Here is a 72,089-nt window from a genome sequence, read left to right as displayed (position 1 = left end):
GTCAGTGTACTTGAGATGTAAAATAGTCCCTCATACATTCCAATGCAAGCACTCCATAGAAGACAGGCAATAGCACGAGGTTAGACACTCCTATGGTTGGTATGTATATTTTCAAACATAGGTCATGCAGACAACTATACTGACAACACAAACAAATCCGCAGGTCTGTCATGCCTTTTCAAGGAATGAAAAAAGATATGCACAAGTATAGACCTCAACCATATTCCGGGGAAATCCTTTTAAAAGGAGGAGCTCAGGGATGTTTTTTTGAATGATGTTAGTGTAATGAATCACTAGAATCCTTCAGAAGTGAAGACATGAGAGTGATGGGCGCAGTGCATATATGTTAAAGTGAAGTGATAATAAAATGGGCTATCAGGAGAAAGGTTTTTTTTTATTCTTTATCCCGATGACCAGATTAAAAACAGTGCAAATGCAGTTTGTTAAAGAATCACTGCATATGCCCAGAAACAAGGTCTACATATTTCAGCCATATTGATTCCAAATGGAATCGCGGCTTTCTTCAGGACCTAGATGGTATGATGCTCCTGCGCAATAGTGAGTATAGAAAAAACAAAACAGACAATGACATGTAAAGTTTTAAGAGAAATACAACCTTAGGTCTTGTTTCTCCCGAAATGAAGTTTAACACTCGTAATCACGAGAAAGCTGGCCTCACCTCATTTGGCTACAGCTCAGTGCAAGGGGGCCCGCTCTATCCGTCTGTACCCCAAGCTGGGACTGAGCTGCAACAAGGGTATCCTTCCTGTGAAAAAATACGATGCCCAGACACGATGCAAAGCTTTTCCAACTTTGTATGCATGCTGCACAGTGCAGCATGCATTCAAAGTCAGAAAAAGGATGGAGAAATGAAAGTATTTCTCATTCCTTGCACCTTCTTGAAAAGGGTGCAGTTTTCTCATGCTAAACCCAATCAACTTTATTTAGTCAATTGGGTTTAGCGTGAGAAACCTTGGGTGGTTGCATAGGAATGCCCATGCTCCATCCTTGGTACGTCCCCATTCAGCGCTGCTTCACATTACTTTTCCGTTATTTCCAGAGCTAAACAAGTTTAGCGCCAGGAAGTAAATTGGGAAAAAAAGATTTTGAGCCAATTTGTGGCACTTTTGTGACGCCAACACTGCGCAAAATCTTAACAAATGCCTCCCCATGTTTCCAGAAATCATTTATGTTTACTAACTGTTGTTGCAGAATATCCGTCCTGTTAGAATTTAACGTTAAGCCCTACAACCATGAATAGCCAGCATAATCGAAACATATTTGTTTTATTTCACCTAATGAAGCAAATTAATCAAATTGATGCATTAAATAGTTGGTTGAAAACATTGAGGGGGATATTCTCAAGGAAGTGGTGGTGAGAGGAGTTAGCCTCCTTGGCTTAATGCCTCTCACTGCCACTTCGGAAACGCGAGGCTGCACCCTATTCTCAAGAATGAGGTGCAGCCTGGCGTTTCCCCCTGCGATGGCACCAAGTTTCATGACTTAGTGCCAGCGCAGACATCTTTGCACCAGAGTGCAAGGGTGTCTGTGTGCTGGGGAGGATTGGTTATGTATAGGAAGGTGCCCCTTCCTGCACATAAACAATCCTAAAATACCATTTTGTAACTTCCATGTGTGCTGCTTTGTGCAGCACACATCCCAAAGTTACAAAATGGCATTTTTGAAAAGGTTTGTTCATGTACAGGAAGGGACACTTTCCTGTACCTGAACAAACCATGGCATTTTGCTTTTTCCATCATCTGTGCTGCACAAGGCAACACACATGGAAAGAGCAAAAACGAGGAGAAATAAAGCATTTCTTCTCATTTTGCCAACTTAAGACCAGGATTTTTCTGGTCTTAAGTTCGGCGCTGCCACTTATTATTGCCGCCCTTGATAATAGGTGGCAGCGTCGATCACAATGGGTGTTGCGAGCAGCCCCTTTCACGCTAAATTTAGCGTGAAAGGGGCCTTATTCTCAAGGCAGCCTTAAGCCAATTAACGTGGCAGAAACTATGGGACCTGGAATTGGGACGACAGCTGACACATATAGAATGAGGTATACTATAGAGCATGTCTCACAGTGCATAACACAGCCAGCATCCTGATTGCCACTAAAATAGTTACATATTTGTATCTTACACCGGTGCGCCTGCACAGGGGCAACCAGTGTGCCAGGAGACTGCTGAAGAGGATGTGAGTCCCCCGGGACGTTACTCCACCTGCTTTAGGATTGCCCAGGTATTAGGACATGATCCTAACAGACGTAGACACCCACTTGAACACACAATTGCCTTGATTCCATGCATACTATCCAAGGGCTCTCACCTTTCCACTCAAATATTGCAGAGGGCGACATCCTAGCACGCTGGGGCACCGACAAACCCACAAAACATCTGGGATAGCTCCACCGCCTATGGGACATCTGGGAATGGAGAAACTTACTTTCACACTCACCGCCCAGAATGATTCTTATAGGGAACTCTGGCACCCATAAATAGCTCTTCTATCTGCATAATTTAGAGAATTAACCGGTCCTAGAGTTCTCCGCTTGCTGCACTTGACAGATGTTGCAAAATCTGACCAGGGTGAACCCGCAAGTGGTACGAAGTGCCTTACTGCATAGAGGACATCGTATGTAAGTACTCCGGGGAGGGGAAGAGTGGAGAGGGGAATTCTGTTGGGATTTATGTTGTAATGTGATATACATGGCTTCATCCTAGAGTGAAGTATCGCTCACTGTTCACTGTTTTGCCTATTCTGAAATGCAATAAAGAGAGTTGAACCATGAACTTGGACAGATGTACGGGGGCTGGGAATGACAATTCGAGTGAAAGCACCCTTAGGTTACTAAAAATTAGTTCTGAATGAAGGTGCCCATGCATGAAGAGTGTTAGATTGGAAAGAGCTGAGTATGCATGTGTTAGAACTGAGGGTGACTGATGGAGTAGGTGGGATTTATGTTTGATGGCAAGAACTGATGTGGAGTTGAATTATATCGTGAATTACAGCGGTTCGGATGTAATGCGGGACCAGGAGAACAATAGATGTAGAAGGGACTGCAGGAGGATGAAGATGAGGAATGAGGGGGTTACTGACGGGCAGTTTCAAGAGTCCTCGAAGTTAGGCAATAGATGGAGGGGAGAATACGCCTTGGAAGTTTCAAGAGTTCTGAAAATTAGGAAATAGATGGAGAGGAAGAATAAGCCTTGGAAGTTTCAAGAGTCCTGAAAATTAGGAAATAGATGGAGGAGAAAAATAAGCCTTGGAAGTTTCAAAAACCCTGAAAATTAGGAAATAGATGGAGGGGAAAAATAAGCCTTGGAAGTTTCAAGAGTTCTGAAAATTAGGAAATAGATGGAGAGGAAGAATAAGCCTTGGAAGTTTCAAGAGTCCTGAAAATTAGGAAATAGATGGAGGAGAAAAATAAGCCTTGGAAGTTTCAAAAACCCTGAAAATTAGGAAATAGATGGAGGGGAAAAATAAGCCTTGGAAGTTTCAAGAGTTCTGAAAATTAGGAAATAGATGGAGAAGAAGAATAAGCCTTGGAAGTTTCAAGAGTCCTGAAAATTAGGAAATAGACGGAGGGGAAAAATAAGCCTTGGAAGTTTCAAAAATCCTGAAAATTAGGAAATAGATGGAGAGGAAGAATAAGCCTTGGAAGTTGCATAAGTCCTGAAAATTAGGAAATAGATGGAGGGGAAGAATAAGCCTTGGCCTTAGTAGAGGTTGTTCACTAGCAGTAGAATGAGGAAAGAGGAAAAAGGGCTGTTTAGTAGGAGGCAGGCTATCATGTTGGAGGAGATTGATATATATCTCGAGGAGATGCAGGGATTGAAGCAAGAGTCCAAGGAAGGGACAACATGTAGGGGAGACCTGGAGGACAAATCTTAACAGATTAGTCTGAGGAGTCAAAGTCCACAGTGTGTGTATGAGGAAAACTTGGAGGATAATATTGTAAAGTGACAACGGGCAAGATGTAGCTACACAAAAAGGGCAGAAGTAAGAAATGGAAGGGATGAAGTGATACACGTAGACAGCTTGAGGTGGCAAGTAAAAAGCCATCGTCTGGGTACCAAAACACAGTAGTAGGGACAGAAACATCCTAAGCATGTCCGTGGTAATGGGTGAGAAAGGTTCTGATTGTAAAAAGGTGACTTGAGGAACAGTAATTTGGGGGAAATAGGAGAGAGAACTAAAGTAAGGGGAAACAATTAAATCCCACAGAGTCTTGGTAGTGAAAAAGTGGAAATTACATTGAGGAGACTAAAATATAAAAGGATATACTAACCGTTTGGAACCCATTTGATGGGATTAACAAGAGGAACATTTTGGAAAGGTGAGTTTGTGGAGGTATTTAAGCAGGGAGGTGCTGACCAACGAAGGGTGAGAATTACCTAGCAAAACAGCCAAAAGTGGCAGTCAAAAGTGAGAAGTGGATGACCTCAATTTTAATGTATACCAATATATACAGAGAACGCTTCTTACAGTGGAGTGCTGCTTTATGTATGTGACACTGGGAGAGCTCAGGTGAATTTTAGTGGCTTCACATGGTGCAGGTTCCGGATAGTTTTTTAAAGGGATGAGATTGCACAGTTTGGACATTTTAGTACCAATCTTCATAGTGCTTTGGGCAACTTGGGAACAGTGCCACTGTGTGCAAAGGTGTGCAACGAGGGACTGCAGGAAAAGTACGAGTTACCTTCGGGAACAATGTATCTGGTAGAGACGTTGTCTAGCCGCAGATTCCTTAACTTAGAATATCCCCAGTCTGACGCCTTGGGATATTCTAAGTTAAGGAATCTGCGGCTAGATGTCTCTATCAGATTAATATTTCACCTCTTGGGTGGGAGGAGTTAAAATGTGGCAGTAATGGTACCTGGTCAGGAAGATGGCCACCTTTCTAGCATATGGAATCAGGTTCAGTTGTTCGGTTCTGTGAATCCTAGAATATGGACAGTGGGAAATCGGATCAGCAAATGGCTGATGTGGTGTGAACCAAAATAGAAAAAGAGGTAGCAGAAGCAAAGTAGTAGGACATTTTGACTACAGACCTTGAGTATCTGATTATTTCACTTGGAAGTAGTACCGAAGAATGCACATATGTCGGTGTGTGACATGTTATGACCAGAAGAAGAGTCATTGACCTATTATATCTCACAGGAGGACAGGTCAGTGGCAAACATCTGTGTGCAATGTGGGTTGGTGTCTCACGAGCAGAGATGCGATATTGTGACATCAGGTCTACCTTTCAGCTCCTGTCAGTTCATCTGGATGATTTCAGGTTATTTGGGTTTGAAATTTGAAGGAAGCATTTTTGTAGATGAGACACTTGCAATGGGAATTTAGATCCTGAACCAAAAGGTGGGGACACTGTTGTAGTGAATTGGAGAACCATTGAGGACAAGCTATAACATAAAAACAATTGTCTGCTTCTGGTCCTTTTAAAAAGGTAAATATATATATATATATATATATATATATATATATATATATATATTTAACTATTTTTTAAATTTTGAAATCGACCCTCCCCAACTAAGAACAGCTGAAATTGTGTTCTCCTCTGAACTGCAAACTGGCCATAAGTTTAGAACGTCAAATCCCTCGGATTTTTCCTTGACGACCGTCCCAACCTTCAGAAACAAATTTCGTCCATGGCTTGGGACGCCGGTCACTAGCTGATATTACTGTGGAGCAATAGACAATCCCAGAGCAGCATCTGAAGCCCGTGGTCCATACACTGGTCCTCTCTAGTCTGGGCTATGAGAGCTCTTTAAAGGCTTCTGAAAGCCCATTTGTTTCCTCTGAGAGAAGTGTTTCGCCCAAGCGTCCGCTTTGTCACAGGTCACAAGAAAATCAGCCACTTCACCACTATCCTTTGCACCGTGCAATGGCTTCCTATCGAAGAGTTCAAATTAAGACAATGTGTATCGATCATAAATCCCTTCACAACTCTACACCCTCCTATCCAGCTGAAAAGTTCAGACTCTGGTGCTCAACCAGGTTCCAGCAATGCAGAGTCTATTCTTCTGAACCTCTGACATTCAAACATGAACTCTGTATGAAACAGGGCATCTCTGGCAGTGCCACAAGGATGTGGAACTCTCTCCCACCAGGCGTACGAGCGACAATTACACCATCTTCTTAAAGGAAATCCAGCTCCACTTATTTAAGGGGCATTTTGAGTAAAACAACTAGGTCTTCTTTGATTCGGCCTATCTATTTTTGATTGACACTGTCTTTGTTCTTTTTTATTGTTTACATGTTTGATTATCTGCTTCACTATAATGCGCTCTAATGCACTTACGCCATTTGTGCAATATAAAGCTGCAGAAATAAAATGTTCAAATACACATAGATTTAAAATGAACAATGAACATGGTCGGAGCAGGGAGACATTATGAAGGGGAGTAGGCTGTCAATGTCTGATGCTGTTCTGCCACATTACAGGGTGCTTTCAAAAGAAAGATTCTGTTGGCATTAGAGGGTGAGATTGTGAGGTGTGTTTAAATATATTTGTTTTAGAAGAGGGAAGGAGGCTTTGGTTTGTATAGGCAGGGCAGGTGAACGTAGGACTCTGGTCCACAAGGTGGACGTAAAAGGGTCAAAGCTTTAGGGCAGATTTACAAGCCCCTTGCGCGTCTTTTACGCCTCCGTTGTGTCACTTTTGTGATGCAGCGGTGGCGCAAAAGATGCGCCATGGTGTGGGGTATTTACAACGTGACACATCTGGGAGATGCGTCACGTTGTAAAGCCCTGTGCCAGAAGGAGGCGTTCCTGCGCAGGGAAGGGCGTTCCGGCGCAGGAACACCTTCTAAAAGTGGCTGAGTGAAATCTACAAGATTTCACCTAGTCACTTTGGGCACCTGCTGCGTCAAAACCCTGCGCCTGCTTGAAGCAGGCGTAAGGATTGACGCAGCATTAACAAGATAGGGACCCCCAGAGCATTGCTGGAGCTGCGTCGCGCTTGCAACGAAACTCCAGCAATGCGTCACTTTTACGGCACAGATGCGTGACGCATCTGTGCCGTTTTTGCCCCATGGTGCGCCGCATTGTAAATGCGGTACAAAAGGGGGTGGTGATGGACGGAGCATCTGAACCAATCAAAAACACTCACACCCAGTCAAAAGATCTGGGTTTGATCCATCACCGTTCTTTAGCCCACTCTGCCACCCCTGTTTAGACATGGCTATATGCAAATCAGTCTGACCCTGTGCCTCATGGGAACAGTCCGCTTTAGAAGACAAGGGTCCTGTCCTTCTTGAGTAAGGTACAGGACTGTGCCTTAACCATTCACACAATTGTTTCTTATTTTGTTTGAATTAAATACCCTTTCCGGCTGGACAGAGGAGGAATATAGCTTCCTATTATGGCCTATATTTTATTGACTTTACAAATTCTGATAAGCTCAGGACCCTTGTCTTCTAAAGCTTAATTCCCCACGGTCCTCAGCCAACTGTTTGGGTTCACTTGTTATACTAAGAATCATGGGAACAGTCCAGCCCGAACTGCCAAGCCATGCCTTCCCTGGACCGGAAACAAGCTTCCGAGGACTGGTTTCTGGCATTACAGCCATCCCGGTCCTCGGTCCCGGTCCTCGAAAGCTTGTTTCCGGTCCAGGGAAGGCATGGCTTGGCAGTTCGGGCTGGACTGTTCCCATGAGGCACAGGGTCAGACTGATTTGCATATAGCCATGTCTGAACTGGGGTGGCAGAGTGGGCTAAAGAACGGTGATGGATCAAACCCAAATCTTTTGACTGGGTGTGAGTGTTTGATTGGTTCAGATGCTCCGTCCATCACCACCCCCTTTTGTACATGGTGGCGGAGGCATGGCGCACAATAAGTGACGCATCCCTGCTGATATGCAGGGATGCGCCACTTATTGTAAATATGCGCCTTTGTTTCTTTTGGATTTGTTTCCCTTCGGTAGTCCCTCTTGTTCGGTGAAATGAGTGTGTTGGCCAGAAGGAACGTGACCTTGAAAGTGGACCCCCAAAGCAAGAGCGGCTTTGATCAACACTTAACTAAGGATCCGAAGCAGTTGAGATTGCTCTGGGCTTTTTAGGGGTGTATGGCCCATAATACAACTTGTGCATAATAACATTGCAGACCTTCTGCCTGAATGTGGTAAAGGGTTAGTGGGTTGGCACCAGACGTCTGTGGGTGCAGGACCTACCTCCCCTCGGAACGCTTGGATTTAGAGGTTGAGGGTGCACCAGGTGATCACGCTGCATCTAGCAAGTTTTTACATAGGCAGGCCTGGCTGGAGTCCATGGGCCCTCTAAGCCAATCAATCAGTAGATTTTCCAAAAACCTACTATATCCTCTGCCACATGCATCTTGCTTCTGTGGGTGGGAATGTCCACAAAGACGCGCCATGTTAGATTGGATGTTCCATTTCACATGTATAGAGAGGGGTGAATTTACAGAGGTGGATCAGATCATACCACTAAATTGAAAGGTGTGATTTGCCTGTTCTTTGTGCTGCAGCAGTTCTTGCCATGTAGTGTAAATATTAATTTACTGGGGCGGTTGAGGGGGCACGCCTTCTCTCTGCGTCCAAGTTTTAATTCTACAAGGATTCCTAGTACTAAGTATGGGCATAGAACAGTAAAAAAAGGGGGGATGACTTGCCTCCTTCCTCCTGTGGTGAAAATGAAGAGTCCTTTGTGCAGAAACATGTTATCTATAGCCTAGGGGGAGCCTGTAATAGCAGGGGGCTGTGTGGTGCAAATGAACAATGCTTTGCACAGGAACATTTTATTTATAAGCCGGGGAGAGACTTTAGTAGCAGGGGAACCTGTGGTGCAAATGAACAATGAGCTGTAGAGGAACATTTATTATATAGGCTGGGGAGAGACTTTAGTAGCAGATACCCTGTGGAGCAAATGAACAATGCTTTCTACCAGAACATTATAGTTATGGGCTGGGGACTGAAATTAGTAGCTGCGGAGAAAAGTTAATTTGAACTTGAATTTTACTGCTTTACAGAGACTGCCTATGTTTATTTTTTGCAGATGCCCCAGGATTTTTATAGCCTGTGCTGGAGAATTTTTTTTAATGATTTTGTACAGTTGTTCCTCTGCAGTGTTGAAAAAGGTTGCTCGTGCTATTTACACGTTGCCAACATGTTATAATAAACCTAGATATTAGTTTTGTAAAAAAAGGTGCATGGGTCCAATGTTTTTTTGGGGGCTTTGGCAGGTGAAAAAGAATGCCAGGATTGCTGAAGAGGGAGGCTACCTAGTTATTATTTCACGCCACGCCCCGCTCTTCCATCACCCTACACTTCCTCTCTCGTTGTCTCACTCTTGCAGGTTCTTTTTCATCCCTGCTTTCTCCCTGTGTCACCTTTTCCCTCTCTTCCTCCTGTTTTCTCCTACTCTGTCTTTCTCTATCTTGACCTGGGTCAAAGCCTGATGATGAAATAAATCCAGGTCTCCAAAAACGAGAGTTAGTGCCCAGTACCTGCAACCACTGGTACAAATTAAGAGGTGAGTGATTTCATTCTAAATCTGAGTGTCACATTCCTGGTACAGGGTGCTGTGGTATGTGCGGCTGTTTAAACTGTTGTGTGCTTAAGAATTGTACTTCTTAGACATTACCCCCAGGTCCCTCCGTCCTCGACACCTTCATACTTACTAGTGGAGATGACCATCTCCCGACAGAAAATAAAAACAAGAGGAATGCTGGGACACTAATACTGCCCCTCCCCCCGGGAGTACATAAGCAGTACTTACCCAGCAGACCTCCTGTTCTTTTTTTCTGTCTGTCGACAGAGTTGATGGTGTGCTGGTGCTGCTCCTGCTGGGCTTGAGTGGCGGTGCTTCTTTTCTCCCCCCGCCCTGCTGCTTGGCTGTGTGGGCGTGGGGTTCCCTGGACTGCCTCCTGGCCTGCCGGGCTTGCTTGGAGTCAGTCTTTCCCTGGAGCCGGTGTTTGGTTTCCTGTGTTCCTGGCTTTGCTGTGTGACCCTGCACCTGACGGCCCTTTGTGGCTGGTGCTGCCTTTCCGGGTTGCTTCCGGGTCGCGGGCTCGGCTTCCCGAGCCTGGCCGGGGAGCCGTGCCTTGCTGGATGGGCTCCTGATGGACTTCTGCTCGGCGGTGCTGTGGGGGCCTTGTTCCTGGGGTTGGCCCCCACTCCTGGTGAGTCCCGATTTCGGGTTCCCTTTTTTTCTTCTGCCTGGTGCTCGTGTTTCAGGGGCCCTGGAGTGACGTCTGGTACTGCTTGTTCATGTGCGTGTTTTCCTCCTGTTTTCCAGCTGCACAATCTCAGTGGCTCCTGCGCTGAATTCTGTCTGTCTCCTTGTTGTTTGCTCACGGAGTTTGACACACTTTTTTCTTTGAGCTTTTTTCGACTCAGAACGGGAAGGTGCTTTGCTTTGACAGCTGCAGGCGCCTGGCCTCACTTCTTGGGCTCGCTAGCTCGCAGCGCTTCTCTTCCTGCCCAGAGGCTTCGCTGTGCTGTGTCTTCTGCTGCCATACATCAGTAGCAAAGACCACAGGCTCCAAACTCGGAACAGAGTTTTTGGGGGTATTCTTCAGCGTTGTGTGCATATGGCTGGCTGGCAAGGTTGCTCCCAGTTTCTGCTGTAGGTGGTGTGCGCTTTCGTGAATATCTTCCTGCACGCTTGATGGAATTCCTTTTTGATATTGTTCTTTGATAAACTGTGCTCCGAATGTGTTATTTTTTCACTGTTTATTTACGTCCTGGGAGTAGAATTGCCTCCTTTTGTACCGGAATGGGTTTGGCTTGCTCTTTGCGCTCCCTTCTTCGGTGCCTCCTTGGTCTTCTGTTGCAGGAGTCCTTTGTGCTGTATTCAGCTGCTAATCTATCCAGCTGTCGAAATGCTGGTGGCATCGAGAGGTGTTTCGTATATATTCTCTGCAGCCTGTCCATTTTCTGCGCAGCGTATGTCTTTGCTGTTTGATGTTACATGTGTTTTGGTGACATGATGTTTCTTCTTTTTTCTGGCGTGCTGCTGTGGTCTCGTGCGCTGGGTGCCCTGTTTCTTTCCTGCAGTGTCTCATGGGGTCTGTGGTGTATGCATTGTTTTTTCCCTCCAGGTTGCGGTGGGGGCCTTGTTGAGCTGTTGGCCCCCGCTCTGGTTGTTTTCACCCCCTTATTTCTTCTAGGTGGACCCTGTTGGCCTGCTGGTATCTGAGAAATCCTGGAGTGGTGACGGGCGGCCCTTCTGTTCCGTGCCTTGTTCCTGCTTCTGGTGCCTCCTGGGGGTGCCGAGGTTTGTGCTGGGGCCTCTTGCTTGGGGTGCATGTGTTCACGCTGTGCTTCATCCCTTCTTCCGTGGGGGTGTTCTGCTGCCTATGGGTGCCCCGCGCTGCTTGCTTCCTGTGTGGGCTGGCTAGCAGGTGCTTCTGTGTGCCTGTGGTCGCTCGGTCGTCCTGGTGCTCTCTGGGGCTCCCAGTCTGCGCCCTCCCCACCTGTGTTGCTGGGGTGTCTGGTTGGTGCTGGGCGGTCGGGCACTGTGGTTCCTGTGCTCCTCTTCTTGGTCTGTGTGGTTCGTGTTTCTGTTCCGGGCCTGCTGCCTTGCCGCTTGCCCCGGCTCTCGTCTGTTTTCTGGGTTGGGGCTTGCCGGGGTCTTCTACGTTTGGTGCGCTTCTTGGGTGGTGCCCCTGCTCTTGGCCACTCGTGCCTGTGGGTTCCTTTCGGGCTCTGTTGAGGGGTTTCCTCTCCAGTATGTTGTTTGCTGGTTCTCTGTGCTGTTGGCTTTCGTTCTTCTGTTTGTGGCCTGCATGGGGTTGGCGTGGGTTCCTGTCGCCTCTTATGTGGCTGGTTCCTTTTCGCTGGCTCTGCCTTTGCTTGCTCCTGGGGTTCCCTGTGTTGTTGGGGTTTTTCCTGCGTGCTTGCTTGCGCCTTGCTCTCTTCTGCGGGGCGTTCCTCTCTTCTTCGGCTACGGCCTGTGTGGGGTGCGTTCTGTTCCCCCTCTTCTTCGGGCTGCCTGCCCCGCCTGGTGGTGAGCCGGTGTTCCGGCTCCTCGAGCCGATGCGGGGGTGTTGTTCCTCTGCTCTGCTTAGGTGTCCTGGTTCTTGGCTTCCTGGCCTCTGTGTGGTTGGTCGCCTTTGGGGCTCCTGGTTCCTGGTCCTGTTCCTTCCATCACTTGGGCTGTGCCTGGTTCCGCTCCTGGTGCTTGCCTGTGTCTTGCCGGGGGCACTTTGGGGTGGTCTGTCCCCTCTGCCCTCGCTTGGGTGGCTTGTGCTGCCTTGGGTGCGGCTGTTCTGTTTCAGCCCTGCCTGCTCCTGTCCTCGTCTGTTCCCTGCTTGGTGCCTGTTTGTGGTGCCTGCCTGGGTCTTCCTGTTGGTGTGGGCTTCCCTTGCTCCCGCTTGGGGCTTCTGGTGTTGTCCGGGGGCTTTTCTGTGTGCTTGGCCTGGCTGCTTCTGCGCTGGCTCCCCCTGGGCTGGCCTTTGGCCGTCTGCCCCTCCTGTTTCTGCCGGGGTGCCTGCCTGGTTTGTTCCTATTTGGGGCCTCCGGGCCGCTGCCGGTTTCTGTCATGCCTCCTGTTCTCCGGGTTGGTGTGCTGTCCCCGTGCTCCGCTGTTGGCTCTGTGTTGGCTTGGTCGGGCGGGGTTGGTCCCTGCCTGGCCTTCTGGGGCTGCTGGGGGTGTGTGGCTTCCGGGTCCGTCTCCTGTTGGGGGTGTTTGCTCCCTGAATTGTTCTGGTCTCGTCTGGTTCCCTTGGTGGGTGCCTGGCTGTGGTTTTGGCTGGGGCGTGCCGCTCCTGCTTGTTGGGCTCCTTTTTGGGCTCTGCTTCCCTGCTGGTGTCCCTTTGGGTCCTGGCGGGGTGTTCTGCGTTGGGGCCGCTTCCTGGTGGTTCCTTCTGGGCCTTCTCCTGCTGTTGGTTCTCTTCCCGGGCTTGTTTTCCCGGTGTTGTGGGCCTGTGTGGGGTTCTGTGGCTTCGGTTCTGCCGGCTTCTTGCTGGTTGTGTGTGGCTGCGGGCTGTGCCTTCTGGGTTTTCGGGCTGTGCTGTCCCTTTTTGGCCTGTTCTGGGGGTTTGTTGCCGGCCTTTTCCGGGTTCTTTCCTGGTTATGTGGTCCTGGCTCGCTCCTTCCTCCCTTGCTTTCCCGGGCTTTGTTCTCGGTGTGGGTCTGTTTGGTTGCCCCTCCTTCTTGGTTGGGGTGCTGTTCTGTGGTGCTCGTGCCTCTGCGGGTCCCTCCCTCCTGGCTGCGGGTTGTCTGTGGTTTCCTGCTGCTTGGTCCTCTGCTCTTCTTCTGGGGTTTGCTTGGGCCTGCTGTTCCTCCTGCGTGATCGGGTTGCTTGGCTCTGGTCCTGGCTTCCCGGTTCTGTTGGGGTTTGTTGGCCTCTTTTTTTGGGGTTTGCTTGGCTCCTCTCCGGCGTTGCTGGGTTGGGGCCTTGTGGTTGTGGTCTGGGTGCTGTGCTCCCTGGACTTTCTTTGTTTTTCCGCTGCTCCTGCCCTTGCTGCTTGCCTGGCCTGGGTGTGGGGTTCCTGGGCGGTCCTGTGTCTTTTGGGCGCCTTCTTTGTGCTGCCCTCTGTGCCTCGTTGGGCGGCTGTTGGGGTTTCCCTGGTGCTCTGTGCTCCCCTCCTGCCTGGTGTTCCTTCCCTTTGGGGTTGGGGTTTTCTGGGCTCGTGGTCGCTTTCGCTGTTACCGCCCTGGTTGTGTTTTCTTTGTGGCTGGTTTCCGGTCTTGTTGGCCTCTCCTTGTTTGGTGGGCTTTCGGCTGGGTTCTGGGGTTGTTCCCCGTCCCTGTCTTTTGGGTCGGGTTCTCGGTCCTGTTCGGCTCCTGGGTGCTTGTTGCTTCCTGGGCCTCCTCGGCGGTGTTGCCTCCTCGGGTCTCTTGTGCTCGGGTCCTTTCTTTTTGGGAGTTTGGCCTTGTTTCTGGCCTGTGCTTCTCCTTCCTTTTTGGGCTGGGTGCTTGTGCCTGCGCTCTGTTGGCCTTTTCTTCTTTGGCTTTCTTCCGGGTTGTCTCGTCTTCCTGGTGGGTCTGCCTGGCCCTGTGTGCCTTCCTGCTGGTTTTGGCCTGGGGGTCTTCTCCGGTGGGTTGTTTTGGATGGTCTTGCTGTTCTGGTCCGGGTCCAGGTTGCCGGTTGCTCGGGTTGGCGGCCTCCTTTGTTTGGAGCCCTGGGTTTTTTCTTTCCCTCCGGCCCTTGTCCCTGCTGTCCTGTTCTGGGTTGCGGGTCGGATGTTTTTTGCGGTCTTCCTTTCCTCCTTCTCGGTGCTCCCTTGGGTGGCTGCTTTTGTTGTGGTTTCCTGGGTGTGCTTGTGCGTGCGGAAGGCCGGGTTTCTGCTTTGGTATTCTCCACTAGTAAGTATGAAGGTGTCGAGGACGGAGGGACCTGGGGGTAATGTCCTATTACTTACCGGTAATCTTCATTACTCCGGGTCCCGTAGTCCTCGACACCTTCATGCGCCCCTCCCTCCCTCCCGGGCGGCCGGCCTTCCTGTCTGGGCTTGTTAGTACAGGAGGTCTGCTGGGTAAGTACTGCTTATGTACTCCCGGGGGGAGGGGCAGTATTAGTGTCCCAGCATTCCTCTTGTTTTTATTTTCTGTCGGGAGATGGTCATCTCCACTAGTAAGTATGAAGGTGTCGAGGACTACGGGACCCGGAGTAATGAAGATTACCGGTAAGTAATAGGACATCTATTCCAATATTTGAGGAAATCCATATTCGGATTGTAAAAGGGGTTACCGATCAAATCAGGGTTCACAATCCTACAGTAAACGAGATCTCAGGATTACCTGTACCTATGAAATCAGTAGCTCCATGTATGGCAACACCACTTGGAATTCCCGCGCCACTTGGTAAGGAGGTCATACTGTTTTACAATTCATTATGCATGTTATACTATAGGGGTGAATGTTACTGAATAGTCTCACCTATGTTTCAATTTATGGCGAGTTGGGTGTGCATCACTTGCATGACCTATATTTGAATGAATGGTAAATGGTGGGTGTATTAGCTATGAACTTGGAACTTTGGATTTGTGGGGTGTGCATCACCTATGTTTAGATTTATGGCAAATGGTGTCTATTTATCACTTTTGTTTTCTTTTTTTTACCATTTCAAAGTATTTTATTGAATTTTACAGTACAGTTGCTAAACATCTACAGGATACAAGTAAGTCTTGGGTACAGAGTTTTGGTTACATTTCAGCTCATACACTTGTTCTCCTGTGCCATACATTGTCTTGCTTTGAGGAAAATCTGAGCGAGGTGTAAAGGAGATAGAGAGGAAAGAGGAGGAGCACAGGGGGTTTATTTGTTTCGTGGCGGTGGCTGGTCCTTTCTGGAGTTGTGGTGGTATGAGCTGTGGCTGGTAGTGTCCCTGTTGAGGGGGTCTCCTGGGGGCTCATAGGGGTCCAGATACTCGTCTAGCAGTTTCCACATCCCCCTGGTAGGTGTACGCCATGGTGAGTTCTGTAGTGCGATGCTGTCCGCCCCTCTAAGATGCATCACCCAATTGAGCCATCCTTTAACCCCTTGGCTGCGGGGGGAAGGGGGGCCACGCGCAGCGCCGCTGTGCTGTTAACGAGCTTGGCTCGTCATGAGGCACAGCGGAGCTGCCCTCGTGACGATCTGACCTGGGAACTGTCACCTCCTGGGGCTTCATAATTTATGCGTGGGGGCATGCGGCCCCACTGCAGCCCAAGGACTGCCACATCCCCGGTCTTTAATTAAATGAGGGCCGGGCCTCGTGGGCCCCCCAGCCCTGTGACTGCCACCTCCCCGGGGCTTTGTTAAAATTGGGTGGGGGAGCCTCACGGGCCATCCCAAGCCCAGGGGACTGCCACCTCCCCAGGCTATAAGTAATAACTAGTGTGGGGGGCTCAAGCCCCCCCACACTGCCCAGGGGACCAACATCTCCCCAGGGCACTAAATATTCAAATGCGGGGGTCCGTTACTGTCTCCTGGTCCCGGAGACCACCACCTCCCTGGGGCTTTACAAAGGGAGGGGGACACGCGGCCCCCCTCCAGGAGCACTTGAGGGCCAAAACGGAATTAGTTGCATAATTTTACATGTAAATAACAAGCGTACAAACTTTTAAATAATTATACATATTTATACAATTTCTACAAAATTCATCCAGAGACGAAGCCGCACTCCACATCAGGTAAGTGACACACTTCATTTATTGAAAGCCTCCAGTTTCTTATCCCATTTGCATTCTCTGGCCCTACGCGTTTCAAAGCCTCTTTCGCTTCTTCATCAGGGGCCGTGTCAGAGGTCCATTTTCATTGCTGCTGCATCTTCCCTCGTGTGCATTTTGAACTCTAGGCTTCCGGTGCGCCCTTTAAAATCTATTACATATTGGGACATGTAGTCCATTCGCATACTTTTTACCCTCCAGTGGGTGGGGACTTTGGCACATATTTAGAGACAAATTCACCCTCCATTGGGTTCCTGAATGTGACTCTGCACGCTTAATTATTTCACCTGCTGCGCCCAAGTACAAGTGATTGTTCACTCTCGTGGACCCTTTGATTGATGCGTGGGCGGTGCGTCGCTTCCGCGGCCTGAAGTTGCCGCGATTGTATTCCTACTAAATTCATCCAGAGAGTCCCCACCCACTGGAGGGTAAAAAGTATGCGAATGGACTGCATGTCTCAATGTGCAATGGTATTTAAAGGGCGCACCGGAAGCCTAGAGTTCAAAATGCACACGAGGGAAGATGCAGCAGCAATGAAAACGGACCTCTGACATGGCCCCATACAAGGCTGTTACTTAGGGCCTGATTACGATGGCGGTGAACCAGCCACCGGCAGGCTGCTGATGGCAGGTTCACCGCCATCGCAAAGCCAATTTATACCCGCCACATTGTGATGGCAGGCGGTGTGCGTTGCGAACGGAAAGCCCATTCGCCACGGGTACGACAGCAGCCATTGTTAGGATTGCCTGTAGGACCGTCTGCATCCTCAGAATGGTGGCGGTGCCCAGCAGGTACCATCCCCCTGATTAGGATGCTGCATCCCCAACAGCCTTTCCATGGTGGTTCAACCTTCATGGAAAGGCTGGAGGGGATGTACTTTGGTGGCCTGTTGCGGCCCCCCCTTGTACAGGGGCTGGTTGTTTGTGCACTTGGGTGGCATACATATCCCTGCACCATGTGGCAGGCACTGCATGCTGCCTGCCACCTAGTGCAGGGAAATGCAAACTGTGCAGTTTTAACATTGTGGCGGGTGCTGCAGTCGGCAGCACCCACCGCAATGTTAAACGTCCCATTTGCGTCCGCCGTGGTGGCGGTCGCATTGTAATAACATTTGTGGGACCCCTGCCTTATACGTGGCCGGTCCCAATCCTCAGAACGATGGCGGACAGACTGAAGTCCGTCCGCCATCATAATGAGCCCAATAATTTCAAGCAAAAAATATGGAGACACTGCCAAAAAATCTGCATTAAGGTTTTCGATCATGACTTTGGCGGTGCGGCGCCGGGTCCGCCATGCAGTTTCACCACCAAATCCGTAGCCAGATCGCCCGTCCGGTTAGGAGTTTCCTCCTGTCTGGTGGTCTAGTTTTTGCTGTTCCCACAGCAGTGCCTCAGAAAATAGGCACCTCAATGGGAACCCCAAAAACAATTCCTGCAAGACATGGACTGAAAAGTCTATGCCATGCAGGGACTAGGGCGCATGCAAATGTGCCCCCCCCCCATTGGCATTTCCATGCAGAGGTGGCACAGGGGCCCCCTCGGTTTCCTCTTCGCCACGGTGTACATGGGGGAGGTACCTCCATGACACCGCCGACAGAGAGGAAACTAGTAATACGGTCCCGCCAAGCATATTGCAGCCTCCAGATCACCCCAACACCACCAGGGAACGGCGGTTACCTGGTGGCTGCGGTGTGGCTATGGCAGTCCGACCATCGTAGTTGGGCGTTCGGGAGACCGCTACTGCCGCGCCCCCAAGAGCCTGGCAGTTCGTGGCCACCAAACTTGTTATCGGTTCCTAAGTGTAGAATATTCTAAAAACTAGCAATTTTTCTTAGAAAGAAAAATTATAGAACTAGCCTATGTCCCTGTCACAGAAGAGGCTCGTCACTACAATGTACTAATAGAAAGCCCTTTCTACCAATAAAAAAAAGTCAAACTAAACCCCCCAATGGATTATTTTGAAGACACTTGCGTTAGCCGACTGCATCGCTCCAGACACAGATGCCAACCCATATTCCAAGTAGCATGATTGAATGTCTATGATAACACCTTGGCATAGAAGGCCAAAGTAAACAACGCAGTGAAAGGATGGTAGAGAGCCTTCCAATCCGCACTAGGCAGAATACAACCTACACTCGTCATGTAACTCGCGTTTTTAAAAAACGCCGCAACAGCGAAAAAAGCCGCCGCACGCATGCGGTTAAATAACAAAGGAATAGGTTCCTTAGAAATAGTAGCCAAAAGCATATGATATAATGAATAGTACTCTAACAAACGCCCCAAAAATCTAAACTAACATGACAAATCATTTTTATTATAAATAATAAATATAATATTTAACTATATCAGTCTAAAAATTATATAAAAGTCCAATGTTAGTGAAGACTGAGATAATATATATATACTCTGTACTGCCATCCCCGCATGACCAATTGATGACATACTCCCCCTGCAACACCTACCTGTACTCAAAATCAGGCATTCTGGGTGTTGTGGTCCACACACACTTTGTGAACTGACAACAGGTGAGCTGAAAATGCTAGGGGGCGGAGCGGGCCCTCTGCCAGTAAGAGGGCGGCAAGACTTACATTTGTGATGTTGAACGCCTCCTGGATACTTGGGCGCTGATGAAGGCTGGCAAATTGCCGAAATCCATTTGCCAAATAAGAAATAAAATATGCTTCCAAGGTCTTCCCCTGTGTGGTCTCTGCTCTCTCGAAAGAAGGAGTACTGTTGAATATATATATCTATATATTTATATATTTAAAAGTCACAATTCGCCGATCCCCCAGCCTCTTAGTGGCGGCGGGCTTCGAGTGAGGAGGCGATCCTCTTACAATACGTCAAACCAACTTTCAGGGTAGAAAAGAAGGAAACTCGAGCCACAATCTCCATGAGCGTGAATGTTTATTTCTGCAAAATGGTTCAAACGCCCGACGCGTTTCGGTGCAGCCGCACCTTGGTCACGGGTGAATTCAGTCATGACATTCTAAGTTTTATAAAGTGAAAAAAAGGCAAATTACGTGCACAACATAAAAGTAGGACTACTTCCTCATAACTTCAGGTTTGTTGAACAATGAAGGCGGCCATAGTTGAATATTATCACCAGGCTTCAAGTTTAAACTAATATATACTCACTTTGGTGATACCCCACATTTGGGATGTTATAATATACATTTAAAGATTATAAAGTGTCAATGTTGATATTTAAACAAATAATACAATTTGTATTTCATGATTGAAAACATGGATATCCATGCTGTTAATACACAATCAAAAAGGTGTAAAAAATGTATGTTTTGCCCAAGTGGGCATAAATTCATAAGGCACAGAACACACTAAATTGTCCAAACTGATTGCAGAAATCAGTAAAGTTCCGCCCAAGTGGGCATGTGCTACTAATGCCAGCTAACATCCAGTTGAGATTACATAGTTGTACGGGCAACATTGCACTACATTTTGTCCATTTTGTTACATCACAAAAAAGGTTTATCATCTGCTTTGTAGTTGAAACTTGATAGACTCCAATTCCTAAGGCAACCCCCAAGCTTGTTCTCATCTGTTTATAGAGCAGTCTCCTACAAATAGAAAGAAAAAACCATAATCACTGAAAGTGAATAAAAAACTGATTAAAAAAGCTTCAATTAATTACAATATCTTTTCTCAACAGTGTTTCGGCAAATATATTGGAGCCCTAATTATTTAAATTTAGTTTTCATGTTGGTTTATTTAGTTTGAGGGCAATATTGATTGGGATGTGCAGACATACATCCAGGATTTAGCCTAGATGGACAGAGAGTTCTTCATCCTTATTAAGACCCCAAGGTTGGACCGTTTGATATTTTATGATCATACGTGATTCAAGTTGGCGCAACTGTTTCAATCTGTTGCCGTCCCTTTCTGATTTGGGAATCCTGTCTAATGCACAAAACTGCAGCAATCTGACATTTTTGTTGTGAAAATCTTTGAAGTGCTTGGCAATTGGATAGTTCTTATCCTCATTAGTGATGGCCCTAGTATGCTCCAACACTCTTTTCTTCACTTCCTTTATTGTGCTCCCAATATATACTAGGGGGCACGGGCAACGTAGTGCATAAACACAGTAGTCAGATTTGCACGACAGATGCTTTTGTATTTTAAAAGCTTGATAGTGTTCTGAAAGAACAATTTCTTTCCTATTAACACTATTCTTGCAAGCTTTGCATGTATTGCAGGTGAAAAAGCCTCTGACACCAGTTTTTTCTTTCTTGTCTCTTACAGTACTACTGCATAAAACATCTTTCAATGCAGTACATTTTCTGAAAGTGATCTGTGGTTGACTTCCGACCGCTTTCTTAAGTACTGGGTCGAGATTAAGGACGTGCCAGTATTTTTTGAGACTACGTCTCACCTGCCAGGATTGATCAGAGTATGAAGTAATATATCTGATTGGGCCATTCTCTTGCTCAGGGTCTTTGAAAGGTATAGGGTTCAAGAGGTCACTTCTGGCTACAGTCTTAATTTTAGCACACGCCTGCTCTATAGTTTTGGTTGAATAACCTCTCTCAAATTACAACTGTTTGCATTCAGATCATCAACAAACTGTAGTGCCGCCTCTTTCGTACCTTTCCAGAGGCAAAACACGTCGTCTATGTACCTGGCCTGCCTAACGAACAATTATTTTTTGTTCAATCATGTGGTCTATTGCCAGGCCCGGGGGACCGCGATGGGAACCTGCTTCGCCCCCAGCTACGCAGGATTGTTCCTGGGCTGGTGGGAGGAGCAGGTGGCCAAGAACAACTCGGCATTTTCCCACAATGTGGTTCTGTGGGCCAGGTACATAGACGACGTGTTTTGCCTCTGGAAAGGTACGAAAGAGGCGGCACTACAGTTTGTTGATGATCTGAATGCAAACAGTTGTAATTTGAAATTTACCTGCTTGATCGACCAACAGTCGGTAGAGTTTTTGGATGTAGTGGTATTTGTTGACAAGGACAAACTCAGAAGCAGGCTGTATCGTAAACCAACTGCAGGGAACAGCTTGCTCCATGCTTCCAGCTGCCACCCCAAAAACTTGATCAGCAGTATACCCTTTGGCGAACTATTGAGGGCAAAACGAAACTGTGGTACCCCTATAGATTTCGCCAGAGAGATGACATGCATGAAACAACGATTCATTGAGAGAGGTTATTCAACCAAAACTATAGAGCAGGCGTGTGCTAAAATTAAGACTGTAGCCAGAAGTGACCTCTTGAACCCTATACCTTTCAAAGACCCTGAGCAAGAGAATGGCCCAATCAGATATATTACTTCATACTCTGATCAATCCTGGCAGGTGAGACGTAGTCTCAAAAAATACTGGCACGTCCTTAATCTCGACCCAGTACTTAAGAAAGCGGTCGGAAGTCAACCACAGATCACTTTCAGAAAATGTACTGCATTGAAAGATGTTTTATGCAGTAGTACTGTAAGAGACAAGAAAGAAAAAACTGGTGTCAGAGGCTTTTTCACCTGCAATACATGCAAAGCTTGCAAGAATAGTGTTAATAGGAAAGAAATTGTTCTTTCAGAACACTATCAAGCTTTTAAAATACAAAAGCATCTGTCGTGCAAATCTGACTACTGTGTTTATGCACTACGTTGCCCGTGCCCCCTAGTATATATTGGGAGCACAATAAAGGAAGTGAAGAAAAGAGTGTTGGAGCATACTAGGGCCATCACTAATGAGGATAAGAACTATCCAATTGCCAAGCACTTCAAAGATTTTCACAACAAAAATGTCAGATTGCTGCAGTTTTGTGCATTAGACAGGATTCCCAAATCAGAAAGGGACGGCAACAGATTGAAACAGTTGCGCCAACTTGAATCACGTATGATCATAAAATATCAAACGGTCCAACCTTGGGGTCTTAATAAGGATGAAGAACTCTCTGTCCATCTAGGCTAAATCCTGGATGTATGTCTGCACATCCCAATCAATATTGCCCTCAAACTAAATAAACCAACATGAAAACTAAATTTAAATAATTAGGGCTCCAATATATTTGCCGAAACACTGTTGAGAAAAGATATTGTAATTAATTGAAGCTTTTTTAATCAGTTTTTTATTCACTTTCAGTGATTATGGTTTTTTCTTTCTATTTGTAGGAGACTGCTCTATAAACAGATGAGAACAAGCTTGGGGGTTGCCTTAGGAATTGGAGTCTATCAAGTTTCAACTACAAAGCAGATGATAAACCTTTTTTGTGATGTAACAAAATGGACAAAATGTAGTGCAATGTTGCCCGTACAACTATGTAATCTCAACTGGATGTTAGCTGGCATTAGTAGCACATGCCCACTTGGGCGGAACTTTACTGATTTCTGCAATCAGTTTGGACAATTTAGTGTGTTCTGTGCCTTATGAATTTATGCCCACTTGGGCAAAACATACATTTTTTACACCTTTTTGATTGTGTATTAACAGCATGGATATCCATGTTTTCAATCATGAAATACAAATTGTATTATTTGTTTAAATATCAACATTGACACTTTATAATCTTTAAATGTATATTATAACATCCCAAATGTGGGGTATCACCAAAGTGAGTATATATTAGTTTAAACTTGAAGCCTGGTGATAATATTCAACTATGGCCGCCTTCATTGTTCAACAAACCTGAAGTTATGAGGAAGTAGTCCTACTTTTATGTTGTGCACGTAATTTGCCTTTTTTTCACTTTATAAAACTTAGAATGTCATGACTGAATTCACCCGTGACCAAGGTGCGGCTGCACCGAAACGCGTCGGGCGTTTGAACCATTTTGCAGAAATAAACATTCACGCTCATGGAGATTGTGGCTCGAGTTTCCTTCTTTTCTACCCTGAAAGTTGGTTTGACGTATATTTATATATTTATATACATATATATATATATATAATTCATCACAATCAATACATTAAGCATTCAGGCTGATATTACATCGAACAAACATTTTGTCTGATAGATTTAATATTGCTTTGGGGTCACATACTGGCATTAGATTTTAATGATTTAACATTATTTTCTGCTTATATACAAGATGCCATATATGTATATATTAGTAACTTATTACTATGACTTCAAAATTGCGATATTTGCACAGCATTTCAAATTACAAAGTTTTTTAGAGTTTTTTATAGAAATGTATATATATTTTTATAGATCACTATATATATCTGTTTTACAAATTTTAAAAATGAATTGTATTTTGATTGTGGCTTCAATAACGCATTTATGCTGTTATTCTCTCTATGTATATACGTATCATGGCACTAATTTAGAGAAACGACTGCCTCAGCCTAAGCTAGGTAGTGTGTCTTTTATGTTTATTTATCACGTGGTTGCAAAGAAAAAAATGCCCGGGAAAAACTGATAGTACTTAAGCCATTGTGAACTTACTGACTAACGATCTGTGAACAAGGGCGGACGCCCGAAACGCGTAAGATCTGGTGGCCTTGAGCGCTAAATAAATCGTTTTTTTAGCCCATAACGGACGTTGGAGTGGCGTGGCTTTCTTTCCTTTACTGCTGTGGCGGCTGCTGCGTGCTGGTTGGGTGAGAGAGCTGCATTCGTGCATATATATATATATATATATATATATATTATATACATACATACATACATATATATATATATATATATATATATGTGTGTTATTTACCCAAAATATGTATCCATCACCAACTAAAAACTAAAAAAACAAACTCAATTCATCACCCAAAATAATTACACCATATCAATCACAGAGTACCAAATAACACTCACACAATATTTACCTAAACAATAAAATATAACCTATCCCACCCAAAAGAAACAAAATAAATAAGACTGATAAGGGGCTGATGAGTTTGGCGTTCGACCGGAATGCCAAACTTGCGGTGGCGTGGCAGGAACCACCAAACCGGCGGTCCGACCGTAGCATTATGAATGCAGCAGTCCCACCGTCACAACTGCCAGGGATTTGTGATCCCTTGACGGTGGCGCGGCGGTCTGGCCCAGCAATATGCTGGCGGTGTAGCATAGGTCCGCCAAGAATATTCTGAGTTTCCTAATAGTTTTCATGTCAGTGAGCCCACTCAAAAATTTGAAAATAAAACGAATCCAGTAAAGATCCCTAGAAACAATCCACAGTATCTAGGAACCATGAAAACCTGAAAAAGTATTTTTTTAAAAACAGAAATGCTCTAGAAAACCCCAAAAAAGAAATCAAAGTAAAAAGCATTAGTTTATTATAAGCCAAAATAGATTTCCTTTAAAAAAACTGAAATTCTCAATGCTTATAGGACACGTTCATAGACAAAAACTTGTAAAGAAAATAAGAAAACCTACCTGCAAAACACACTATATTCCCAAAAATACATATGCTTCACAAATAATCATCAAAATATGAGTAACATAACACAATTTAACATAACATAATGATACATTACAAAAACAGTGTAAGGAAATTTAAAACTACAAACTAGTGAAAAACACTACTATTAATACATTTAAATATATAAAAGACCTCCTCCCAAACCTTCATACCTTCAAAACCCTTTAGTAATGCTTAAAAAAGAACTTCCCAGTTCTGATGAACAGTAGCACCATACCGTCACCTGATTACGGGAAAACAGACTAGAAATAACATAAATAGATTACAAAATAGAAGGTAACTGTAAAAAATGGCCGCTAAATGAAACTAACAAAAAGGCTATCTCCCCATAGAAATGAATGGGAAATAATGTACAAATGTTGAATAAATGTATGAGAAAATGTAAAAACTTATTAAACATGTAAAAAGTTTTACAAAATTGTAAAGAAATTGTAAATTATAGATTAAATAATAGCAGAAAATATATACAATAATTTAATATATACTGAAAAAACGTATGTTAACATTATGTTAACTATATGTATATAAAGCAATTTAAGAAATGTTTTTAAAAAGTGTTAAACAATGCTATAAGTGAAAATGTACAACATACAATAGTATTGAAATATAATTTACATTTTGTATTTATTAATTAAAAGTTATAAAAAATGTTTTATTGATTTAGCTATACTGAAATGTTTATTTTTAAGTTGAGATATATGGTTAAAAATGTAAAAGTATACATTAAATACAGTTCGAAAACTATATAAATAAAATGAGAAAAATGTGTTACGTTGTTATTCAGTTAAAAAATGTATTTAATTATATTACTGCTTACAAACATACAACTATCGGGCCTATTCCGATCTCGGTCTGAAGGACCCCGAATCGGATTTGGCATTAGCGGATCCGATTTGGAGGCTGGATTTCCGTCCGAGTCGTACACGGGTCCAGACGTCGAAGTACGTTGCGAACAAGTGTGAAATCTCCATCCGAATCGTTTCCGGGTCCGAACCGCTCCATACGACTCGGTCACAAGCAAACCGTGGCGCTTAATGGAGACATTTCACGACCGAGCTAGTACGATGCTCGATTCGGACAGCCGGATCGAGTCGGAGCATCCGGCTCGCAATAGCTCCCGGAGTTGGACTTTGGGGGTCCACGTCGGACTCCCTGTTACCCGCAGCCTTACGACTCGGACACAGGGGGAGACCCATGGGTCTACCCTACACAGGCATGTATGGTGCGGATGGCACCAATGCGTACCCACTGTAGAGGGCACACTTGTCCACGATGTACCCATTCAGTCGTACGACCATCTCCCATTGACTTCTATGGGAATCTGACCGAACCGAGTCCGACAGCGTACTGCCGCATCGTACTCACTCGGTCGGGCTGCAGGAGTCCGGATCGGTCAGAAAACACCCCGGATCCGGCTCGGTCAGAGTGCTTCCCGACCCAGATCGGAATCGGCCCCCTTATGTTTTTTTGATTTCTAAATACCAACATTACTAATGAAATAACACAACCGATTTTTACTACATACAAATAAAATTATAACAAATGATTTCAGACTAAAATTATAATGTTAAACAATCACACTCCAACATAAGCCATTTTTACGAATGTGTGGGACACTAAAGGGGAGATATCTACTTTTCCCACTCCAATATATACCAATTTGCAGACAGTGCTAGATACAAAAGCGATAACATTTACTATTCCTACTCCAGCCTAAACCAATTTGGGGAAGATATTGGACACTAAAAGGGTATTATTTACTATTACTACTCCAATGTATACCAATTTGTGGATGGTGTTGCATACTAAAGAGGTGAAAACTACTATTCCAACTCCATCCAAAACCAATTTGTGGATGGTGTTGGACACTAAAGTAGTGACATTTACTATTCCCACTCCAATGTTACCATGTTGGTGGACCGGGTTGGACACTAAAAAGGTGAAATTTACTATTCCCACTACAATGTAACCACATTGGGAGAAGATTTTAGACTACTAAAGGAGTGGAATGTACTATTCCCTCTCCAAACTAACAATATTGGGGGAAGGTGTTGGACACTAAAGGGGTGACAATCACTATTTCCACTTTAATCTAAACCTATTTGAAAAAGATGTTGGATGCTAAAGAGGCGACATATACTATTTACATGGCAATCTAAAACACTTTTTACAAAGTAATACAAATTAAACATGTTATATACACAATCAATACTCCATAATCATAACCAATTTTTGGACTATTAAATAAACTAAAATGTAATACAAAAACACACATACCAAAACTACAAATGTATATATTCATATTTAAACATTAACATAGAAAATCAATATTTTAAATACGGATAATATTTAATATATTATTTTATTATTTACTACTGTTCCTAAATTGTAAATCATAAAATAAAAAATAAAATCATAATCCAAAATAACACTCATAAAATAAATAAAATTACAAAATTACAAAATACATTTTTCTTATACAATTATCATTTTAAAACAAAGAAATTAATATAATTGTATTATTTAAATTTCTTTTTTATAAGTTATAACATTTTAAGATTCCACATAAAAAATTCTAATCATTTTACTTTATTAAAATAATTTCTTATATATTTAACATGTTTCATGTTTTTATAATTAAAAAAATATATATTACAAATAAATAACATGAATATATATTTTAATTAATTATACATTAGACTGTATGAGAAATATTATTGTAACAATACAAATGTAAAAAAAATTTGAATATAAATTTGCATATCATTAAAACAATTAACATAAAGGAGGCGATTCCGATTTGGGAAACTAATCCGTACGATGATTCAAATTCGTAGCCCTTTCTGTACGAATCATACAAATCCGTCCAAATCGCGTAGTACGATCCGTTGGAAAAAAATACGTCCGAATCTTTGCGAACCGTACGAAAAGCAAGGGAAAATCCGTACGATACGGACCCTCACGGTGAACCGTACGAATCGTAAACATGCTGTACGACCCGACAAGTACAATCCAGACCGGGGAATCAGAATGCGATTCGTACGGAAATTGACGCGTATGAGCTGCGATTTGTACGGTAAACTTTGTGTATGAGCGAGCCACAAAATCAAATACGAGACAAACCCACACTGAACGAAGTGCACGCGAACCCCGTAAAAACATCGCGTATGAGCGAGCCGCAAAATCAAATACGAGACGAACCCATACTGAACGAAGCGCACGCGAACCCCGTAAAAACGTTGCATATGAGCGAGCCACAAAATCAAAGACGAGACAAACCCACACTGAACGAAACGCATGCGAACCCCGTAAAAAGGGTGTGCATGAGCGAGCCACAAAATCTAATACGAGAAAAACCCACACTGAATGAAGCGCACACGAACCCCATGAAACAGCACAAGGAGATAGAAAACGACCCGTACCGCGAGAACGTCGCGTTGGACACACAAATAAACAGAAGCGAATACAAGTAAACGGGCCGTACTGAACCACGCGGACACTGTAAAACAGCACAAGGAGGGTGAAAACGACTCACAAAACACCACAAAACACGTTTCCAGGGTACAAACCATGGAAATGAATGTCCTGGGCAGATCCAAACAGGGAAACAGAGGGGCTAACTCAGAACCACCCCTTATAACACACCCACCAAAAATTCAAACTAAGCCCCACCCACAAATGGACCAATAAAAAGGGCCCACACACAAAAACCATGATCCTTTGCAACATACCCAATTAGCAAGAGACTCTGACAACACACCACCAACTGCACACATCCATCTTCACACATACCCCCAAGCACATTCCGACCCACACACCCCCATTCACATTCAGACCCACACACACCCCGATTCACATTCAGACCCACACACCCCACACTCACATTCAGATCCATACACCCCCATTCACATTCAGACCCACACACCCCCATTCACATTCAGATCCACGCACCCACATCCATACACACCGTCACCCCACACCATGTCCACACAGAAGAATCCAAAATTTACAAAGGAGGAGATGGAGATCCTTGTAGATGAAGTCATCAGAGTCGAGCCACAGCTGTTTGGCGCATTGGTCAAACCGACCAGCATAGCTGAGAAAACACAACTGTGGGAGAGGATAGTCAATAGGGTGAATGCTGTTGCACCCATCAGACGCACAAGAAACGAGTGCCAGGCCAGGTGGTAGGATCTGCGGAGGATGATCAAGCGGAAAATGGACGAAGAGTACCTACAGAGCCAGCACACTGGAGGTGGTGGTCCCCGCAGACCAGTACAGTACTAGCCCTGGGAGGAGAAGGTGATGGCCCTGCTACCACCGGTGGGAGTACATGGAATTGAAGGAGCCGTAGAGCCTGGTGAGTACACAAACAACTCATGTAACATGGGGGTAATGGCATCCACACCCCAAGTCAAAAAATGCCTGCACCAACCCACAAGCGCCCACGCCCACAACTACATCCAAAAACAACGCTAATGCCACTACCATGTGTACGCTCCATTGAGAAAGCAAGGCCATGCTATGTCCCATGCTACAGGAAGCACAGACCCAAAAATGGACGTCCGGTATACTGGGAGGGTGGGTGTCACAAAATGCATTGTGGGACTCCAAATCTGACCCAATTGCATGGGCGTCCACAGGGGGGGTAAGTGGGGCTCTTGCCCCCCCCGGATCGCCAATGCATCTGGTGTGGGCCCAGTCAGGGCCGGACCTAGTCCATCATGCTTTTGAAATGGTGACATTGTTCCAGGTGGCAGCCCCCTCCATTGGGTGGGAAGGGTGCAAGGGGGTGTCATAGAAGGGTGCAAGGCAGAGGTCAAGAAGGGTGCAAGGCAGTGGGGAAAGGAGTACAAGGGGAGGGCGAGAAGGGTGCAAGGCAGAGGGGAGAAGGGTGCAAGGCAGAGGGGAGAAGTGTGCAAGGGGGAGGAGAGATGGGCACAAAGGGGAGGGCGAGAAGGGTGCAAGGCAGAGGGGAGAACGGTGTAAGGGGGAGGGCAAGAAGGGTGCAAGGGAGAGGGTGAGAAGGGTGCAAGGCAGAAGGGAGAGGGGTGCAAGGGGGAGGGCGAGAAGGGTGCAAGGGGGATGGTGATGAAGTTAAAAATGTGCCCACCCTTATAAACATATCTGTGGATGCCCATGCCCAATTTCCCTCATCCCATATGGCCCAGATACACGCCCATGCACCATGCTCAATGCACAGGGAGTGGGAAAGTACTGACAAGATAGCTGACACTGGGCCCTGGTGTAGGCAGCACAATGCCCTCCTGTGACCAGTGCAAACACAAACACCAGGACAACAAGGTCAGATATCTTGGACAGGAACTCACAACCACTGTCATGGCAGCATGCTCCATGGGGAACAGCCACGAGGGATGCCCAGTTCCAAATCAGACTCCAACTACCAGCACGGCCTTTCACACCCACCCCTTACACAAACATAGCCTCCTGGGACAGGCAATGGAGTGCCCCACTGTCACAATTGCCATGTAACACAACAAAACCAATACAGATCTGCTGAAGCATCCAAGCAAAAAATGCACGGTGCAGATTCACAAGCCCCTTGCGCTTCTTTCACGCCGCCGTTAGCGGCCGCACAATAGTGGCGCCATGGTGCTGGGTATTTAGGCGTTCCGGCACAGCAACGCCTCCCAAAAGTGGCTGAGTGAAATCTACAAGATTTCACTCGGTCACTTTTAAGCACATGCTGTGTCAAAACCCTGCGCATGCTTGAAGCAGGCGTAAGGATTGACACAGCATTGTGCAGATAGGACCTCACAGAGCATTACTGGAGCTGCGTTGCGCTGGTGACGCAACTCCAGCAATGCGCCACTTCTACGGCACATATGCATGATGCAGCTGTGCCGTCTTTCCCCCATCCGCATTGTAAATGTGTCGCATCCATGCTGGCATAGCTGTGGTGCACAATGACAGGTGAAACCCTGCTGATATGCAGGGCTGTGCCAGTGATTGTAAATATGACCCCACATGTCAATGACTCCTGAGCACAGATCAATCTGACCCCACAACATACCCATCCACAAGTGAACATTGAGGACAATCCAAAGCATAGACAACTACCAGGTGGAACGGTGCCAACTACAATGTGTATGAAAAATGGATGTTGCATTAAATGTCATTAACATTGTCTGTCTCTCACACCCACAGGGCAACGTGCGGAATCTACCCCCAACAATGGGGGAGATGAATCACAGCCCCAGGCTACGCAGGACCCTGACCCCACCGACAGCGACGCCTCTCACCACTCCACGGATGACCCCGACTAACCTGGCACCTATGGTGCTGAAACCCGTGCAGCAGCTGGATCAGGAACATCTGCGCCAACCACCATTCCTGCCACATCCCAGCAGACATCTCGGAGCCCTGCCCACAGACAACAACTGGGCCAGTCTGACAATTAAGGAAAAGGTTCCCCTGGCACCCAGAAGGTGGCAGACAACACCACCACTGCCATCCCTCGGGGGTCCAGTCGACCCGATGTTCCCAGAAGGGAAGGCCAGGCTCGTGTGGGCAGGGGTGGTGGGAGTGGCGCCAGGCGGAGGCGAGAACCTGACCAGCCAGCTGTAGGGCCTGGTATGTCTCAACTACTTAACATCATGGAGGCATACCGACGGGACACCAGGGAGATCAGCCAGGTAGTGGGTACCCTCACCGAGATCAAAAACCTACAGGCCGAGCAACACGCCAGTCAACAACAACACCAAGGATGGATGGAGGCAAGACTGGCTGAGCTCCTGGTGGTGCAAAGGGACATAAGCCATTCACTCCGTCGGATCGCTTACAACATGAAGCACCAGCCCTGTCTCACCAGGCAAGACACTTCTAGGTGAAGACCGCCACCAGGCACAGGGAGGGAGGAGGAGGAGGAGGAATCGTCCGACGGAGCGTCTCATGCATCGTCAAGGCCTGCATATGAGGGTCCCCCAAGGAAGGTGGGTCGTCCACAGAAAAGACAGTGAGAGGCAGCGGGCCATGCCCATCTCCCATCTCCCAGGTCACCTGGTCTGGCACCTGGACTTTTTGTGCAACAGCATCACCTCATTGACTGTCCTACTCTGCCACATGGACTTGTTGGTTGCAGTCTGAACAATGATGCCAAGCACTGCGTGTAATATGCACGTCCTCTCCTTCGATTCCGAATGATGCACAAAGGGGTCCACCTCCTGATGTCCCCAACTCTGGAACTCAACACAGAGTAGTAAGGTAGAAAAACGAGGGGATCTGTGCACACGTCTAAATCAATGTGACCTCAATGTCACCAATCATTACAATCATATACAAGTAACAAATCAAGAGAACATGTAGTCTTGCTTCGGTGATGGTAATCTTCACGTTTTCTTTTAATCTCAAGGCCCAGCCAACACGTGTTTCGTCAGGGCTTTAGCCCTTGACTTCATCAGGGCTCTACAAAACATACAATGGTTACCTTTTACAAGTATATCAATATGCCAAATGTCACTACATGTATCAGCAAAGTGAGAAAAAGAGTGACTGTAAATGTGAACACACAAACCTAAGTGAATAAAAAGCCTAAGTGAATAAAAAGATGATGATCAAATTCTTAAAACTTTCTTTAAAAAAATTCTTTAAAAAACAGTTTGTGCAAAGAGAACAACATCGCATCACATTTTATATATTTCCCGGCAGCCGGGACGGAATTACACCCGGCGGAGAGGTAAGACTTTCTACCTGGCTCTGCTCAATACAGCATTTTGAGAAAGTTGATGTCAATGGGGGCACTAAATAGCATTGCGATGTTGTTTTCTTTCTTTTAGCACTATAAGCCTTTGAAGTGCATTACGTGGCTCAGTCGGCCCGATTGGGTAAGAGTCTTGAACATGGATAGACTATCTCGGATTATATTTTCCTCTTCTCTGACCTCTGAACTTTCCTATACTCCTCTCTAAACCTTGATTCACTGGTAATAAGGTTGTTCCGTCTGGACTTCTTATTGCACAAACTGTTTTTTAAAGAAATTTTTTTAAAGAAAGTTTTAAGAATTTGATCATCATTCTGTAAAGGTATATTAATTAGTGCGTTATACTCAGGCACTTACAATGTGATATGACTAGATATATATGAGCATGTGAGGTTTCTTCATAACAGTACATGCAACTTATAGGAAACACACATATACACAGGTGTAATTGGCCTTCACCCGGCTTTCTGTCTTTTTATTCACTTAGGCTTTTTATTCACTTAGGTTTGTGTGTTCACATTTACAGTCACTCTTTTTCTCACTTTGCTGATACATGTAGTGACATTTGGCATATTGATATACTTGTAAAAGGTAACCATTGTATGTTTTGTAGAGCCCTGATGAAGTCAAGGGCTAAAGCCCTGACGAAACACGTGTTGGCTGGGCCTTGAGATTAAAAGAAAACGTGAAGATTACCATCACTGAAGCAAGACTACATGTTCTCTTGATTTGTTACTTGTATATGATTGTAATGATTGGTGACATTGAGGTCACATTGATTTAGACGTGTGCACAGATCCCCTCGTTTTTCTGCATTTACTGTGGGTGGATCTAGGTCCCCCCCTTTGGAGGTTTTGGGTCTTTCCTCCGATCTGTAGCACCGTCACGGATAGAAAATATAGATACGTGACGTGACACACTGTGGGCGCCATTACTGATTGACCACAAAGAAAAGCCCTGTCCTTTGATTGCATTACAGAGTAGTAAGGTAATCAGGCGAGGGAAGGTATTAGGAAGGGAACAGCGGGGAGAGGGATACCTGCAACAAAAAGGCATCTATTAGTACAGCTTACAATTCTGGCTACTCTCATATATATCTCGCTAGGTCTAAGCAAATACCTGGGCTTAAGTCGAGCCAATATCTGTATTCCGACAACGGCGTCAACAATCCTACTGGAGATACTTCTCTCCTTGACCTCAGGGTAAATTCTACAACAAGAAGGCACAACATTAGTCATCCCTTCAATTCAACTAGCATTCCGCTACTAATTTAAATAAACCCAAAACATACATACCAAAGAATATATATAAGTCCCAGGTAAGTGATGAAGAGAACAAAAGGAAAAGGAAGATACCAGGGACCAGCTTGCCTTAGCGATCCGCTTAGGTTCAATATAGGAAGTTAATTCACTCCAAAGAAAACAGGTATTCCCTGACCATTGACCTATAAGTCTCGAAGTCTCTCACAGTAAATAACGTCTCCCCTTACTTTCTCCAACGAACTAACGCTTACCTCAGCGCAGTTCTTAAGTGTTCCGAGCCTAGGACTGACAGCCACAAGAAAAGAAGTTTTCAACAAGCACTTCTCCCAGCGCGGTATACTTCTTCTTTTCACCAAGTTCCTTATGCTGCAAAGAAGGGTTTTCTCAGCCTGCACTTCCCTCAGTGCAGCGAGGTAACTGCTTTGTACTTAAAATCGCGCTTCCACAGCGCTGGAAAACTAAACACAAACAGTTCCAAAAGTACCTCGGCAGCAGCGCTTCCTTTAGCGCGGCGGAGGTAAAGATTTCCCTTTGCCGGCGCTTCCCTCAGCACGGTAAAGAAAATGAAGAGAAAATGAATCGCGCTCAGCCAGCGCTTGACTCGTACTTTCAAAAAGACATCAATGGAAATGTCTTCGCCGGCGCTTCCCTCAGTGCGGCAAAGATCGGATTGGACAGGCAGCTCCAACCCAGCGAGCTTCAGCCGAAAACACGATCACTTCTAACCTTGAAGCACGGACCAGTGCTTAGGAACAACACAGGAACAGAACAGAACAAGCATTTACAATGCAATGGTTTTGCCTTTGTTAAAGTTTGAGCTACTGGCATTGCTCTTGACAATATTTTTATTTATGTTTTTTTCAACATAAATAAATGGCATTGTCATTTACAATGCCACAAGCTTTATCTCTCGCAAATGACACACACAAACACCCACAGAGAGCCACCCCAACACACACTCAGAGGCCTCCCCACACACACACCCACACAGACCCCCCACACACACACCCACACAGAGCCCCCCACACACACAGCCACACAAAGCCCCCCACACACCCACACAGCCTCCCTACAAACTGCGAGCCCCCCCACACACTGCGAGCCCCCCCACACACTGTGAGCCCCCCCCACACACTGCGAGCCCCCCACCACACTGCGAGCCCCCCCACACACTGCAAGCCCCCCACACACACTGCAAGCCCCCCACACACTGCGAGCCCCCCACACACTGCGAACCCCCCAACACACTGCGAGCCCCCAACACACTGCAAGCCCCCCCACACACTGCGAGCCCCCCCACACACTGCGAGCCCCCCAACACACTGCAAGCCCCCCAACACACTGCAAGCCCCCACACACACTGCAAGCCCCCACACAGCTGCAGGTAGAAGACACGGGCAATGCTGGACCTGTAAAAGAGAGGAAGAAACATTACATTAGCAAAATAAAGCAGATGGCTTACCTCAAAGATAAAAACACAGCAGCATACATACCGTCGGAACCACTTCCTGCACAGCGGAGCACACAGCTGCAGGTAGAAGACACGGGCCATGCTGGACCTGGAAAAGAGAGGGGAAAAATTACATTAGCAAAATAAAGCAGATGGCTTACCTCAAAGATAAAAACACAGCAGCATACATACCGTCGGAACCACTTCCTGCACAGCGGTGCACACAGCTGCAGGTAGAAGACACGGGCCATGCTGGACCTGTAAAAGAGAGGAAGAAACATTACATTAGCAAAATAAAGCAGATGGCTTACCTCAAAGATAAAAACACAGCAGCATACATACCGTCGGAACCACTTCCTGCACAGCGGAGCACACAGCTGCAGGTAGAAGACACGGGCCATGCTGGACCTGGAAAAGAGAGGGAGAAACATTACATTAGCAAAATAAAGCAGATGGCTTACCTCAAAGATAAAAACACAGCAGCATACATACTGTCGGAACCACTTCCTGCACAGCGGAGCACACAGCTGCAGGTAGAAGACACGGGCCATGCTGGACCTGGAAAAGAGAGGGAGAAACATTACATTAGCAAAATAAAGCAGATGGTTTACCTCAAAGATAAAAACACAGCAGCATACATACCGTCGGAACCACTTCCTGCACAGCGGTGCACACAGCTGCAGGTAGAAGACACGGGCCATGCTGGACCTGGAAAAGAGAGGGAAAAAAATTACATTAGCAAAATAAAGCAGATGGCTTACCTCAAAGATAAAAACACAGCAGCATACATACCGTCGGAACCACTTCCTGCACAGCGGTGCACACAGCTGCAGGTAGAAGACACGGGCCATGCTGGACCTGGAAAAGAGAGGGAGAAACATTACATTAGCAAAATAAAGCAGATGGCTTACCTCAAAGATAAAAGACAGCAGCATGCATACCGTCGGAACCACTTCCTGCACAGCGGTGCACACAGCTGCAGGTAGAAGACACAGGCCATGCTGGACCTGTAAAAGAGAGGAAGAAACATTACATTAGCAAAATAAAGCAGATGGCTTACCTCAAAGATAAAAACAAAGCAGCATACATACCGTCGGAACCACTTCCTGCACAGCGGTGCACACAGCTGCAGGTAGAAGACACGGGCCATGCTAGACCTGGAAAAGAGAGGGAGAAACATTACATTAGCAAAATAAAGCAGATGGCTTACCTCAAAGATAAAAACACAGCAGCATACATACCGTCGGAACCACTTCCTGCACAGCGGTGCACACAGCTGCAGGTAGAAGACACGGGCCATGCTGGACCTGGAAAAGAGAGGGAGAAACATTACATTAGCAAAATAAAGCAGATGGCTTACCTCAAAGATAAAAACACAGCAGCATACATACCGTCGGAACCACTTCCTGCACAGCGGTGCACACAGCTGCAGGTAGAAGACACGGGCCATGCTGGACCTGTAAAAGAGAGGAAGAAACATTACATTAGCAAAATAAAGCAGATGGCTTACCTCAAAGATAAAAACACAGCAGCATACATACCGTCGGAAACACTTCCTGCACAGCGGAGCACACAGCTGCAGGTAGAAGACACGGGCCATGCTGGACCTGGAAAAGAGAGGGAGAAACATTACATTAGCAAAATAAAGCAGATGGCTTACCTCAAAGATAAAAACACAGCAGCATACATACCGTCGGAACCACTTCCTGCACAGCGGAGCACACAGCTGCAGGTAGAAGACACGGGCCATGCTGGACCTGGAAAAGAGAGGGAAAAAAATTACATTAGCAAAATAAAGCAGATGGCTTACCTCAAAGATAAAAACACAGCAGCATACATACCGTCGGAACCACTTCCTGCACAGCGGTGCACACAGCTGCAGGTAGAAGACACGGGCCATGCTGGACCTGGAAAAGAGAGGGAGAAACATTACATTAGCAAAATAAAGCAGATGGCTTACCTCAAAGATAAAAGACAGCAGCATGCATACCGTCGGAACCACTTCCTGCACAGCGGTGCACACAGCTGCAGGTAGAAGACACGGGCCATGCTGGACCTGTAAAAGAGAGGAAGAAACATTACATTAGCAAAATAAAGCAGATGGCTTACCTCAAAGATAAAAACAAAGCAGCATACATACCGTCGGAACCACTTCCTGCACAGCGGTGCACACAGCTGCAGGTAGAAGACACGGGCTATGCTGGACCTGGAAAAGAGAGGAAGAAACATTACATTAGCAAAATAAAGCAGATGGCTTACCTCAAAGATAAAAACAAAGCAGCATACATACCGTCGGAACCACTTCCTGCACAGCGGTGCACACAGCTGCAGGTAGAAGACACGGGCCATGCTGGACCTGGAAAAGAGAGGGAGAAACATTACATTAGCAAAATAAAGCAGATGGCTTACCTCAAAGATAAAAACACAGCAGCATACATACCGTCGGAACCACTTCCTGCACAGCAGTGCACACAGCTGCAGGTAGAAGACACGGGCCATGCTGGACCTGTAAAAGAGAGGAAGAAACATTACATTAGCAAAATAAAGCAGATGGCTTACCTCAAAGATAAAAACACAGCAGCATACATACCGTCGGAACCACTTCCTGCACAGCGGAGCACACAGCTGCAGGTAGAAGACACGGGCCATGCTGGACCTGGAAAAGAGAGGGAGAAACATTACATTAGCAAAATAAAGCAGATGGCTTACCTCAAAGATAAAAACACAGCAGCATACATACTGTCGGAACCACTTCCTGCACAGCGGAGCACACAGCTGCAGGTAGAAGACACGGGCCATGCTGGACCTGGAAAAGAGAGGGAGAAACATTACATTAGCAAAATAAAGCAGATGGCTTACCTCAAAGATAAAAACACAGCAGCATACATACCGTCGGAACCACTTCCTGCACAGCGGAGCACACAGCTGCAGGTAGAAGACACGGGCCATGCTGGACCTGGAAAAGAGAGGGAAAAAAATTACATTAGCAAAATAAAGCAGATGGCTTACCTCAAAGATAAAAACACAGCAGCATACATACCGTCGGAACCACTTCCTGCACAGCGGTGCACACAGCTGCAGGTAGAAGACACGGGCCATGCTGGACCTGGAAAAGAGAGGGAGAAACATTACATTAGCAAAATAAAGCAGATGGCTTACCTCAAAAAAAAAAAACACAGCAGCATACATACCGTCGGAACCACTTCAAAATAAAGCCACTCCTCCTCCCGATGACACGGCGGAGGCTCGGCCGGCTGGGCCAATCCCAGCGCGGCCCTTGCTGTAGACGGACGGCTGCTTCCTTCGGCAGGAAGGTGGGTGTAGGCTCAATGCAGACCCAGATTCGGGGGCGTTCCCGAGAATCGGCTTTCGGCTGACGTAGCGTGACGTCGGCAAAAGCCAAAGAATCTCGGGAACGCCCCCGAATCTGGTCCGGCATTGACGGACAGGCCCCTCGTCCAATGGCTAGGCTCCATTTATGGAGCCAGCCAATGAATGACGAGGGCCGACCTAAACCCCACTACAGTTCTCATCAGGTTTTCGCCTGCGCGAAAAAGATGCGCAGAGCGCATCTTTTCGCCAGGCAAAACCTAAAAAGAATGGAAGGATCCTTGAACTGATGCTGAAACACAGGGAACACAGGATACCAGGACGAGCAGCCTCCAGCTGCTTCAACAGATTTACGCGCACTCCATCTTTGAGCTTGCTGGGTAATATAACTTTGGCTCCTCCCGTGCCAAACAGGGATTCTGGGAGATGTAGTTTCAGTCTCCTGAGAAATCTGGTAGGCGCTTAGAGTCAGCGCCTGACAATACGCCCCCCTCCCAAGCGCCTCCTAGAACCAGGCTTATCCAGGAAACGCGCCTGGAACAGGCGCACTGCAGAGGGAGCATGAACATTCGTGGCAGGCTCCCAAGAATCGTCCTCAGCGGTATAGCCCTTTCAAGCGATCAGATACCACAAACGACCATGTCGATATTTCGAGTCCAGCACCTTCCGTACCTCGTATTCCAACTGCCCGTCACAAACCACCGGTGGAACAGCCCTGGCCCGGACTCCAGTCGCAGGTTTCAACAAGCTACAGTGAAACACTGGATGAATGCGAAGAGAAGCAGGCAGTTTCAACTTGTATGCCACAGCCCCCACCGAACGAACCACCACATAAGGACCAATGAACCGGGGGTGGAAAATGCGGCAGAAATGGATTCGTATGTTCTTAGTTGATAACCAGACACGATCACCCGCTTTGTAGGAAGGACCCTCCCTGCGATGACTGTCAGCCCAGTACTTGTACCTTGTTTTAGCCTGGTCCAGGTTTTTTCGGATCTAGTCATGAAGAGAATGGAGGAGCTCAACCTGCGAGGATACGATAGGTTGATTTATCACATCACTGGGTACAGACAAGGGAAGGACTTGAGCGTTGAATGCATAATTAGCCTTAAACGGAGATTCCTTCAGGGAGCTATGCCAAGCGTTGTTATATGCCAGTTCAGCTAGCCACAACAAAGAAACCCAAGAGTCACTCGCTTCTGTAGAATAACAACGCAGGAAGGACTTCAAGGTTTGATTTAGTCTTTCAGTCTGGCCATCCGTTTGCGGATGGAAGCTAGTGGAAGTAGCCGCTTCTATGTGCAAACCTTGCACCACATTCTCCAGAACCGGGCGATGAATTGAGGACCTCAATCGGAAACGATCACTCTTGGAAGACCGTGTAACTTGACTACATGGGACAGTAACAGCTGCGCGGTGCCACTTGCCGTGGGTAGATTTTTACACGAGATGAAATGACCCATTTTTGTGAGACTGTCCACCACCACCATGATGGCATCACACCCCGGATCCTCTGGCAGACCTAAAACAAAGTCCATACTGATGGTATGCCAAGGCCGAGAGGGAGTAGGCATGGTAACCAATTTGCCTTGAGCCTTAGATCGCTCTCCTTGATCACGAGCACAAATATCACATTGGGTCACCCAATTTCGCACATCGGAACTCATGGATTCCCACCAGAACAGTCTTTGTAACAGATGCAAAGTCTTGTTGCAACCAGTATGACCAGCCACCACAGAATCGTGACACCAATTGAAAGCTTTCAGACGTATTCCCAAAGAAGGCAAATACAGGCAATTCTTGTAAAATGGCAATCCATGTTTCAGGGTGCGTTGCGACTCTTTATCAGCCCACTTCTTCCACCACTCCAAGCTTTTGAATTTCGTTACTTCTGTCAAGAAATTATCCAGAGTGATGGAGCATAACACCTTTTCTGGTGAAATAATGGATTCCGCAGCGCTTTTTTTTGTATCCAAAACGTTCTCCTGTCGTGACAATAAATCAGCTTTTTTGTTGTCAGATCCGGGTCGAAAGGTAATCACAAACTCAAATTCAGCAAAAAACAGCATCCACCTCATCTGTCTTTGCATGAGATGTCTGCCTGTTTTCATATATTGTAAGTTCCTATGGTCGGTGAACACTGTCACCGGATGTTGAGCCCCCCACAGGTAGTGCCTCCACTCTTGGAACGCTTTCTTGATGGCAAGCAACTCTTTTTCAGCCACTGTGTAGTTGAGTTCCGCTGGGCTTAGTTTCTTGGATAGAAAGGCGATGGGATGCAACTGACCAGTGTGTTTAACGCGTTGTGACAGGACCGCTCGAACTGTGATATCGGAAGCATCTGCCTCCACCACAAAAGGTACTTCAGGATTTGGGTGTTGCAAAATAGGAGCCGTGGTGAAAGCCTTCTTCAAAAAAGAGAATGCTTCCATGGCCTCCGGGGTCCAACAGAAAAGGCTCCCCTTTCTCAACAGGCGAGTAAGAAGGGAAACAAGTTGAGAAAAGTGGGAGATGAATCTCCGAAAGTAGTTGGAGAAACCCAAGAAGCATTGGACATCCCTCACGTTCTGCGGAACCGACCATTTCTGAACCGCCAACACCTTTCGCTCCGCCATGCGCAACCCTGAAGGGCTCTGAATCACATCTAAAAATTCCACCTCCTGCACGTGGAACTCACATTTAGTCAATTTACAGAACAATCCATGTTCCAACAACTGTTGTAATACCAAAGATACATGCCTAACATGATGTTCCTGTTTGGTTGAATAAATAAGGATGTCGTCTATATAGACAACCACCAAGTTGTCCAGATATTCTTTCAGGGCGTCATTGATAAAGAATTGAAACGCCGCAGGGGCATTACAGAGCCCAAACGGCATCACAAGATACTCGAACAATCCGTAGCGTGTTTTAAAAGCCGTCTTCCACTCATCTCCCTCTCGGATCCTAACCAGGTGATAGTCACCTCTTAGATCAAGTCGAGTGTAGATGACAGCCTCCCTCACCTGATCCAACAAGACTGAGATGAGTGGAAGAGGATATCTGTTGCGAACAGTATTTTTGTTCAGGACTCTGAAGTCTATGCACGTTCTTAGTTCACCGTTGGCTTTCTTTATGAAAAATAAAGGCGAAGCCGCGGGCGAACGTGATGGACGGATAAACCCTATGTCCATGTAATGGTCTAGATATTCTCTGAGGTAATTTGTCTCTGGTTCAGATAAGGCATAGACCCGACAAGAAGGTAAACTGGCCCCGGGTATCAAATCTATCTGACAATCATAGTCACGATGTGGAGGAAGCCTCTCTGCCTTGCTCTCACTTAACACTTCTTCAAAATCAGCGTACTCTGATGGGAGTTTAGGGCCAGATGTAGGAAGCCCTTTACCGGTCGGTAACGGCCGAAAATCTGTATTTTCGGCCGTTACCGACCGGTATTGAGCTTTCTGGATGTAGGAGACCGAAAATCGTCCGAATCGGTAAATTTACCGAATCGGGAAAGTTACCGAATCGGTAAAATACCGAATCGGAAATATTACCAAATCGGTAAATTTACCAAATCGCAACGGTTTGCGATTCGGTAAATTTACCAAATCGGTAAATTTACCGAATCTGTAAAATACCGAATCGGTAAATAAGAAGTGGTAAAAATGGATATTAAGTGTAGGGAAGCTCTGAAATACCGAATTTGCTTGAAATTCGGTATTTAAGAGTCGGTATTTACCATGGATTGGAATCAGGTGGTAACCAGGTGCAACCTATAAAAATGGACCCAAAATGCAATTCTGTTTGCACAATGGCGGCATTTTATGTCATTGCAAGACGGCTACGGCTACAGGAGGAAGGAGAGAGGGAATGGCAGAGAGAAGAGCAGGTCTACAGGCAGAGGGTCACCTTGTTCATGCCCACAGAGGCAGAGATACTGCAGAGGTACAGGTTGGCCCCAGACACCATCTTGGAGCTCAACAGGGACCTCCAACCACTGTTGCAGCACACTACCCCAAGGGCACATGCAATTCCACCCCATGTGCAGGTGCTGTGCAGCCTCCACCTGCTTGCGTCTGGGAGCTATCAGAGCGTGGTTGCTGCGGTAGGTGGGGTGACACAGAGCAGCCTGTCAAGGTTTTTCCACAAATTCCTTGACGCCATGTTACACAGGATGGAGCATTACATATCTTTTCCTGCTACCCATGCTGAATTGGTGCAAACAAAATCTGACTTTTACCAGATGGCTCGATTTCCCAATATAATTGGCTGCATAGATGGTACACACATTCCCATTTGTCCCCCTGCTGCCACAGAATATATCTACAGGAATAGGAAGTCAACCCACACCATCAATGTGCAGGTGATTTGCAATGCAAAGTGCGCCATCACTGACATTGTGGCAAAATTCCCTGGGAGTACCCACGACTCCTATATTTTTCAAAACAGCGGCATCTATGCACGGCTGACTGCAGGGTAATTTGGTGAAGGATACCTTCTAGGTAAGACACAGTGTCTGACCCCCATAATACCTATTGCAGTAAGAAGTACATGTATGCATGTGAGTAATGTATTCCCTTTTCCTTTTAGGAGACAGTGCATATGCCCTCCGCTCATTTATACTCACCCCCTACCTCAACCCCTCAACACCCAGCCAAAGGAGATATAACCGGGCCCACAAAAGCACACGGAATGTTGTTGAACGGACCTTTGGTATCTGGAAAAGTAGATTCAGATGCTTGCACAAGAGTGGAGGTGCAAGGCAGTATACCCCCATCATCTGCTGTAGGATAATTGCTGCCTGTGCCATGTTGCACAACCTTGCTGTTAAGAAGGGTACTGAGGTGGAGTTGTCTGAATACGAGGATCATGACGATGACATTGCTGTGCCTGAAACACATCCTGCTGGAGTGACAACACCAAGTGATGGCAGATACAGACATGAGGAGATTACACGCAACTATTTCTGATTAAGTAATGAGACACAGACAGGTTGTGAATGAGAAGAACGTAATTTAATGTTGCCACAACGTTCATGCACTGAAGTGCAACAAATTAAACATAATAAACGTGGGGACTTCATGTCCTGGGTTACTTCACCCACACCGGCAAAGTCACTTGCGCCCACGCTTCCCAGAGCCACTGGGATGTTGGTCACTGCTTTCCGCAAGGCCTGCAGCCTCAGCAGGGCGCCTGCTGCTCCTACGTGGCTCAACTACAGCGCTTGCCAAGCTGCTGCAGCTACTGCTGTCGTCTCCCTCTGCCACATCCAGGGCAGGATTCAGTGCAGTGTGTGATATGATCATAGCCTCTAGGGCACTAGTGATCCTGGCCATGCCCCTGGTGACCTCGGCTGTGTTCTGTGTGAGACTCTCCTGCATATTAATGCCTCTCCGGCATAGCTGGGATGTGGCAGTGGCCAGACGATTCATGGCCCTATTGTGGACACGGGCGTCCCTGCGCCTTATGTGTTCCAGGCTGTCCAGTTTTGTGCAGAGCTGGGTGATGGAATTGCTCATTTGCTGCATTCCTGCTGCAAGGTCTGCATTTGTTTTTGCTACCTCCCTATTAGTTTCTACAATGTCTCTGATTCCCTTCCCCATGTCTCCTATTTGTTCGTTTAGGACTCTAAATTGGCGGTGTCAGGCCTGTATGGATTTCCCCTACATCCGTTGTATGCGCACCATGCTCCCCTCCAGACCACGGAACACAGTGCCATCTCCAGGTCCACCTGCACTGCTGGGCCTGCGTTGCCGTCTGCGCGAGGTGAAAGACTCATTGGTGGACTGCAGTGCAGCAGGACTGACATGTACAGTGGCTTGAGCCTCACCCTCTGCTTCCTCCATCACTGGCAGTGGGGCCACGACTCGCCTCCTGGCTGGTGAGATTGCAGGTGCAGACAGGAAGAGTGATGGGGAGGTTTCTGGAGAGAAAACCAATGGAGGGGATTGTGAAAGGTGTGGGGAGTGGGGAAACTCGGGGGTCTGTACTGGCACATCTTCCTGGGAGATGGCAGTCGTGTCTTCTTCCTCCTGCGAGGCTTGTACATGGCTTGGCCCTGCCTCCTCACTCTCCTCCCTCGCTGGTGCAGTCCCTTCTGTTGCTGTGGCTCGACTGCCTGATGTTGCCCCTAGGTATAAATAAGCGTATGTCAACTGAGTGCTACTGTGTCACAGTCACTACAATAAATGCTTTACACATTTTACTTTAATTTTTCTGCATTACTTTCAGTGCCTTGCTGCTGTCTGTGCAGTTACACATGCTCTTACATTAGCTGACTACATTTCCCATTATGCATTGCTCCTGTTCAGTGCTAGCAGTATTGGACTGGGGTTGGCCTGCACACAAAGGGTAAAGGGAAGCAGGTTGGTATGGGGTGTCATGCTGCACATGCGTCTTACCTTTTCCTGTAGCTCTGGCTGAGCTGTCCACATCTCCAAGTCCCACAACACTGTCTGGCTCGATGGTTGAGGCCACCAACTCCTCCAGGTCAGTCAGGGGGGGCGCTGGGTTCCTGCCTCCACCGGTGACACCAGCCTGCTTATGTATTTCTGACATCTTCTTTTTTGTGAGGCTCCTGATGTCATAGAAGCGTTTCTTCAGATCCTCAATGCTCCTGCTTGTGACTCCCACTGCATTGACCTTTTCTCCAATTGCAAGCCACATCTTACGTTTTGCAGACTCAGGTACAGTGAGGGAGTGCCTGCCAAATAGTTGCTTGTGGACTCTCACCACCTCCTCCACCAGTACCTGCAGCTCCATGCTGCTGAACTTAATTTTCCTTTTCCTCTCTGCCTTCTGACTCTCACTGCTGCTTGCCATTTTCCCTGTGGTAAACTCCCAAAAATCACTCCCTGCTGCTCTGTGTCTCTGCTCAGCTCTGACTGCCTCTCCAGAACCTTCTAATGAATTGCAGCTTCCTGGGTAGCCACTTCCTGGTAGGGAGGGGGAGGGTGGTAGCACCTGATTGGCTGTTTTCATTAGTTTCACTTTTGCTTGCTTTCCGATTCGGATTTTACCGAATCGGTATTTACCGAATCTGTATTTACCGAATCGGTATTTCCAATGCATTCCTATGGGCCTTTTGGCCCATAGGGATGAATGGGAAATACCGACTCGGTAAATACCGATTCAGTAAATACCGATTCGGTATTTTCCAAAAGTCCGATACCGAATTTTACCGATTCGGTAAAAAATACAGATTTTTTCCCTACATCTCATTTACCGATTTTTGAATACCGAATCGGTAAAATTCGGTATTTAAGAATCGGTAAATTCAGATTACCTACATCTGGCCCCTAGTCTCTTTTTCAACAGCTGTTGCTATATTATACAACTGAGTGAGGGCCACTACATGAGAACTGTGATACTGAATACAATTCGCCTTACAATGCTCTGAATGATATTCCACAGTCTTTGTTGACCAGTCAATCGTGGGATTATGAGTCCATAACCAAGGCATGCCCAATATGATCTCGTATTGAGATGCTTCGATTATGTTCAAGGAGATCTTTTCTACATGGTTCATGGCCTCCCCCCTCCATGCCAACTCCAATTCTTCAGTTACCTCAGTGATGGGGCCTGACTTCAATGGTTTCCCATCCACAGCTAGTACTCTTTCAGGAGTATTCCTAGGAACTCTCTGAAGGTCCAATCTCTGAACTAAACCACTGTCTATAAAATTCCCCGTGGCTCCTGAATCCAACATAACAGCTACCAGATGTGTTCTCAATTTATCCGTAAGATACATGGGTATGACAATATGAGCCATGGATGTAACAACTTCTGTCCCTGCCAACGATGGTAACTGTAATCCTTGAGTGGTGGTTTGATGTATCTCGCTACCTTGCTCCCTCGTATTGACAAGAGCATCAGGAGTAGTGGTGATGGCCATCTTCTTATGGGCATAAAACCCTCCTGCCTTTTTAGGTTTAACTGTGCAGTCCCTCACGTAATGTCCTTTCTTACCGCAATACATGTAAAGACCCAATATCCTACGGTTTTCCCTTTCCGTTCGAGATAACGGGGCTCAAACAGCCCGACCTCCATGGGTTCGGAATGCATCTCAGAGGAAGACAGAGGGGTTCTTGTTCCTCTCTCGGTCTTCTCAGTATGAGCATACACTCTTTCTCCCCTCCTTTCCGCTAATCGGTGATCGAGACGCAACGTGAGGTTCATGAAATCCGTGAACGGCGTAGGTTGCGGATCGATCTGGGCAATGACATCTTTCATGTCGTCTCTCAAACCTTGATAGTACAGAGACATCCTCTTCTCCTCAGGCCAAGCTGTCTCGGCTATCAAACGATTGAATGTAGTCAGATACGTAACTAATTCCTGCTTTCCTTGTCTAAGTTCTAACAACTCTCGATCACCTGAAAAAGTAGTGCTCGTCTGTCAAAAACTCTTTCAAATTCTTTACGGAACGAATCCCAATCTGAAAGAAGCGTGTCATCGTATTTGACCAGAGGTAGCGCCCAATTGGCCGCATCACCCGTCATATACGAAATGGCAAAGGCAACTCTGAAATGATTGGATGGAAAAGACGCCGACTTACATGAGAAATGCAACACTATTTGTGTTAAGAATGTTTGGACTTTTAAAGGGTCCCCAGAAAACCTTTCCGGGCTAGCCAAAGGAATGGGTGGAGGCACATGCACTTGGATCTGCGAGGCCTCCTGAGAAGCATCGAATGGATTCCTCGATTGGCGGTCTACTCTTTCCCTAAGAGCCGCCGTCTCTGACTTAGAAGCAGCTAATTCTTGCTGTACTAGGACTAAGGCCTGTAAAACATTGTCTAGGGACACCATGTTTGTACACCACAGGAAAGGAAGGAGATAATTATCTTGGTCGCGTAATTCTGTAATATGCACGTCCTCTCCTTGGATTCCGAATGATGCACAAAGGGGTCCACCTCCTGATGTCTCCAACTCTGGAACTCAACACAGAGTAGTAAGGTAATCAGGCGAGGGAAGGTATTAGGAAGGGAACAGCGGGGAGAGGGATACCTGCAACAAAAAGGCATCTATTAGTACAGCTTACAATTCTGGCTACTCTCATATATATCTCGCTAGGTCTAAGCAATTACCTGGGCTTAAGTCGAGCCAATATCTGTATTCCGAGAATGGCGTCAACAATCCTACTGGAGATACTTCTCTCCTTGACCTCAGGGTAATTCTACAACAAGAAGGCACAACATTAGTCATCCATTCAATTCAACTAGCATTCCGCTACTAATTTAAATAAAACCAAAACATACATACCAAAAAATATATATAAGTCCCAGGTAAGTGGTGAAGAGAACAAAAGGAAAAGGAAGATACCAGGGACCAGCTTGCCGTAACGATCCGCTTAGGTTCAATATAGGAAGTTACTTCACTCCAAAGAAAACAGGTATTCCCCCTACCATAGGCATATAAGTCTCGAAGTCTCTCACAGTAAATAAGGTCTCCCCTTACTTTCTTTAACGAACTAACGTTTACCTCAGCGCAGTTCTTAAGTGTTCCGAGCCTAGGACTGACAGCCACAAGAAAAGAAGATTTCAACAAGCGCTTCTCCCAGCGCTGTATACTTCTTCTTTTCACCAAATTCCTTATGCTGCAAAGAAGGGTTCTCTCAGCCTGCACTTCCCTCCGTGCGGTGAGGAAGCAGCTTTGTACTTAAAATTGCGCTTCCACAGCACTGGAAAACTAAACACAAACAGTTCTAAAAGTACCACGGCAGCAACGCTTCCTTTAGCGCGGCAGAAGTAAAGATTTCCCTTTGCCGGTGCTTCCCTCAGCGCGGTAAAGAAAATGAAGAGAAAACGAGTCGCGCTCAGCCAGCTCTTGACTCGTACTTTCAAAAAGACATCAATGGAAATGCCTTCGCCGGCTCTTCCCTCAGCGCGGCAAAGATCGGAATGGACAGGCAGCTCCAACCCAGCGAGCTTCAGACGAAAACACGATCACTTCCAACCTCGAAGCACGGACCAGTGCTTAGGAACAACACAGGAACAGAACAGCAAAAGAATGGAAGGATCCTTGAACTGATGCTGAAACACAGGGAACACAGGATACCAGGACGAGCAGCCTCCAGCTACTTCAACAGAATTACGTGCTCTCCATCTTTGAGCTTGCTGGGTAATATAACCTTGGCTCCTCCCATGCCAAACAAGAATTCTGGGAGATGTAGTTTCAGTCATTTGAGAAATCTGATAGGCGCTTAGAATCAGCGCCTGACACTGTGGTCTGGACTCTGGTGACTCCAACTGCAAGGCATCATATCTCCCTCTGTAAACTTTGGATTCCCGGCATTTTTGTATAGCACCCATCACTTACTCATGATTCATGCACCTGACAGATAAATAAACAAAACAATCACAAGGAAAATTGATGTTGCATTCCTTTTTCATGAGTCAACAACATACGTGTGGGGACATGTCAAAGTATGCCTGAGTGTGGAACAAACTCAAGCCATCCATACACTGGGATCTGAGTCCGGTCGAGGACACACATAGGTCACATTGTATCATCAAATACATACATGGAGTGCAAAACTCACCCATGATGTTTTCAAGCTTATGAGAGGGGGCTTGCCATACTGCTTCGGACAGACAGGTTTTGAAGAGTATCATGAAGGCGTAGAGGTCATGGGTCATGTAGAGATGCCCGGGGAGGGAGTCCCAGGTCTGTTTGGTTAGGTGGGAGAACTATCTCCCGCATGCAGTTGTTCTTTAGATGTGATGAATAGTGGCCAGGTAAACGTTGGCTGGACGGAGTTGGGGCAATGGTGTGTGGGATGAGAGACGTCCATGGTCGTTTTTGGTTCTGGGGTTGTGGAGTGCCTCCTGAGTGTGGCTGAGGAGTCTGAAGGTGAACCTGAAGTTGACAGTGAGCCTGTTATAGGTATCTCAGGTGGACGGTCATGTGGCTGTGGCAGGGGATGTTGAGGATGAGGTGTGTGGATGCACCCTGGATTTGTACAAGACCTCCTGGAGTCTGGCTGTTGTTCCAGCGTAGAGGGCGCTGCCGTCGTTGACCCGGCTGGTGTCGTGGACCTGGGTGACTGTCTGTCTTGCCTAGGAGTGGATCTATCTGAGGATCATTTGCAGCATGCGGAGGGTGTTGCAGCATGAGGTAGAGATGGTGTTGAGTTGCATTGTAATTGTGAGAGAGGAGTCTACGATGAACACCAGCTTGCGTGCGTGGCCACTGTGTGCTGGTGCGCTGCCCAGGCCGGTGGGACACAAGGAGTTGTCCCAGCTGTAAGGGGACAATCCTCAGATGATGACCTCAGTCTTGTCCATGTCTAGCCTTAGGTGGCTGATGTTCATCCATTCGTCAACGGACCTCATGCCTTCATGAAGGTTGGATCTGGGAGTGGCTGGGTCTTTGCTGAGGGTGAGGAGCAGCTGGGTGTCAATGGCATAGGACATGATGATGAGGTCGTGTGCGCATGTGATGGTGGAGAGGGGGATCATGGAGATATTGAAGATCGTCACGCTGAGAGATGAGCCCTGGGGCATGGGTCAGATGACCCCAGTGCACAACGTGCTGAAGGGGGATGCGGACTCCCCGGGCCTTGCTGGTGAGGCACTTGCCGATGTAATCCTGGGCCCTCCTCTGGATCCCAGTGTTGGAGATGTGTGATTTCACAGTGTGGTAGCACATGGTGTAGAATGAGAGGTCGAGGGGGTGAGGGTGGTGGTCTCACCATTGTTGAGCAGGGTCCAAAAATTCATTGGTGGTGGCAATGAGGCCAGTTGCAGTGGTCTGATTACTGTGGAAGATGGACTGGGGCGAGTTGCCTAGATGTGTTTGCTTGGAGGGAGTTGGTCAGTTGCTCGTTGACTGTCTTTGAGATGACATTTGCCAGGTAGGGAAGCAGGGTGATGTTCCAGGAGATCCTGCGGTATTGCCGTCCGTTGTTTAAGAAGGGCCTGGGTCTCTGCATGCCTTCAGCTACCATGGAATGTGGCGTACTCAATGGAGACATTCATGACGTGCCGGAGCTGGGCTTCAAGGATGGGGTATGCTGTGATTGAGATGTTGTGTGGGAAGAGTCCTGATGGAGAGCCGGAGTGGATGGTGTACATGAGCCGGGTGGTGTCTGTGCTGCTGATGGGAGTCCAGGAGCTGAGGGGCGGGGGGGGGGGGGTACGTCCCATTGATAATAGCACTGTCTGCCTATGTGTGGCGAGGCTGTCGTTTATGTCCAGGAGCTTGCAGTGGTAGAATGTTGTGAGGGATTCCCCTGGTCTTGCAAGGGTGGGATGTCTTTTGGATGGGGAGCTGGGGTTCGATAGTTCACTCACGATGCTGATGAGCTCCTTGATGTTGTGTGTGTTGGTGCCTGTTCCCTACCTGAAGGATGTCCTCTTGTCCATGCTGATGATATGGTGATGTCTGTGTGTGGCGGGTTTCAGGGCTGAAAGGTAACTGATGGTTGATTGTTTCGCAAGGTATGCATGAGAGTCTGGCTAGATCTGTATGAGTCCAGTATGTCTGCCTTGTCCCAGGTGGCTTAACTGTTTCTGTGATTCACAGGAAAGCCCGTCAATGTGGCAAGAGTGTAGGATCAGTCACTGATCCAGTGTGTGAGGTTGGAGGTAGTGGCGATGGCTTTGGTTGTAGTGTCCTGGGCTAGGGTGCCACACAGCTCGTCTGTGGTGACTTAGATCAAGCATCTTTGGGGGATCTGTAGCGGAGTGTGGGGCAGTGTGTAACTTGTCGGAGAACTGGATGCAAATGTTGATGTACCAATGAAGGATGGTGGTGTGATTGTCCTCCAGCCAGAAGTTACCGTTCCCCAGCCACATGTAGTCTGCGGAGGTGAGGGCCTGCGTGCTGATGTATTTGTTGATGGCTTAGCGGAATTATGGGTGGAGGACTGTAGATCTGTAGATGACTGTTAGTCTGAGGGTGGTCAGGGTGTTGGTGTGAAACCTGAAGTGCAGGTGCTTGACAATGCTGAGTGTGTCCTTGGTGTTGTATGTGACTCTGAGGGTGTACTTCTGAATTAATTGCAATTCATCCTCCTGGATTGATGGTGCGGTCCCTGCAGGTGATCTTGAATCCGTCTGTGATGGCAATGTTGAAGTTGTGTGCTGAGGATGTGTTCAACCAGATTACTGTAATGAAGAGTAACAGAGTTCAATGGCGTGCTGGTGGACGGAGCGGGTGTGGAGTAGGAGGCACATGACCTGGTTGTACGGACATGGTCTGGTAGGCGGGGCAGCGTTGTGTAGGCAATTGGAGTTGCACACCCAGCATGCAAAGCTGTTATGTGTGCGCTTAGGGGTTGCCTGATAGCAGGTGGTTGTCTGGTGTGCATTGCTTGGAGGGTGGCTGGAGCATGAGTCTGTTGTGTTACATGAGACATGCAAGCACCAGAGGGTCTTGCACTGTGCACGTTGCAGGTGCTGATGGGCGCTGACAGTCCTGCCTTTGTCACGGCGTTGGTGCAACAGTGGCACAGACAAGCTGCTTCCTGTATCAAGAATGGGTGGAGGGAGGGAGGAGCATCTGGGAGGCGTGTGTGTTGTAGATTCAGTGCCCTCGGTGGGGCAGTGCCGCACGGGAGGCAGCAGCAGGAATGCGTGAACACCTGATGGCGGCAGGGGTGAGAAACTGGGCAAAAACTAGCACACAAAGACAAGGAGGTTAGAAAGCCACAGTGTAACAGGTGTATGGAAAGGAAGGAGTGTCTGGTTACTCATGGGTCACTCAAAGAAAAAGGATGAACAATAACCAAAAATGACGGGCACAGGATCAGGCTCCGATAGGCCAAGCTGCGCACAGGACACCCAGTGTCAGCAGGTGTTGCCTGCCCGTTGTGGGTAGCAAGCAGCACAAATACATACACAACCAAGTACTTCATGCACAATAGGGATCATTAGCCATGAAGAACTGCATGCATATTGCCAAAGTACACATACTCCCATATGCACTATCTTTGACAGTTATGCCATAGATGATGGCAAAGTGGCAAGAGATCTGCGGTGACAGAGATGAGGCACAATGTACTGTGGTGAACACATTTACTACACCAACGGATCAAGTATGTGTTTTGAGCCATGCTGCATGAGCCAATGTCCATGGCCAGTGCCATTGGTCTGCGGAAATTAACAGTAATGTAATAAGTCTACCTGTACTGCTAGTGATCCAATGTGCACAGGACTGCCTGTGACTGTCAGGGCCTTGAATCGTCGGAAACAGGTGATGCTCACAGGGGTCCATCTCCTGATAGCCCCTTGGTCTGAGTAGAAATGACAGACTCAAAAGGGTGATCAGGCGAGGGAAGGAAAGGAAGGGAACAGCAGGGAGGGAGATCTGAAACAAAGGTAAACAAGCATAAGGATTCTACACTTCTTATCATTGAATCACAAAATACCTCAGGATTCTACACTTCTTATTATTGAATCACAAAATACCTCAGGACCTATACAGTAACAGTTATACCTGTAAAGGAAAACAACAGCCACTGTATCCTAGTTGGGATCACAGTAATGAAAGTGCTAGTGGGTCTGAGGATTGAACAAGGACATTACTACACACTTACAAAGAATGCAGTTCCATACGTTTCCATGTATTTATCCAGCAGTTAGTAACTTACCCAAACAAAGTCTTAAGAGCTATGTACCTGGGGAATTGGAGCTTTCTTCCGGATGAGCTCTACAAGCCCCTGCAGTGAAAATAGAGATGAACAATCCACATGTATTCATAGCACATGTAAAGTTGATGAAACACCATAACACACCAAAGATAATGTTGTACGAGTTGCAAAATAAATGGCCAATATTATGATCCTATTCCAAGGATTGTGCAACTAGCACAGGGATCACAGGAGAAACATAAAAGGTAGCAGAGTATTGCAGCAATATGAGGGGGTATAACGCTCTGCAGGCTGCTTCAACAAAATTAAAGGGATGCGGTAATCCCGAAATTCACAGTGTATGAATAAAGTCCAATAAACAGAAATTCAAATGCGCTGCTGCGTGTCTCACACAAAGCCAACAATCCGTAGTTCCCCAGGGAATCAGTGAGGGTCAAGAAGGGAAATTACACAGACCCCGCAAGAGCCTTGAGAAGCTTGTCCAACGAGGGAGGGAATTTGGTAAACACATGGAAGCCCCACAAGAGCCAGTCATCGGCTCGTCCAACTGGGCTTTGAAATGCCAAACATAACAAGTTGCTGGCTCTGAACTCAACAGAGAGTAATGAGGAGTGATGGCACAAATGCACCCCTACCGTGACCAGGATATGCAGCACGCCACAAGAGAATCCTGGAATTAACGGCACCCGACTGGTGCCACAGAAGCATTTACATTTCCTTCCGCGCAACGTTGTGACGTCATCAGTGCCAAGTTCTTGGCTTCATGGGAAATTACATTTTTCATCCACTTACCAAGAAGGCATGCGCCGCAGTGTTTTCCACCGACCCTGAGGAAGCGACGTGACAGTGACATGACATACTGGCACAAAGAGCAATGCATCCATACGAACAGACTCACAGGACAGTTTGCAGAACATGTGGGACATACGCTGGCCCCCACCTTCACAACATGGATGTTGGAAATCCAATTGTACTGGCACACAAGATTAAGTGGATGAGCCTAACACATCCTGCTGCACACAGAGAGGCTGCAATTCCCCATAGAGCCTGTTGTTGTGATGTCCCACACAATGCCAACCTGTGGCATCCGCAATGTGTCAGGGGCAAGGTTTACACACATTGATGCCTTCACCAGAGTCCACACTCCAATACAGATGACTGTCACGAAGGGTGATTGTCATGTAATGGGAGTGGTGCAACATGTAATTTGATCCATGGTGATAAGACATGTATGCATGGCACTACAACATGCACAGAAACAGTTTCCACACATTCCCAAAGCGTACCAACACCAAATAGCGTGTTTGGATCTCTTACCCGAACTGACATTTACACATGTCCATGCATGGAACGCTGATTCAGCCCACGTTACAATCATCATGAGGAATAGTAGGAGGACAAAGATGACACGAGTAGACAACAGGCACAGCAACCTGGGAATGACAGACACACAAGAGGTCACCAGTAAAAATCTTTGCAATAGACATGGGCAGTTACGAAACATGAACAATATAGGACACATGCAAATATCAAATAAAGTCATTGCGCATTACTGTGGCCTGACATCAGCACTCGAGTGACACATCAGAACACACATCAAAGTCACTTTGCATACAGTCAGCTGGACACACACATTGTAACACATGCCACTCAATGCTACAAGCGTGCTCACTCATACCCAGTGACTCACAATTATGAAAAGAAGTTGCATATGAGCTGACTCCGGATATCATCCTCCTCCTTCTCATCACTTGCATCGTGACCAAGCCATTGATCCTCAATGGGTGGATGTTCCTGCTCCTCAGGATCCAGGATGAGTGGCACTGCCTTCTCAACTGCCATGTTGTGCAGCATGCAGCACACGATGAAGATCTTACAGACCTTGTCTGGTGCATATGGGAGGGATCCACCGGTCTTATCAAGGCCCCTGGAATCGGCTCTTCAGGAGGCCAAATGTCCTCTCAATCACTCGTCTGGTCTCTCCGGGTGCATTATTGTACCGCTGATCTGCAGCTGTTCTTGGGTTGCGGAGAGGTGTCATTAGCCATGGCATGTTGGGATATCCCGAGTCTCCTACATAGATACATCATGTAAATAAGTGGGTCAGGAGATGCTGTTAGAGCAAAATATACTGAAACAAACAGGACAAACAGAGTTTACCCACCAACAAGACATGCCCGCTCGTTGCGCAGCTGCAGCACAATTTGTGGCACCCTGCTACGCCTCATGATGAATGCATTGTGTGCCGATCCTGGAAAACGTGCACAAACGTGGGAAATCAGCATGTTAGCAAGACACACCACAAGGGCATTTATTGATTGGTAATGTTTACGGTTGCGGTAAGCCTGCTCCTGTGCCTGTGGTGGCACCAAAGCCACATGTGTCCCATCAATGAACCCAATGACATGTGGCATCCCTCCCAGGGCATAGAAATCACCCTTGACATCTCTCAACTCTTCAGGAGTCGGAAATGTGATGAATTCATCAATGTGCTCCAACATGGCTGCCAAAACATCACGCAGGACATGGCTGAACATGTCTGTGACATTCCACCAACATCAGCAATGGTTAATTGAAACGTACCTGTTTAAAAAAAATGTAGGGCTGCCATCACCTTTAACTTGGGGGTCAGCGCAGTAGGATACCTGTGTTGCGGTTGGAGATGTGGTGCCAGCTTGTTTGTCAACTCCTGAATCAACTGTTGAGTGAATCTGTAACGTCGGATGCAGGCACGTTCCCTCATGGTAGCCAAGTCTGGGAATCGCCTTGGTAGAGGCGGTGCCCTGCAGGACATATTTGGGAATAATGGAGACTGACAGTCAGCTAACATCAATGACAATGTACATAGTACATTCAAAACTGCTACTATACATCAGGTCACTATGGAGTCTGGTGTGTGCTATACATCCAGGACACATATGCCAGCTTGCTGGCACTCCTACGTAAAACCAGATACACCTGTTGATTGACAAATCAACATGACATGCCCTGAAATGAGCTGCTGGGACGGTCTGAGTGAACAGCTCGAGATATCACTGGAGGGACACACATCACAATACCTGCAGTGGAAGGATGTCATCCCATCTAGACAGCTGACTGCAAGGCACACGCACAGGTCACATGGAATGTCAAATGTACATATCAAACACATTGCGATTAAGGTGTACACGTGACAACAAAACAACACAGCCATTGACACGACGCAGACATGTATGCCTGGGGAAATATGATGTCTGATGTACACAGACCCAACAGCTGTGGGAATCCACATGTGGCATGGTGAACGTTGATGTGAAACCATTCCCATCACAACACAGACCCATGTTAGATGCACTGCCTGGGGGGTGACAACACCGAGGGTAGCCATCTTTGGAAATCCAAACGGTCATGTGCAGTGACGATCTCTCCAAATCCAGCGTTATTGTTGGGTTGGAGAAAGCAGGCACAGACTCCCAGTCTGTCTCGGAGCGCAAATCAAGAGTGCTCAGACCATTCCTGAAGCTGCTCTCATGTGAGAGCAGCTGGAGGATTGGCCGCAGGACATTCTGGAAGCCTCTGCTGAAGAAGAGGAGCCTGACGCGGACGGCTGAATGTACTTAAAAAAAAAAAGTTTTGCCCCCCCTTTCTTCACAACCTCTATGCCCTCTCTCACGTCCCCTCCCCCGCCCGCCCGATCACCTCACCACTCGTCACAAACGCCGGACCCTACAGACAACTAGAAGAAGATCATGGTCCTCTGCTCTCCATGCCACTGGAGTCAAGCTAGCCTGGCTGATGAGGGGTGATACCCTAAAACAGGTCCTAGGATGCTTGTTTCTGGTCCAGGGAGGACTTGGCCTGGCAGTTCGGGCTGGACTGTTCCCATGAGGCACAGGGTCAAGACTGATTTGCATATGGCGGGCTCTAAACTGGAATGGCACGGGGAGCAAAAAAATTATGGATTTAGGCCCAGATCTCTGTACTGGGGTGAATGCATGACACTGTTCAGCATTCTGTCCATCAATCATTGTTTTTTGCGTTAGCGGATACTGGGCTTCTCAGCATCAGTACCCTTGACCAGACACACAGCCTCAAAATAAAATTAAAATAAAATGGTTAAATGATGTATTGAAGTAATGGAGCCCACTTTATTCATCCAGGTGTCAACTGCTGTCCTGCTGATTGACTCTTGTGACTGATAGACTCACACTTGTAGCCTGTTTGTTCGTTATGTTTTATTTTTCACTGTTGGATGCTTTGACCTTTTGTTGGTGTTTGGGAGGAAGGTAGTGTATTGAGCACATGAAGTATAGTTCAGCCCACTCCCACTGAACTGCCCCTATACTCACCCACACGTGTTTCACAGGTGACCCTGCTAATGAAAGTGATCTGGGTGCACGTGCCCACATTCTGGCTTCCTACTATACGGTCGATACGTTTTGTTCGTTCTCTAGCACGTTGGCGTGGGGTCACGACAGTCCATTTGCTAACGGTGACCAGGCGTCCCGGATTTGCCAGGACGGTCCCCATTTTTCACCAGCTGTCCGGACAGATTTCGAGAAATTTAGCTCATGTCCCAGTTTTTGGAGAGGGTCGAATAAAAACGGGGGAGGTGTTTTTTATGTTTTACAAAGCAGGGATAGTTAGCAGTTGTTCCAAGAAAGCGATTTAATTCACAGGCAAGCTACTGGGTTTAAAAATTGCATCTTATGTATGTTCTTACTGCCTGTTTTGTAATTCTCTGCTGAGGAGCGCTGTCATTTTGTGCGCTCGCTTGATGTAAAGTTATAGTCCTTCTTCTATTTTTGTGAAATGTCCCGTTTTTTTGCTTTAACCCCTTGGGTGCGGCAGAATCGCGAGTGGGCGGGTTTATGACGGCCCCCAGCCGTCATCAGCACACGAGCCCCGTGATGCATGACGGCTGGGGGCCGTCATCAGCATCGAAGGGGTTAAAATTCTGGTCACCCTACACTTGCATATACTGAAGAGTGTGCTTGTAATCATTAAGCCAGGGATAAACCTGCCTACAGGCACTTTCCAGCAGTCGTTACCTGCCCTCATTAAGGCTACACACACCATTACCTTTCGAGGGCCTCGTGCAGCCCCTCAGGTCTGAAGTGCAGCTCCCCACACTGCACTCTCGGTTACTATGGCGAGCACCTTTCAGGCAGTACGGTGGTCCGGAGGTATTCCTGTCACCTTTTCACACATCATGGGATGGGGATGTGTGAAAGGCCGTGTGAAAAGGCCGCGCTGCCTCTGATGACGCGGCACGAGGCGAGATTCCCAGGGAAATATTTTGAACACCTTTTAATGTCATGCGTGGACGGATCTTTGAGCAATAAAAATTGATTCCTGGCCGCGCTCCATTACCACTGCTTAATTCACTTTACTGAAGGGAGAGAGACAAGTTATTAGGAAATATGTGACCGTCGCGCGCTAATGATGACGGATGTGTGAGCAGTTTGAAAGGGAATGTCTGAATGTGGATGAAAGCAGACACAGTGTGTTCTGGAATAGGGGTTATTGTCGATTTAAATCGATCACAGACAAGGCTGTAAATGAAAACAACACCAAATGTAATCAACCTTCACTTAAACATCGACAGCAAGTAACACTGACGCAGTCACATGGAGGGAGTAGTACACAACTAACTTAGGGGTCTATTACGATGGGGAAACAACCTTTACAACGCAACCATTACATCGCACTACACTTACAACGCAGGCATACATCGCAACATCCTTTACAACGCATCACACTACAATGCAGGCATTACAATGCATACCATTACAACGCATGACACTACATCGCATGTCACTACAACGCAGGCATTACAACGCATACCATTGCAATGCATACCATTGGAGTTAGAATAGTAATTTTTAACCCCTACCCCATCCAAAATGTACCCTACTGTTGCACCCCCTGGAGTTAGAATAGTAATTTTTACCCCTACACTATCCAACACTTACCCTACTGTTGCACCCCCTGGAGTTAGAATAGTAATTTTTACCCCTACACTATCCAACACTTACCCTACTGTTGCACCCCCTGGAGTTAGAATAGTAATTTTTACCCCTACACTATCCAACACTTACCCTACTGTTGCAACCCCTGGAGTTATAATAGTAATTGTTACCCCTAAACTATCCAATATTTACCTTAAGTGCAATGTAATGGTATGCGTTTTAATGGTATGCGTTGTAAAGGTAGTATGCGATGTAATGGAATGCGTTGTAAGGGCAGTTTTTAGGGCTCGGACTCCTCCCCCTGGGGGAGGAGTTAAGAGATCCTAATGTTATAAGAAAAAAAAGAAGAAGAAGAAGAAGGGCCTTGGTGAGAGGAATTCCACACATTCCTTTGCGTTTTCTGGCATCTGGTCAGTGATTCGTCTTCCCTGTGCTGTGTATGTAGTAGCCTTGAAGTGATAGGCTGTAAGTAATGTACGCGTGCCCGATGTGGCATTTTGTGTTCGAGAACGAGCATGGCAGAGTGATTAATCTTAATTACGAGCTGTCAGAGTGCCCGTGTAATGCAAGCCAGATGATGCGAACGCGTTCACAGCGGTGAGCGCGTTCAATGTTAAATGACGAGAGGCAGCAGGCGAGGCTCACAGAAGATGACTCATACATGCTCGGGCTAGGGGCCCGCAACGTTTGTCTTCCCCTTGGTTGCCGCTCCTGCCTGCAAGTGCCAAGGTACTGTTAATATCCCCCGCGGTGCGAGCCGTTCCTTTCACCAGACTCGCACCGCTCTGCTCTGTGTGCCTGCCTGCAGCCGTGAGCGCGCTCCAGCCCCTCCCGCTGGAATCCTTGGAAGTCGCCGAGTGCCCAGAGCCCCCACGGGTGAGTGAAAGCTGAAGGCTTCGTCTGCACTCCCCGTCAGGGACTCCGAGCCTCCCCCTGCCGCCCGCACTGCTCCCGGAGCCCTCCTGCACCGCTGGGCCGGCCCGCCTTTAACTCTGTCCTCGAGCCGAGAGGAAGAGCCGGGGCCGGCACAGGCGTGCTCACGCCCGATGCGTGAGCGTTGGTAGGGCCGGGTCAGTTTCACCGCGAAGAGGCAGGAGAGGCGCTGCCAGGCACGCCGAAGGCCGGGGAGAGTTCCAAAGCCCCAGAACGGAGAGAGGCTTTCGTTTAAAGGGCAAAGACACCTGTGGCTCATATTTACACGGGCAAAGATGCAATTAAACTGAGGAACTTCTCCAACTTGAATGTCGGAATCCAGACACTTGGCAAAAGTAGCCTGTGTAAAAAAAAAACCAAAACTTTTTCCATACCCTTAATTCTGACCCCTCCCAGTGCAGAGGAAACGCCGAAGCTGTGCTTCACAAATATTGACAAATTCAGGTTTGCCCCCACCCCTCTGCATGCATCTTAAAGTTTACGTATAGAATTTATTTGAAATAATGTAATGTTTTTTAAAGAAATACTTACATTGACTAAAAGTTATTCACATATTTTGTAATAACAATATTTGTTTTATTTATATATACTTCTTAACATGAAATAAAATATATTTATGTTTAAAAGAAGGTTTCTACGGAGAGTGTTGCCGTACAACTGTTTGTCCGTGTGAGTGCAGAGTAGTGAGGGCAGAGTAGTGAGGGCAGAGTAGTGAGGGCAGAGTAGTGAGGGCAGAGTAGTGAGTAGTGAGTAGTGAGTAGAGTAGTGAGTAGAGTAGTGAGTAGAGTAGTGAGTAGTGAGTGCAGAGTAGTGAGTAGTGAGTAGTGAGTAGTGAGTGCAGAGTAGTGAGTAGTGAGTGCAGAGTAGTGAGTAGTGAGTGCAGAGTAGTGAGTAGTGAGTGCAGAGTAGTGAGTAGTGAGTAGAGTAGTGAGTAGTGAGTAGAGTAGTTAGTACAGAGTAGTGAGTAGAGTAGTGAGTGGAGAGTAGTGAGTAGAGTAGTGAGTAGTGAGTGCAGAGTAGTGAGTAGTGAGTAGAGTAGTGAGGTGAGTAGAGTAGTGAGTAGAGTAGTGAGGTGAGTAGAGTAGTGAGTAAAGTAGTGAGTGCAGAGTAGTGAGTAGAGAAGTGAGTAGTGAGTAGTGAGTAGAGTAGTGAGTAGAGTAGTGAGTAGTGAGTGCAGAGTAGTGAGTAGTGAGTAGAGTAGTGAGTAGTGAGTAGAGTAGTGAGTAGTGAGTAGAGTAGTGAGTAGAGTAGTGAGGTGAGTAGAGTAGTGAGTAACGTAGTGAGTGCAGAGTAGTGAGTAGAGAAGTGAGTAGTGAGTAGTGAGTAGAGTAGTGATTAGAGTAGTGAGTAGTGAGTGCAGAGTAGTGAGTAGTGAGTAGAGTAGTGAGTAGTGAGTAGAGTAGTGAGTAGTGAGTCGAGTAGTGAGTAGAGTAGTGAGGTGAGTAGAGTAGTGAGGTGAGTAGAGTAGTGAGTAAAGTAGTGAGTGCAGAGTAGTGAGTAGAGAAGTGAGTAGTGAGTAGTGAGTAGTGAGTAGAGTAGTGAGTAGAGTAGTGAGTAGTGAGTAGAGTGGAGAGTAGTGAGCAGAGTAGTGAGTAGTGAGTAGAGTAGTGAGTAGAGTAGTCAGTAGTGAGCAGAGTAGTGAGTAGTGGGTGCAGAGTAGTGAGTAGAGTAGTGAGTAGAGTAGTGAGTAGTGAGTAGAGTAGTGAGTAGTGAGTGCAGAGTAGTGAGTAGAGTAGTGAGTAGAGTAGTGAGTGCAGAGTAGTGAGTAGAGTAGTGAGTAGTGAGTGCAGAGTAGTGAGTAGAGTAGTGAGTAGAGTAGTGAGTAGTGAGTGCAGAGTAGTGAGTAGAGTAGTGAGTAGTGAGTAGAGTAGTGAGTAGAGTAGTGAGTAGAGTAGTGAGTAGAGTAGTGAGTGCAGAGTAGTGAGTAGAGTAGTGAGTAGAGTAGTGAGTAGGACATCACAGGCAGCAGCTGTGCAAGCTTCTTACACTCACAAGGAGACCACAGGCAGCTGAGGTGCAATCTTCTCCCACTCACAAGAACGACATCACAGGCAGCAGCAGTGCAAGCTTCTTACACTCACAAGGAGACCACAGGCAGCAGAGGTGCAAGCTTCTCACACTCACAAGAAGGACATCACAGGCAGTAACGGTGCAATATTCTCACACTCACAAGGAGATCACTGGCAGTACACACCACATGAACACACTCCATAACACATAGCAACAATACATTGGCATTTACAATGCCATTAGCTCAAACTCAAATAAATCCGAGCCCGATTGCATTTCTAATGCTTGTTTAAAATGTGATGTAGTGTCATGCGATGTAATGGAATGCGTTGTAGTGGATGTTGCGATGTAAAAACAGCATTGTAAGTGCATGTGTTGTAAATGTATGCATTGTAACGTCATGCATTCATTACGATGACAAGGAAAGTGGCATTGACCTAGAGGTTGTTGTGCTGTTCTGTTGTGAACACTGTAACAGTTCCCGGTGTAGCTCTTCTATTTCCAGCATTTGATTCTATCAGACTCTACTATTTCTATTATGTCATCTGTCCTCAAACTCTTCTGTCTCTCTTATAGAAGATATGCATAGAAATGTTTGCATTATGTCTGCTTGCTACCTAGGATGACATGCTTTTGTTGTTTATAGTGGTGCTTACCTATGGTAAGTGTGATAATCAAGAGGACGCATTTGTCGCCATAACTATTTATGATATTAAGATATCTGACCATAGTCAGCGATGGACTTCGCCCAAAGAGTATCACGCCAGAGGTCACGCCGGTTTGCAGCGCCAACCAGCCTCAGTCGGAGGAAACTTTGGGGACAGCGAGAAGAAGCGGCCTCCTGCCTGGCACTGTTTATTTCCCAGCTGGAACAAGCAGTGACAGAGAATAGCTGACTCTATTTCATAACGAAAACACAGGCATACTGCACGATCCATTTTGGGAAACTCTAACACAGACTTATTATTTACTTCTGCAGCTAAAATTAGCATAGAGGATGTTAAAATGCTAATAACTCAATAATTATGTTATAAATGATCATGTTGTTTTCACTGATACTGACAGGTTTTGCTGCATTCATTTTTGCATAATGTGTGGTTACCATTCATATGTCATGTACCAAATTAAGATTTTTGTTTCTTATTGCTATTTTGAGTGCGTTATTAATTTACGAAAGAGGCCTGTGTCTCTGAACTCATCTTGTGGAACTGATCGTTACCAGTAAACACTGTAACGGTATACGGGACCAACCGGCAGAGGTGCGGCAGTCCCGCTATGGCAATTAGGATGCGACCGCCACCCTGCCGGTCGCATCCCGCATATTTTACAATGCGGCGGGCGGTGCTGTAAGCAACACCTGTTGCAATGCAAAATATGCATGTCGTGCATTGGCATGCACAACGTGACAGACACCGTGCGGTGCCTGCCACCTTGTGTATGCCAACAACCCCCAAGTGCAGGCAACCAGCCCTCAGGGGCCCATAACGGGCCCCCAATTCCAATCTCCGCATGCCTTTCCATGTCGGAGACTCCGCTATGGAAAGACAGGCATCATAATATGGAGGGCAGTGCCTGCAAAGCACCGCCACCATATTGAGGGCCTTTTCTGCCCAGACGGCAATCCGATCGGCGGTAAAAGCGGCGGACAGTCTTTCCGTTCTAATATGGCGGGGGTAAATCAGGCGTGGATGGCGGGCAGATCGCCACCGCCAGGCCTGCGGTGGCTACCGCCTGCCCGGCGGTGGTGATCCACCCGCCATCCTAATAGACCCCATAATTTCCTACATATGTGAATAATCAGCAGGCCAGTCCAATTTGTTTTTAATTTTTAGCAAATATGGGCATTTCGGCTCCGTATCTTCTGCAGTGTATGATTTGGAAAACAATAAATGCAGGTTCCCAAAGCTATCCTGGTGTGGATGGAGTTGCCGGATTACTAAGGCGGTCTAGGATCTCATTTATTATCTTGAGGACCAAGCCAAAAAGATTTGGAGGCGTCTGAGTGATTTCTATCCTCCTGCTGCAAGGACGCAATCAATGATCCAATACGAATTAGAAATGCAATTGGACTGCAACTCATAAAGTGGCCATTAAGCAATACTGCGCAAGCAGTGTTTACTGGTAACGATCAGTTCCACAAGACAAGATGAGTTCAGAGACACAGACCTCTATCGTAAATGAATAACACTTTCAAAATAGCTATAAGAAACAGGACATGTATTTCACATTTTTTATTTTAAAATCTTAATTTAGTACATGACATATGAATGGTAACCACACATTATGCAAAAATGAATTCATCAAAACCTGTCAGTATCAGTGAAAACAACATGAACATTTCTAACATAATTATTGAGTCATTAGCATTTTAACATCCTATATGCTAATTTTAGCTGCAGCAATAAATAATAAGCCTGTGTTAGAGTTCCTCAAAATGGATCGTGCATTATGCCTGTGTTTTCGTTATGAAACAGAGTCAGCTATTCTCTGTCACTTCTTGTTCCAGCTGGAAAATAAACCGTGCCAGGCAGGAGGCCGCTTCTTCTAGCTGTATCCGATGTTGCCTCCGACTGACTTGATACTCTTAGGGCGAAGTCCATCTTTGACTATGGTCAGATATTTTAGTTTTATAGTATCTGACACTCTGCATTGAGACCGTTACCTGTTAGAGGAGTACGGCGGACCTGGTGACCTGTTGCCCAGCGGACCCTTCTCCCTCCATTCTTCCTGTACTCGGCGCTACGACTCGCCGGACCCGCTCCGCGGGTCCCGCAGCGCGTCATCTGCCTGGGGGCTGCATAGAGGAGCTGAGGAGGAGCGCGGGGTCAGGCAAGTGTGCTAGCGGGGTTGCGAGCTAGGCAGGGGACTCCAGCGACCAGGAGCCCCTGCGCGCCCAACCAGGAACACCTGGGCTGCTCTCCCCGCTGGCCACGCCCCCCGCCAACGGAGCCAAAAGCTGCCTCAACCCCTGCGCTTGTGGGACACTCTGCATTGAGACCGTTACCTGTTAGAGGAGTACGGCGGACCTGGTGACCTGTTGCCCAGCGGACCCTTCTCCCTCCATTCTTCCTGTACTCGGCGCTACGACTCGCCGGACCCGCTCCGCGGGTCCCGCAGCGCGTCATCTGCCTGGGGGCTGCATAGAGGAGCTGAGGAGGAGCGCGGGGTCAGGCAAGTGTGCTAGCGGGGTTGCGAGCTAGGCAGGGGACTCCAGCGACCAGGAGCCCCTGCGCGCCCAACCAGGAACACCTGGGCTGCTCTCCCCGCTGGCCACGCCCCCCCGCCTATCACCAAATCAACACACAGTAGCAGCATCTTAAGGAGGGGAGGACCTCCGCTTCGCGGGAGCGAGCGGGAGCGACCGGGAGAAGCCCGGGACAAGGGCGGGACCGTCTGTGGCCGTCCGGGGCAGGAGGAGGCAGGGCAGGGCCACCCCATTTCCATCTACCGTACCGGTTTCAATCTGTGGTACCGCATCTCAGCATGTCAACACGCTCCGGTAAGGCCTTGAGGGGTTGCGGGGAGAGTGCCCCCGGGGGTGCTATGTTTGGCTCTATGGACAAATTTCTGACAAGGGTGGCGGCTGTCATAGACAATGAACTTGCCATATCTGAACGGCGCCTTTCACTTGACTTCCCTCTTGCTAAAAGTCCATCGCCAGCAATAGTGTTGTCCCCTCTAAATCCTACTTCCCCTGCACCTTTGCTTGGGGATTTACCTGGGGATTCCCTTATTGCACCTCCAATGGGTGGTTTAGAGGGGTTCGATAGCTCACTGGTTGGTGTCCACAGTACGAGCCCATGTGCAGTGCGTGTGGATCCATGCAATGAGCTCTCTTTAGTAGGCTCACCTGGCATACAGTCCCTACACTGCCCTGAGGTTCCTGCTACCGTCCCACAAGCTCTGACCAAAAAGCAACCCATCCAGGAGCCTATCAAAAGGAAGGGGAAAAGGGCAAATTACACTAGAAAGGGTTGCCCATCCAAGACCACTAACCATCCCAGGTACCCGCCCCTGAGGGGTCCTCCCCCCCAGAGCAACGCCGGACCAGTATCTACAGGGCCAGCCATTAGCGCTCCGGCTGTTACTGATACAGTACCACCCTTCTTGTTGGCCACACTAACACCTGTTCAGGACAACGTGGGTCACTCTATGGAGGCGTTTGAGAAGATGGTCAAGTCTCTTGTGTTGCCACTTATAGACCAGGTCAAGAGGTTGGGGGAAAGGCTTGACTGCTTTGAGCAGGCTACTAGGGACAATTTCTTTGCCCTAAAGACCCTTCTCAAGCACCAGCCAAAGCCCAGTAAGGATAGGACTGATAGGTTAGATGAGTCCAACAGGATAGAGGTCCCAGTGAGATCCCCCCAGGGAGACCAACTGATGCAGCCGCCCAAGCACCCTGCACCTGGGAATACGATCTTGGCTGCTCCAAAGGTCGGTCTTAGACAGGTAAAGCCGAAGGCTCCAACTTGTGTTGCCCACGTGCATGCTACCCTTCCCCCAGCAGCAATATCCCCGGTGGCTACCCAGGCCCCAAGACAACACAAGAAGGGAGGGACGGGCCCTATTTCGCAACCTGGGGTTGTTATATCTGATGCAACTGGTGGTGTTGCATCAACTCCTAAGGTTGCATCTATTCCCGGCCCACCTACAAATCGGCTCCCTTTGGGTCCTCCTCAGAACAGTAGACGCAAGTGCCCCCCAGTTAACCTCCCCCCTGAGTGCCACCCGTATGTTGTCATCCTTACGAAAGTCCCCCCCATTGGGAATACCCAGTGGGAAAACCATCAGGCACTAAAGAATAAGGTCATCCACTGGTTGAAAGCCAACAGGCCCTTGCCTGCGGGAGTGGATGGAATTATTCTTGGTGTACGCAGGGTGGGTTGGATTGGACACGGGAAAAAATCGTTTGAAGGGGATTGTGTGGTTGTAAATTTCCAAGATGCTAGGGTTGCCCAATTTATATGCTCCCAAGGCCAACCCACGGCTGGTTCGGGTATCGACATTGTCGATCTAACATTCTTTTATCCACGGTCTATTAGGACCACCCCCTCCATCCACCTTGGACAACCCTCCTTCATTGGCAGCCCAGGGGGCCAATTCTTGATGGAAAACACTGTCCATGGCCTTCTGACCCCGGGAGTTCTTTCTCGGCAGCTATGCCCAGCTCCAGTGATACCAAACTGGGGACCTGGGAGTTGTTGACTCAGTTATGATCCGGGGGAGGATGTTGTGGCCCCAGGCTTTGTCGCTGGGTCAACACCATACCACAGATCCAATGGCTCCTCCTCCCCACTGCAGACTCTGGCTACGGCCGAGTCTGTAGAGGGGAAGGGGGAGACTGGGGTTTCCCACAATTCTCCGCCTGGTCCCCTCGATGTGGGTTCTGCGGACTTGTCACCCCCTGTCGAGGACTGTAGCATTGCAGCTGTAACGGACCCCCAGATTAGGGTTTTCAGCTGGAATGTTGCGGGCCTCGAAAGGAAGCTGGCGTTGCCGGATTGGAGCGAGCGTGTGGGGCAATACTCCATTTGCCTGTTCCAGGAAACCTGGAGTCGGGTGCCCCTTCACAAGGTGGGTTATTCCACCCACTTTTTGCCGGCAGCAGTAAGCGTAACTGGTAGGGGCCGCCCCTCTGGCGGTTTACTAATCTGGGTAGCCACCGAACTTAATTGTAGGGTGGAGGAGAAGGACACAAACTGCCCTGACCTCCTAAATATTTTGCTTAGAAACCCCCAGGGCAGAGTCATTCTAAACATTTTTAACATCTATGCCCGTGGCACTAAGGGGGGAAGAGAATCCCCAGTTATAGCTTGCTTGGAAGCGCAACTCCGCTCATCTCCATACAGGTTTTGTACACTGTTGGCAGGTGATCTGAACTGCACTTTCGAGCCTCTCGATCTGGACATCCTAGCAGATCAGGAGGAACTTGATAATGGGTGGGGGATTCCTCCCCTCGAGCTTGGCCCTGTCAAAAAGTGGACAGAAGTGGCCCTCCAGATCAACTCCTTAGTTATGGAGTTTGGGCTTAGAGCTGCCAATGGCAGAACCAGGTCCGACAAAGTAGGGGCGCACACCTATAACAGGCCAGGACACACGTCACGAATTGATTATTTCCTCCTTGACATACACCTGTGGGACATGGTGGAGGACATGGTAGTTTTACCTTCTGTGGAGAGTGATCACAATCTCCTGTCCCTCACCCTCTCCCACAGGTGTGTCAACAGCACCGTGAGTGGTTCTCCGTGCAACCCCGCTCCAGACCTGTCAGTGGTCACGAACTGTGGGCGAAGGATAAAGTGGGCGAAGCTGGCTCTTTCGGAGGAGAAAACCTCTGCGATTAGGCAGCTTCTGGTCTCAGCCCTGGCCAATCTTGACTGCCAAGAGGAAGGGCTGATGGAGGTGACACCTAGGTTTTGTGCCATAATTCAGGCCATTGGCGACCTCTTTGTAGTCCCAGCCCACCCGAGCGGAAGGAAACCCAGCCTACGACCGGGTCAGGGCTGGTACAACCAAAAGTGTAGGGAGGCGAAATCACTTCTTATCGAGGCAGTTAAGTCCAAACTGCCGCTTAGGACTAGGGAGGCCAGGAGACACTACACACTCTGCCAGAAAAATGCTAGGATGGAATGGGAGGATAACTTCTGGCAGGAGCTCCTGGCTGCCAGCCGAGGGAAAGATGCTAAAGGTTTTTGGGACATGGTGGGCAAAAGGAATCGTCCCGACGATTCCCGGAGGACTTGTGCGATTAACGCCCAGACTTGGTTCTCCCATTTCCAAAATCTTTACTCTCCTGTTGAAGGCCCCCTTAATGATCACTTTAAAATCCCAGCCTTTACTCTAGACCGTGACCTGGATCTGTTTTCCCCCCTAGATGTAACAAAGCAGATCAAAACCTTGGTCCCCTTGAAAGCAGCTGGCCCGGATGGCCTGCCGGGGGATATCCTCCGTGCCTACCCGGAAGAATGGGGGGCTTTAATCTCTGCACTTCTCAATGCAATCATGGGGGGAGGGCTTGTGCCTGACTCCTGGAGAGGTGCGGAGGTGGTCCCCATCTTTAAAAAGGGCAGTCGGGATTTACCCGGGAACTATAGGCCTATAAGCCTAATAGACTCCAGCCAGAAATTGGCCGGGAAAACCATCTTGGGGAGAATTACTCAATGGGTGGACGACAATCACATTCTGTCCGACATGCAGGCTGGGTTCCGTTCAGGTACAGGAACTATTGAACAGGCCTTTAGGCTTTTGTTGTTACACTGGAAGGTGGTGGTGCTGGGCAAAGGCAGTCTCTATTTGGCCTTTATTGACCTTAAGACTGCCTTTGACCTGGTACCAAGGGAGGAACTTTGGAGGGTGCTTCATGGTTTAGGGATGCCCCCGTACCTACTGAACCTCCTCATTAACCTGCACACCAACACCTATGCCCAGGTTAGATGGGGGCTGAATGGGGAAAAGACCGATAAAATCAGGGTCGAGAGGGGAGTAAGACAGGGCTGTGTTTTGGCCCCTACCTTATTCTCCCTCTATATTAACGGGGTGGTAGATCACCTACTGGGCGAACCAACAGATGCTCCCAGCCTGGGTGGAGTAAAAATTCCAACTCTGTTGTTCGCCGACGACACCCTCCTCATCTCCAAAACCCCTCAAGGTCTACAGTCTTTGCTGAACCGCTTCCAGGATTTCTGTACCACTAAAGGCCTTGTCATTAACATAGACAAGACCAAGTACCTAGTCATGCACCCACCCCGCAAACTTGGTCCCCCTCCAATTCTGAACTCCATACCTCTAGAAAGAGTGGCGGAATTTGATTATCTGGGGATCCGTCTGAATGATGCAATGAGCTGGACTGCCCACATCGATAAAATGACTCTGGCCCACAAAAGGGTGGGGGGCGCCCTTCTTAAAGAGTACAATAACTCCTCAAAACATTGTGTTGCACCCATACTGGAGATTTACAAAGCTCGTGCAGTCCCTGCTTCTCTCTATGGATCGGAACTGTGGGGCTTGGGCAAAGTCGACTCACTGAGCAAGGCCGAAAATAAATTTATCAAGGATCTTCTTGCTATTCCATCAAGCAGCCCGACCATCCCAATGCTCTTGGACACGGGCTGTAAAGCCATAAGGGACCAGGCTCGGCTTCGTCCCCTTCTGCTCTGGGCACGCTTGTGGAGGGTCCCGGAGCTACAATCGTATGCCAATGGGCTGGCAGAAGTAATGCATGCTGATGGTTGGAGTAGCATCAAATGGCTGAAGGACATAAAACATCTTTTAGGGGAATTGGGTTTGGCCTCTTGCTGGCATAGTCACTCCGCTCCACCAAAGAAGATTTTAAAAAAACTTTTCTGGGAGTGGGTTGACGTGAAGCGTTCTAGTAGCCAGCAGCATTGCAAAACCACCGCAGCTTTCCTGTTGTTCAAAGACGTTGTCTTGTATGAGCCATATATGGATATCATAACAGTTGCTATGGATAGGTCCTTGTTTATTAAATTTCGGCTAGGAACCTTGCCCTTGGCGGATCTCTGTTCAAGGTGGAATAAAGCCCAGCCCACCTCACGTTTTTGTGCCTCTTGTCCGGACAAACCAGAGACGGTGCAACACTTTCTTTTTGAATGCCCGGACTATGGTCGCCCCAGATCACGTTGGCTTGCCCCCATTTGCAGAGAACTGGGGACTCGTCTGCATTCTGTTGCCCTCCGGATTCTTTTAACCAATACAGCCCCTCCTATTGTTTGTGCTGTTGCAAAATTTTTAAAATGGGCTTGGTTGATAAGACTTAGAAGACTGTCCATATCAATTTAATTCTTTTTTAGTTAATTTATGCTGACATACCGTGTTTTAACTATCATTCTATTTGTACAGTCTTACCTATTTCGACATGCTGTTTTTATCTTTTTGTACTGCTTTTATGATATGTGCATATCGAAATAAAGCATCAATCAATCAATCAGTATCTGATTGTCGAATTTATATTATATTGTGAAAAGAAGTGCACGGCTTGCAAACACTAAAGCATCAATAAGACTAAATAATCATGGAGACAAATGTGCCCTCTTGATTATCACACTTACCATAAGTAAGCACCACTATAAACAACAAAAGCATCTCAACCTAGATAGTAAAAGACACAGAAGTTCAAACTGGAATGGCATGGTGAGCAAAACAACAATAGATTTAGGCCCAGATCTCTGTACTGGGGTGAATGTACGACAGTTCTTTTTACATTTGTCACCCCGAGTGGGACGGATATGCCCACATTCCAGTGCTCTCCACACCACTGGAGTCAAGCTATCCTGGCTGATGAGGGATGAAACCCCGAAACCGGTCCTAGGATGCTTGGTTCCAGTCCAGGGAGGACTTGGCTTGGCAGTTCGGGCTGGACTGTTCCTATGAGGCACAGGGTCAAGACTGTTTAGCATATGGCTGAGTTCAAACTGGAATGGCATGGTGAGCAAAAATACAATGGATTTAGGCCCCGATCTCTGTACTGGGGTGAATGTGTGACATTGTTTTCCATTCTGTCCATCAACTGTTCTTTTTGCATCCTAGATAGTAAGCAGACATAATGCAAATCTTTCTATGCTTATCTTCTATGAGAGAGATAGAAGAGTTTGAGGACAAACAACTGAATAGAAATAGTAGAGTCCAATAGAACCAAATGCTGGAAATAGAAGAGCTACACCGGGAACTGTTAACAACAGCACAGCACAACAGCCTACAAGTCAATGCCACTTTCTTTGTCACCAAGACCAAACAAATGGACGCTACTCTACTGCAGAAAATCTCTAACTAATCCAGTTCCTTAGCAGGAATAGTGTTACAGTGATAACCTAACTCTGGGATTACATTCCTTATTTCAAGGGTTAGGAAATCTCAAGGGCAATCAGATCTAATAGCACACTGAACCCGTGATTGACTCGGTTACGCAGAGACACAGGAAGGTAGTGTTCCATCTCCCACAGCAAGTAGAAAAGGAAATGGAGAAAGTGGGAAAAGCCAGCATCATACAGACAGTACATGGAACCATCCACTGAGTATCCCAGATTCTGGTCACTCACTAACCCAAACAACAAGTGGAGAGGAGAATATACATCAACATGGTACACACCAACAAGATCCTCAAGTGGCAGAGACGTATCCCCTCTATGATCGAAGAAATACTGTTTTATATCAATGGGCCCAAGTGGTTCTTCCAACTGGACCTGAATGGAGGGTTCTCAGGTCTACAGATACACAACTACTCGATGAGCACAATCAGCTCCTAAAAGCACATGACCTAAAGGGATGCAGGGGGCTGAGCTTGGCGATATCCTCACTGCCGGTCAAAAGCTTTCACACCATCATAGTGAGTCCTGAATGTAAG

Source organism: Lissotriton helveticus, chromosome 11, assembly GCF_964261635.1.
Source record: "Lissotriton helveticus chromosome 11, aLisHel1.1, whole genome shotgun sequence".
Taxonomy (NCBI): Eukaryota; Metazoa; Chordata; class Amphibia; order Caudata; family Salamandridae; genus Lissotriton; species Lissotriton helveticus.
The sequence above is the reverse complement of the archived record's forward strand: the minus strand, read 5'-3'. Positions refer to the sequence as shown.